General features: G+C 41.4%; 2 protein-coding genes across 4 annotated transcripts in view; both read right to left on the bottom strand.

Annotated features, from left to right (window-relative positions):
• The window catches only part of LOC143733140 (von Willebrand factor A domain-containing protein 5A-like), a 97,562-nt gene extending 88,720 nt beyond the window's left edge, over nt 1-8,842 (bottom strand). For all 3 annotated transcript variants that reach the window (XM_077224714.1, XM_077224715.1, XM_077224716.1), the window contains exons 1-2: nt 8,692-8,842; nt 8,374-8,425 (exon numbers count right to left, since the gene is read on the bottom strand). In XM_077224714.1, coding sequence (XP_077080829.1) covers nt 8,374-8,416 — 43 coding nt within the window. In that variant the 5' untranslated portion in view covers nt 8,417-8,425; nt 8,692-8,842. The remainder of the gene's footprint in view (nt 1-8,373; nt 8,426-8,691) is intronic.
• A 29,408-nt stretch (nt 8,843-38,250) lies between these two features.
• Nucleotides 38,251-68,636, bottom strand: nudt8 (nudix hydrolase 8). The gene is made up of 5 exons (XM_077224713.1): nt 68,529-68,636; nt 58,643-59,617; nt 58,409-58,541; nt 39,039-39,116; nt 38,251-38,911 (listed from the first exon to the last, which is right to left on the bottom strand). Exons 2-5 carry the CDS (start codon nt 59,614-59,616, stop codon nt 38,681-38,683), a joined length of 1,416 nt encoding a protein of 471 aa, XP_077080828.1. The 5' UTR covers nt 59,617; nt 68,529-68,636; the 3' UTR covers nt 38,251-38,680.
• Between the last annotated feature and the right edge of the window lie 3,453 nt (nt 68,637-72,089).

The following is a 72,089-nucleotide window of genomic DNA, read 5'->3' as shown; positions in this document are numbered from 1 at the left end:
ACAGCTCTTTGGTCTTGGCCATGTTAGTAGTTGGATTCTTACTGATTGTATGGGGTGGACAGGTGTCTTTATGCAGCTAACGACCTCAAACAGGTGCATCTAATTTAGGATAATAAATGGAGTGGAGGTGGACATTTTAAAGGCAGACTAATGGTGCGTTCACACCGGACGCGAATAGAGCGTCTAGCGCGAGTGATTTCAATGTTAAGTCAATGCAAAGACGCGTTATGCGCGTAAAAAATTCCTGCGGCGCGAATGAGGCGTAGAGCGCGGGCGGTAGACGCGAATTCGCCACATTCAAATTTACTATCAGGTATAACTATATGTTATACCTTGACAAACTATACATCATTAAAAAGATATAAGACTCAAGATTCAGTATTTGACCACTATTGTATTCTGAGAAACATATAGTGACAGTTATGTCTTAATTTGTGTCAGGAGTTATGAAATGAAAAAATGAGTCGATACCTTTAATATGAATTATGAGCGTCAGCTGGTCCATTCATAAAAAACACTCCGTGCTGTCGTCATGACAGCGATTCACAAAACAACGTCCCTCAGGGCTTTAGCTCAAAAATGTGCAGACTTGGAGAAATATTGATATATTCTCATAGATTCACATCATTTTTATTTTTTTATTTTTTCACATTTATTTTTATTTTTTTATTTCTATAGACAGGAATAATATTTATTGAATTTATACCCAAATGCTTCGATGTAATCATTATGATCACTTCTTACTGAGATGTGCTGTGTTTTCAATTCATACCAATAGCCTGAGGGCGCTATATGCACAATAATAGTCCATATATGGATCATGTAGAAGACCCATAGTCATATGACATTCCAGGACGTCACTGATACAGAAAGTAGCTGACAGAGATCGCTGTAACAGACGTGTCGGGGTGTGTCCAAGATGGCGACCTGATCAGACGTGTTCGTCCGAGCTCTTGCACCAACTGTGGTTAGACAATGCAAAAATAACTTTTAGTTATCTGTACACTTTGTTCATAATTTAGTACGACTCTGACTTTAAGTTTTCCTCAATTCTGTGTTAATATGGGGCGTAAACGTGGTCACGTGAATCCCCCGTCGGTTGCTGCTAAATCGCCTGATGATAATGCGTGCTCCTTAGCCAGCGGTGGCCATCATTACGTGGTCGCGTCTCAGGATGATATGTTTAGTTTAGTTGAAGAGGAGTTTCCAGCATTGCCCATCACCCCGAGGGAATTGCCAATCATAAAGAAAAGGGCAAGTGACGCTCGAGCTGATGTCTCGTCGCAACTGTTGGGCATAACGCAGCTGATCAACAGCCGCTCTGATGGGATAGAAAAAAAGATTTTAGACATGTCCGCCGAATTGAAGGCTGTTGTTGACAAGGTTGCAAGTCTTGAGTGACGTGTGGATGATGTTGAACGGCCCGTAGTGCAGATGCAACGAAGGATGGATGACATGGAAACGTATTTGAGAAGGCGTAATCTGAGAATTGGCGGGATTCCTGAATCAGCGCACGAGGACATCCGCCTTGAAGTGGTCAAGATCTGTCAAAAAGTGCTTCCCAGTGCAAAGGACAAGCTTCCAGAAGTTATTGACGTAGTTCATCGTCTCGTATCTGAAAGAGAATGGTCTGCGTTTCATGGAGGACCTTTCAGCTGGAGACCGTGAGAGGAGGAGAAAGCTGTGGCCAGAGGTCCAGAAGGCACGTGCAGAAGGGAAGACCGCATACTTCGTCGGAGGCAGTGCTTTTATTCAAGGACAGGGTGAAATCGTTCTTTCTACATGAGATGTTTTTCATCTTAATACCCAATTTTGACATGGTGTACTTTTAAGACAGTCTAACGGTTTTTGACTCGTTTTTTAGAGGCTGTCTCTGGTTCGTTTGTTATAGTTCTTTTTGCAATTTGTGAGGTATAAAATGGTGCTGTTGTTAACTGACCCTTTTCAGCACTTTTCGATTTTGTGACCTATTTTCTATAACTGTTTAATTTTCTAGTTCTATCTTCAAGCAGGTTAATAGTGTTTGTGTTAACAATGTCTTTTTCTGTTTTGTCTTTAAATGCCAGGGGGTTAAGAGATGCTGTGAAGCGCAAGGCCCAAGATAAGGATAGAAATTTTTGGAAATCTCAGTGGGGTAGCGAGATTTGGTTCTCGCATGGTTCGGAGCATTCAGCAGGGGTTTCTTGTTTAAAAAATAACTTTGCGGTTGATGTTTTACATGCGTACTATGATGAGAATGGGCACTTTATTTTGTTAATTATCAAGTGTTACAATGTGAATCTCATCGTTGTTAATTTTTATGGGTATAACTCTAGATCTGAGAATGAACAGTTATTATTTTTTATGGAGGATAAGCTTTATTACTGGCAGTCAAAATTTCCAAATGCCTATTTATTGATTGGTGGTGACTTTAATGTCGTATTAAATGAATGCCTTGATAGGTGGCCTCCTAGTCGGCCAACAAACTCAAACTCTGCTCTGAAGGCATTTATGAATAGGTTTGACCTTATAGATATATGGAGGGCCAAAAACATAAATGATAGTGTATACATGGAGCAATAAAAATTCATCTAGACTTTCACAAATTGATTTTTGGTTAGTCTCCAGAAATCTTGATGAAGATTCTATTTGTGTTGATATCTCGGCAACTCCATTAACTGATCATAAAGCTGTTTCCATTAAAGTTTTGCTTTCTCCTGAAGCTAGTGGTAATAGGGGCTCTTCATATTGGAAGATGAACAGCTCTTTACTTGACCATAATGAGGTTAAATTAGAGTTGGGACGACTGATTGATTTTTACTGGAATAAGGCTAAACATGAAAATTCATTTGGCACCAATTGGGAAATGTTAAAATTTAAAATTGGGAAATTTTTAAGAAAATATAGTTCTAATTTGGCTAATTCAAAACGGCTTGAAGAATTGAAAGTGGTCAGTGAAATCTCATCTATTACCAGGATTTTACCTGAAAATTTGTCAGATAGTCAAAGAGCATATTTAACTGAATTGCAATTTAAGTTAGATGACTTGTATAAATTAAGAGCAGAAGGTGCTTTCATTAGGTCAAGGCAAAGGTGGCTAGAATTTGGGGAAAAGATGTCATCTTATTTTTTCAAACTTGAGAAAAATAGGGCTAAAAACAATTCTATCTATCAGTTAAATATTGAGGGGTCCGTCTCAGAAAATCCAAAAGAAATTTCCCAATTTTGTTATAAATTTTATTCAAATTTGTATAGTTCTAAATTTAATGTAGCTGAATTAGATACTTTCTGTAAGCACATTGATCATGTTAATTCTATTAATCAGGATAATAGGTTTCTCTGTGATTTACCAATTACTGTTGATGAGGTTAAGGTCGCAATTTCGCATCTAAAATGTAACAAGTCGCCTGGTAACAATGGGATAGCGGCTGAATTTTATAAGTCTTTCTCTGAGGTTATATCCCCTTTTCCCCTTGAAGTGTATATAGAGAGCTTAAATTTTTCTGAGCTTACAACAAGTATGAAGCAAGGTGTCATTTGCTTAATACCTAAACCTAAAAAGGACACACTTTTATTAGATAACTGGAGACCCATCAGTCTCCTTAATAATGATTACAAATTGTTTGCCCTTATTTTCTCAAGTCGTTTCAAGTCGATTTTAAACTCCATCATTGATGAAAATCAGTCAGGTTTTATGGAAGGCCGTCATATTTTCAATAATATTAGGCTTGTCTTCGACCTTATTGATTACTCTGATCTGATTGAGGATGACAGTTTAATTCTTTTTTTTTGACTTTTTCAAGGCCTTTGACACTAATGAGCATCCTTTCCTTTTTTTTTGTTTAGAGCGTTTTGGTTTCGGGCCCTATTTGTGTAATGCCATGAAAACGTTGTATGCGGGAGGAAACAGCTCTGTGAAATTGGGCCATGGCACAACCCAGAGATTTCTTCTGGAAAGAGGAATTCGGCAGGGCTGTCCAGTGTCTGTGTATCTTTTTCTTATAGTAGCGCAGACTTTCTGTCATCTTATTAAGGATAGTAAGCTTGAAGGAATTCGTATTGCCGGTAGAACTATCTTAATTAGTCAACTAGCTGATGACACAGCCTTATTTTTAAAAAACTCCAGTCAGGTTTATCAGGCGATTAAAAGTATTCAGTTGTTTTCTAATGCCTCAGGTCTGCACCTTAATATTAAAAAATGTGAAATTTTAGCCTTGAAAAGCTCCCCTCTTGTACCTATGGATGGTATCCCTGTTAAAGAAGCTGTTAATTATTTGGGTGTTGTTGTCTCGAAGAGTGAGCAAGATAGAGTTTCTCTTAATTTTAATCCTGTTCTTGAAAAGATTAAAAGCAAATTTAATCTCTGATTATTAAGGGACTTGTCCCTCAGAGGTTGAGTCCTTCTGTCAAGAAGATTAATCAGATTAATCCTTATTTAGATAATAAGACTATCAAAACTATTGATCAGATTTTGTATAATTTTCTTTGGAAGAATCGTGTGCACTACATCCGTAAATCTGTTATTTTAAATTCTCTTAAAAGTGGCGGCCTGGATTTTTTAGATTTCGATACTTTAAATAATACCTTCAAAATGAATTGGTTAAATTTTGTTTGAATAAACCTTCTCTGTGGAATTTTATTCCTAATTTTATTTTTGACCAACTTGGGGGCCTTTCTTTTTTACTGATGTGTGATTATAAAATTGACAAATTGCCGGTGAAACTCTCTGCCTTTAATGCTCAAGCTTTATTGGCCTGGAAGCTGATCTACAAGCACAACTTCTCTCCGCAGCGTTGTTTTATCTGGAATAACCGTTGCATTTTGTATAAACACAAAAGTATTTTTCTAAAATGTTGGTTTGAAAAGGGTATTGTTTTAGTTTGTCATTTGTTTAACTCTCAAGGATACCTTATGTAGGGCCCTTTGAAATCCGTTTTATTTTTTTCTCAAATTCCGTTTTATTTTTTTTCAAATTCCGTTTTTTTGGATTTATTTTTAGCCCTTTCGGATTTTTCGGATTTGCTTGTTTTCTTTTCACTTCTAAGCAGTATTTACCGTTAAAAATTCAGTTACACAAACTCACAATTCAGCATTTTTATTTAAACTGTTAATATATTCAGCAAAGTACATTCAAAATTCTCCAAAATTCAGCCAAACCTTCAACAAATCTCAGGCCAAAAATAACAGTAACATGAAGGTAACAGTTACAAGGTAGGATTGATGAATATTAAATTAAAGATTGAATGCAGACATGCTTCAGGGAGACAGAAACATTGAAACAACGATATGTGCCTGACAGAAAGCCAACACAATTACATTAAAACCACTTTCCATATCTAATCTAGATTATATGAAACATTACTATTATTCTAATGTAAAGAGAACCAACATACTTTAGTGCAAGAACATAGTTTGTGTCTGTGTTGTGTGAGGGAAAAAAACACAGGACAGTTTAATCACTTTTGTAATAGCCTAGGCTGGCTCCATTTATCATCAAAACAAAAAAAAATGACAGATTAGGTGGGCGAGGGTGAGGGTGATCCTCGCTCCGATGCGGGACAGCAGGTCATTGAACTGGGCGCAGGACAGGCGGAAGTACTGCTGAAAGCGGCCGTCATCCAGGCGCAGCTCCTGGAGCAAATGGTGAAACTCGCCGAACTGGGTTCGTCTCCGAAGGGTCTGGTGGACCCAAATACGGCGATGATGATCCCTACGCCGCTGTTCTGCTCTCCAGAGCAAATACAGAGCGGTGACTCTCTCGATAAATGACCCATCAACAACTGACATCTTGTAAAAAGATGGCCGCCAACGGGGTTTGAAACTTTTGAAACTTTCGCCTCTGACGCGCGTGACGCGCGTAAATTTTGCTTCAAACTTTTGTTTTTACGCGCGTCAGTTTCACTCTTGTCGCGCGAATTAACACAAAGTGGTCAAGCGTCAAACGCGGTAGACGCGCTATTCGCGTCCTGTGTGAACGCACAGTCACAGGTCTTTGAGGGTCAGAATTCTAATAGACAGGTGTTCAAATACTTATTTGCAGCTGTATCATACAAATAAATATTTAAAATTCATATATTGTGATTTCTGGATATTTTTTTTAGATTATGTCTCTCACAGTGGACATGCACCTACGATGACAATTTCAGACCCCTCCATGATTTCTAAGTGGGAGAACTTGCAAAATAGCAGGGTGTTCAAATACTTATTTCCCTCACTGTAGCCTATATATATATATATACAGTGTATATATATGTGTGTGTGTGTGTGTGTGTATTATGTAACACATGTTCCCTTAATCAAAAATGTTCATTAACTTCAGCATTATGTGATACTTTTTCAAAGTGATATCCTTTATTTTGACAGATAATAAATTATATTTACCTGTGAAAACAAACCTGGAAAGAGACGTTTTTCATGCATTCCAGTGAATTATTAGTGGAATATATCGTAAATTAAATTCGTGAGAAGTGAGAACAGATCACAAATGTGCAGTATATATTTATCTAAAAATTTAACAATGTGCCTTGAAAATATTCTGCCTATGATTGGGATTGATCAAACATGATTTATACAGGGTAAGAATTCCTCTTATAATATTAGACGCCTTTTGAATGTTATGTACGCCTTTAAAGGGAAATCCATAAGTGTGCTAGTGCTATCTTTGGATGCGGAGAAGGCGTTTGACCGTGTTATGTGGAATGGTCCTATCTTTTCTTTGGAAAAATTTGGTTTAGGTGAAAATGTTGTGCAATGGATCAGAGTGCTGTATGACCCATGCTCTGCTGTATTGTTGAATGGCTTTAGATCTGATTATGTTGAATAGAGCCATCGGGCAGGGTCGCCCCGTCAGCGCTTTTATTTGCGATGGCTATAGAGCCTCGGGCTGAAGCAATCAGATAGACAACATCTATTTCAGGCTTAAAGATATAAATCATTAGATTGTGTTTTATGCTGATGATGTGTTGCTTTTTTATCTGAGTCTGAGAGTTCTGTTCACGCTCTGATTGAGTTGATTAACTGGTTCAGTACTTTCTCTGGTTATAAAATTAATTTAGCTAAATCTGAAGCAAGGCCTTTAGGTACTCTTATTTCCAAACCAAATATTCTGGTCACCTCTAGGCTTCATCTATTTAGGCATTTCAATATCATCTCCATACCGGCGTGATGACTCCGACCCCTAACCAGATGAACTGGATAAATATTGTGAAAGTTCTGATCCAATCTGACTTCTGACCTATAATACTGCCTGAATCATAATCATACACTGTTGGTTTGTTGGCCAAAGGAGGACTGAGACTGAGTCTGGGTTCTCCCAAGGGTTTTTTCTCCATTCTGTCACTGATGGAGTTTTGGTTCCTTGACACTGTCGCCTTTTTTTCGCCTTCATTCGCCATTGGCTTTTGGCTTGCTTAGTTGGGGACATTTCATTTTTTATTTAACAATATAATTACAACATTATTTTCCTGTTATCTCTGTAAAGCTGCTTTGAAACAATTTGTATTGTAAAAGCGTTATATAAATAAAGGTGACATCTTTGAAGCAAATGTATGAATCTAATTTTGTTCCTTTATTTGTGAAAATACGACAGGATTTAGAACGCTGGAATCCCTTGCCAGTATCTTTGCTTGGTCGGATAGCACTTTATTATACCAATTATTATATCCTATTCCAATGGTTCCTATACTATTCTCAAATAAGGCATTAAAGGGCATGAACAGCTGGCTGACTTCCTTTATATGGAGTAAACGCAAGCCTAGATTAAAAATGTCAGTGCTTTATCTCCCTATATGGGGGGGTTGGATTTTCCAAATATTAAGATCTATCAGGTTTTCACCTGAGATACATTGCAAAGTGAGTTAGTAATGATTCTTCCTCTACTTTCAAAAACTAAAAGGAATTTTTGATAATCCAATTATAGTTAACGCACTGAAAGCATGGAGATCGGTCTGTAGGCTTGAACATAATTATTTAAAAAAAATTAGTGTAGAAATATGTTAAAGGCTTATAGATAATTAAATGTTTATTTAACTTTTATAGACCCCAAAAAACATTTTTCAAATTACCAGACATGTTTAAATATGCTGTCCATTTATAATGAAGATACAATTTTATTTGCCTTTGAAGAAAATACATATTTTTAGATTTCTTCTGTATAAAGACACTTATATATGGATGTGGTATGAAGAAAAAAAGGAACAGACAGCACTTTCTCATATAACACCAGATTATAAACACACACAGTACAAGAATGATTACATTTATGTATTTTTTCTAACATGCTGTCTAAAATAATAATAACAAATCCCAATTTAACCCCTGTGTGTAATTAAGAAGAATTATACGCAATATAAAGAGTTAAAGCTGTGATTATAATGAGGAAGTGGAGAGTTATACCTGGTTCATTTTTCTCCGACACGAGACCACAGCAGTTCACCATTCTGGCTCTCTGAGGAACAAACCAGCTTTACTAAACATTATATTTCATTCGACATAACCTATATTATATTATAGGCTAATCTACATCAAGATAAAGAGCCGCTGTGTGTATCAGTAAAGAAATATCGTAAACACACGATTTAAAAGAATAATAGTAAATCTTTACTATTTTAAATGTGCTAACTGGAATTTAAAAAATATTTCATAAACTAAAATAGATTAAATAATTTCTACGATCTCATTACAAAGTTAAAGTAAAAAGGAATCAAGTCTTACTGCTTTTATAAATCCTCAGCGATCGACTCGGTCAGTAAATAAGATGAAAATAACTTTCTGACTGACCGTGTAAACTAAAGATGTTTCGGGAAGAATCGGATGACTTGCAGGAAATGAAACAAACAGTTGTGGGCGAAGCCGCTCGTGAATGTTAAGAATGACGCAGTGACGCTATAGGTCACATGATAATGCAGAAGCCTACGTCCAGATTACATTCATACTACAGTTCACACTCATACTAGAGCGAAGTCATTATTTATTCTGAATAAGTACCAACTCAAGACAGTATGAGATTCAGACGCAGCGGTTGTTGGTAAAAGCACTGGACTGGTAATCTGACCATATGAAGCAAAACTGTGTAATCAGATGTCAGTTTTTGGATAATAATTAAAAGAGTTGTTTCAAACCTGTTAAAAGCAACAATTTTAGCTAGTTAACCTGGGTGGCTTGAGTTTTCAAATAACAGTCATGAAGACATTAGAGTTATGTATAGAAAGCTGTATTAAATGCAATAAACCGCCATGGGCAACAGATGATTACTGGGAGTTCTGCTTAATGTGATGAGGTCAAAGTGCACATGTGACCGATATTGGATGTTAAAGGGATTTTACAACAGGGTTATCATGAAGAACAGAACACTTTACATGTCTTATCCTGCAGACATGATTACATTGTAAACCTATTTGCCTCACCACTAGCATTTGTGCTTTCAGGAGAATAAAGCCCCTTTCACACAGCGCGTTGGTCCCGGGAAATTGCCAGAACACCTTCTGTGTGAACGCAAACACGACCCGGGATCGATGCCAGGTTGGGGACATAGTATGGACCTAGACCTAGATCTGATCAGAATCATTACTGTGATGATCTGTCACAGCAGGAAAACACCCAGTCTTCAATCTCTGCCTTTCATAGGTGTCAAGGCCAGAAAAAATGCTTTGACTCCTTTTTGTGAGCAAAGAATGCTTAAAGACCCAGTCGCTCTGAGAATGAAGAAACAAAAGACTCTGTCAGAGGAATGCATTGCTTTAGCTCTGTGAATGTTTGCTCTGGGTGTGAACGAGTGTGTGAGAACGAGTGTACAGGCCCGACAGATGAAGTAAAACACTGAAACATGAAGAAATCAGGCAGATTCATTTATTCAGATTAAAATATTTACAATTAAATATTCAAGATTCATCAGGAATCAAACATTTAACAATACTAAATATGTTCATTTAGGGACCGTTCAGTAATTATGGAATGGACCACCGGAGGAAAATAGGGGAGGGTCCAGTGGCGCAGATCGGATTTTTTAACTGGGGGAGACCAAGCTGTCAGCAAATGATTTAAACTCAATTCGTTATTTTGCATAATTTGGGCTTTAACTAGAGCTCAAGTAGTTACTTTGCGTAATTTGGGCTAATGATTGGCACTAAAAAGCCATTGGGGGATTCTTATTTGAAATCATGGATAAACAACAATGAACAAAGGTAAACAAAGGCCTACCTGATCACCACTAGCAATGCATGATCAGACTGTTATTTGACTAGTATGCCAATCACCCACCAAACCTTCATGTCTTCAGCAAAGTATTTTTTGACAAGTCAAGTCATCCCTATTTATATAGCGCTTTTAACAATGTAGACTGTTTCAAAGCAACTTTACAGAGATAAAGATATAATTTAAGGTAACAGAGATTGGTTTGGTTTTATAGTGGCTCTTGAAAAATGTTTTTTCCAGCTAAAGTTAGTTTTGATTGATTCACTTCCGTCTAAATGATCATTTGTTATTAAATTAGGGGCCGCTAAGACGACACCGTTCTCTCTAAACAGACTTTAAACGTGAACCTGTGATAGACGCTGATGGCGTTCACATGCGCATTAAGAATTGATTCTATAGTTGTGGCTGCCCTCCTGCAGATCCTCACCTGACTGACTAGTGCAGAGGTCTTCAATCCTGCTCCTGGAGGGCCACTGTCCTGCAGAGTTTAGTTCCAACCCTAATCAAACACCTGAAACACACAGCTCATCAAGCTCTTCAGGATCGCTTGTGCTGAAGCAGGAACTAAACTGTGGCCCTCCAGGAGCAGGATTGAAGACCTCTGGACTAGGGCCTGCCTTACTGTCATCAGAAATGCAGGCCAGGAGGACAACATTTTAAATCTTATCATTTCAGTTAACCCTCTATACCTCCATAGAATTTCACAACAATGTGAAATACAACATATTCCTGAGAATTAATGGCTAAAACTACTATTTCAAAAATCTCTAAGAATAACTCAAAATTTTAAATGTAAGTGTTAATTACAAATTTGTTGCAATTTATAGATTAGAAATATCTTTCAAATGATGTATGACATATTAAGGAATGTTTTTCATAGCCCATAATTTAAGAATCTATATCCTCCATTATTCCAGTCCATACAATAGAAAAAACATGATTTCCTGCTATAAGAGGATGTCAAAAGTTTATGTAGGCCTTTATTTGTTGTTTGCATAAACCTTGCACCACACAAATTTACTTATTATGATTATTTTTATAGTGGCTTACACAACAGTGAACATACCTCAGTCAATTTATACAGTACAATGGGTTAAATGATCAGATAAAACATTATTTCCTGACGACGATAAATTGTTTGATTTATCCAACCATTATTTTTGTGTTCATTCATTATTTGTCTCTGTCCACTCACCTAAATGCATAGTTATGGTCTCCACATATTGCTGTGTTTACTAAGTGCAAAAGCCTTCTTGCCATTATTGTCAGACTAGCTATTCCCCTTAACAAATCTAATCTGCCACATCTGGGAAAGTCAACAGGCATAGGATACTTACATTGTTTGTTTTTGAAAAAACGAGGTGATTGTTTTTTGTCTCTTCATTGCCGTTATGTGGCATTTATACAGTCGATTTTTCTCAGTTCAGAAAATCACAGACTCAGCTCAGTCATAGATGGTATGTGATCACTATGGTTACCGGTCCGCCCCTACAGGCACGATTGAGGCAGCTACCAGCTCCTCATAGGACCCCGGCGACGTCACTCAGGAGTCGTAGCACACACCCACACACAGAAGAGAGCGTAAACGTCGGTGGCATTATGGCATCGTGTGTTTATTGACAACAGAACAGCGCGTAGTGAGAACGTGGGTACAAACAAAGTAATGGTGACCGGTGTAGATTATTATTGTGTCAGCCTGCGTCTGCCCCGACCCGATTCTGAAGCAGCGGCGGGCCGGGACACGACTTTGGCTAATGTATATAGCGAAAACACTGGTTAATCCTCTGTTTTAAAGATTTTTGTTGCCTTTCGTGGGGATAGTGAGGGTGGGGGACGGATCGGGTCACTATGAATCTGGGGGGGTCATGTCCCCCCGCGCCTAGTGCCATCTGCGCCCCTAGGAGGGTCATGTCTTTTTATTCTTTGTTGAGGGGAGGGTCACCCAACTTTTGTATTCATGAAAACAGCAACATTTCAGAGTGGCTTGTTTGGTGCATAATTGTCCATGTAGCTCTCTCAGTCTCGGCCCCCATCGCTAGCAGATGGTCTGACCCAACACAAACCAGACGCGATGATAAAGCCCAGTTTGGCGCTGTTTGACCCGCTCAGAGAAAGTGCATCATGTCAGAACAGACGGCCACCGAAATGTTTACCCAGCAAAGCTTTAAAGTACAAGCAAATAATGAACTTTTGTGATTGCGAATAAGTACACAGGTGAATGTTTATTTTAGTACACTTCACCAAAACCACACTACAAAAAAAATTGTGTAAAGCAGTAAACCTTGAGATTATTAGGATACTTGTTACATTAGAACAAAATAAATCTGAGAACATAGCCTATACGACTAAATTAACAATAACTTACATATTTTCTCAATTCACTAAACATTTTAATTTAGTTTAGAGAACATTTTTTATAAAACATGGAGCATAACTAAAAGGGCTTATGTCTGCTATTGTAGGCTCATTTTGTAAATTTAAGCAACTATTAGATGCACAAACTGGGTGCCGGTGTGATGAGGCGTATATGCTCGACCACATTCGGCTCGAAGTCGTTCATCTTCGGATGTGGAGCCGCGCGCGCAGTTACAGAATCTGCCATGCACACCTTCGCGCCCATGCGGACGCGGTGAGTATAAGCCAAGCTTATGGCGCTGATCGTGATATCGCATTAGCTCAAGTATAAAACGACTGTTATCATGTCTGAAAACAAACACAAGTAATGGAGTTTACAAAACTGTATGGCGTGCTACAAAACAAAACGTGCTACATTTATTCATGGCACAGACCAGTCTTTTCGTAGATATATGTCGCACTGTACAGGACCTTTTTAATGAACGTTTGGTGTAGATCTACTAGAGATATCTGAACATCTTTGCCAAGTGTTGTAGAAATTTTATTAGTCATTGATCCCAAACAGGTATCATAAGAGAAAGAACCTATTCAATGTATAAAAGTATATGTGTGTACGTGCTTGTGCGTGACTTTTCAGGAACATATGGGACAGGACCTCTGACCTTAGGGACGGTCAGTTTTGGCCAGTTTATTTCAGTACCAGTTTGTGTCTTTAAGTAGAAACTGAACAGCAGTAAGGACCTTATCTGAGTGGGTGAAAGGTACAGCGGGTGAGGAGGAACCTTGAAAACAGTATAAAGGCTGTCTCATATCTTCCTGTTGTGTGTCACTCTCTTGCACAGCGTAACTTCTGTGTACTAGACTGGGCCTATTCTTGCAAGAATAAATACTTTTCTTTTTGTTAATTTGACTCTGAGTGTCTCTTACGCAGTGATGATGTTTAACAGAATTTTTGCCACAACAATTTGGTGTCAGAGTGGGGTTCCTTGGAAGTGCCTTCTGGACCTGAGAGCGGACGGTGTTTGGCCACCTGGACTGAGCAGTTCCAGCTCTACCTCGTAAGCTTGAGAGAGAGGGGCCGACCGCTATCGGGTCCGGGAGGGGCTCCACTGGAATCAAAAGAAAGCAAACCCGTGGCAACCAACATATCTCTGGTAAGAGACGTCTAAAATATTTTCTTTTGGGGAAAAGTATTTTGTTTCGGGTATGAAATGTGAGTGAACCATATTGGCTGAGGGCTGTTTCTGTGGTACGTAATCTGAGATTAATTGAGATCTATATATAGATCAAGAGGTTTCAAACAGATGCGAGAGAAAATTATCTGAGATTAATTGAGGTCTGTAACAGATCAAGAGATTTCAAACAGATAGGTAACCTGAAAATTAGTTGTTCCACGACGGAGCAAATTGTTTTTAGGTACTGAGGGTAATTAGGGGGAACCAGAACAGTTTTTGGTAAACCTTAATTAGGAGGGCACTAATAGTGCAACCCGACCGATTTGGGTTAAAAGAAAAAATCGGGTCTGTTGGGGACGCCTAACAGATCAGGAAAACGCGCGTTGAAGAGAAATCCACAGAGAACAGAGAAGCAGCCAATATGGGGAAGTCTCAAGGTAAGCATGCACATTTGATACACCGGTTTTTCTATCAAATGAGAAAATTATGGGGGAAAATTTATGTTTTAGATATTGAAAAAACTGAGAAAATACCATGATTTCCCCAGGGAGGGAACACTGAGCACAACTAGACTGAAAGTAGTGCGAGAATCAGTTGAACAGGGCAGTGAGAAACAAAAAAGGTTGTTATGGCTGTGTTCAACATGTGTGATTAGGAGGCAGATAAAAAAGTCGAACTGCCAGGAGAAATAAAGCTTTTACTTCTTCATCCAGTAAATGGATGCATGACATTAGATGTCTGAGAACTTAAATTTACATGATAAGGATTGAAGTAGCAATCAGCAATAAGGCTGTCTGTGTGAAATAGAGGGAAGTGAAAAACAAAAAGGTTGGTGTGTGAGATATGTGTGTGGGGATTGTTAGCAAACAATCATGTACTGGTTAGATAATGAAGGAACTGGCATGTAGAGAAAAGAAAGAATTAGCATGTAGAACAGAGGATACAGAAGGAACTGGCATGTAGGGAAAGATGGAAGAAATATAGTAGAAAACTATATGTGATGAAAATAAAATGTCTGACAGAATTTTTGGAAGTCAAATTAACTGTTTAAATGGTATGAAAAATGAGTTTCAGGATAAAAATAAGGCATTGAGTATGATTAACGGGGATTAATGTGATATAAAGATAAGGAATGTTTCATTAAGCAAAATGGGGAAAAATTCTATATTTTAATGGTAAAATAATGATTGAAATTAGGTTTAGTTTTAGTTTGATAACCATTGTGTTTTGAACCTAGGGTCCAGCTATGCTGGGGGTACAGCAACAGGGTTTGCTTATTCAGCCCGGTTCCCGGATGTTAGATATGTACTTGTTCTGTAATTAGGGTTGTTGATGATAATACCAAAGTAGTAAAATATAAAGACAACTTTGACCAAAGATTCTGGAAATCAATAATGTATAATGTTGGATATTTGTTGATATTAAGTAATTGAAGCAAAAGATATTGTCTGTTTTATAAATGAAATTATGGGTCAGGATAATTTCCTTGGACAAGTATGACTAAAGTTAAACGAAAACTTTGTGAAAACAACTTAGAATATTTTGAGCATTTCGATGCAGCTTATTAAAATTAATGTGCGGCCAATGATAATGATGAAGATTATGATTTGGCTATTGTGATTAAATCCGCCACTGGTGGACTGTAAAAGAATACAGAGAACTGCTTTTCAGTGGCTCTGTTTACATTCCTGAATGGGACACACTGCTTCAAGAGTGTGCAGTAAGTTGGAGCCGACAGAGAGTGTTTTAATTGTGGTCAGCAGGACCATTTAACACGTAACTGTAAATGCCCACCGAGAAGGTGTAATAAACAAAGTGCAATTAAGTGATATAAATTTCTGGTGTTAATGTGGGCTTGAAAGTAGATCAGTGTTTAATATGATGATATTAACATTTTCGTCTGAGAAAGAACTAGAGATAAAAACAAGGTCAAGAGATTGAAGTCTTAAAGTGAATCCTTTTAAAGAAAAGATCTATAATAGTAATTTTTATAAGTGTGTGAATATATGAATAAAGGTTGAGGTAAAATTACAGATAATGGGTCCAACAAATGTGATAAAATATATAAAAGTAACTAAAAGGATGATTGTGTGTTAAGTAAACATTTTAAAAAGGGTTTAGGTTATATAGAGAGACTAATCTCATGGAAAATGATAACTGCAAAAGTATCACAAGCAGAGAGTGCTTGCCTCGTCAAAAAGTAGATCCTAATTGGAGATTGATAAACTCCAAGAGAAAACTTAAGTCAGATATTAAGCTATGGTAATTGAGATTAAGAAATGTGAAACGTTATTGAGAACTAGAATAATTATTTTTATGTAAGAACAAATAAGCAGAAGTAGTAGGCTACTGAATTAACAGTTGCTAAATGTAAAATGTGTTGAAAGGCATCTGATTAAACAAACAGCTTGAAAAGTTGACCATGAAAGAGCTAGAAGCTGATGTTTTGCTTTCAAAAGATAAGTCTGCTATTGGCTGTAATGAAACAGTTCGCTTATCTAAATCTGATGTGTGCTGTGGCTGAAACAGCCAGTGCGACAGAGACTCAATCTGAATGGAAATTTGTAATGTCTAGATTCCCTGACGTGGGCAAAAGACAACTGTAAAACTATGTTTATTTGAAAACACATGTAATTTCTGGCAAAGATGCCTTAAGCTGGGATAGAGTTAAAAGATGGTAGATAAAAGTTTGATGTTAGAAGTATATGAGAGAGCAGTGTACCAGTCCGAATGTCTCAGAGTCTCTCTCATTCAATGAGTCAGCTAAAAGCTGTTATCTGTGATAATAAGTAAAGCACAGTGTTTCAGTTGAGAATCATAGACACAGAGATGTTTAAAGAAACAATTGCCGTTCAGAGGGCAATTTGTAATATGTAAATGTTTTAAATGTAAAACTGAATGACTTTAAAGAAGTCTTTAAAATAATAATACAGACCTTAAACGATAGAGGTGACATTTTGATTAGCGTATTTTAGGACCAGTAACAACTTTGTCTCATTTAGTCTCCACCATTCAGGACCGATGGCTCCGGCTACAGATGAAGTACACTGAATGTACAGTTGTGATCTAAATTCACTGAGTATAGTCTAAGTAGCTAGGTTGCTGCTTTTAAGATAGTTAATGGATTTAAGTGATTAAATACTGTTGTTATTAACCTGTCTCCCTGTGAACACTATTAGGCAATCGGAATGGCTCTGGTGACTCTTGAACGTGCCTTTCCTAAGCTCCAGAAAACAGCTGAGTTCTGTTGAAGAAAACTGATTGTATTGGGAAAGAGCGGTCACCAGTGGGCACGAGTGACCATCTCTATGACGGGTAAGACCTTCTTTGGCCAGACAGGGGGCAACCTAAGGCAGGGGGGGTCACGTAAAGTCACTGGGCATCTCCTGAATGGAGGTGTGTTATGTGAGACAGGTATGAGGGTTGAGCAGGAGCTGTGAGGCCAGCAGCGTCCTTATACCGTTAAGGGGAGATGAAGCGGTGACGAGTTACTGCAGTCTGCCCCAGAAACAAAGCTCCTTTATACCACTCCCCAGAAACCGCATTCGTTGTATGGCTTGTTTTTCATTGTGACAAGTGTCTGCAACTATGCCAGGGGACGACACCCTGAAGAGAAGAAAATTAAAGATAAATGATTAACGGGAGTGGACTTTCAAAAGCCAGCTGATTCCATGAGGTGATTGCCATTATTTGCTGCGGAGACAGTAACAAAACTTAATTATATGAGGGACATGATGTTGGTTGCCATATGGGCAAGGAAAATCATAGTGTTGATTTTGAACTAATATGTCTATAACATAGTTTTAACTCTTGAAGGTCGTTAGACATGGTGGTGGCTAAAGATGAAGACAGCTTTTGTAGATTTGAGAAGAGTCTGGATAACAAAGGTGAATGGTAAAAGGTTAATGTAATGACTTTAATATTACATTTTGTCTAAATTACAGTCTTAGGAGGCTGTTGAAAAGATTATTTGTCTATAGTGAGAGAGACTGCTTGAGTGGAAGAAGGGATGGTAACTGTGTCTGTCTTTCTGTTATCGGCCTGCTAAAGAACAAAATAGGGATAATGAACCAAAACAACCCAGCTGACTTTTCTAAGATGAAATGAATAATGAACAGACATGCTTTGTAACTGGTTAAAAGGCCATGTAAAATTAGGTAAAAGCTACAGTAAAATGTGAAGTTTAAAATCTTACTTAAAATTTAAATCTTTTTAGAGATGATATAATGAAAAGCGAACATTGAAGATGAACAGTTAAAATATGTGTCTAATATGAGTGTGTGTGATGGTGACTGCACTCTATGTCTTGTATGTGTTAGTTTGGGGTACTAATACTCCGCCTGAATAGTGTGTATATTGTGTCATTAACCTCTGGAATGAGGGTTTTATCATTACAGATGGGTTAAGGCAAATGACAAGTTTTAAGGAAGCTAATAGTTTTGAGTCAATCTGATGACAAGATGATGCAGAAAATGGGACGAGCTTTAAATGGATTAGTTATCCAGCTCTGTCTGCTAATGGTAATTATGAATCAATCTATGGATTAAAAGCATTTATGTAAATTGGATTTGTGAAGTGGTAGATCGTCGTCCATAATGGGTTGAGATAAACTAAAATGTTATAGATTTGAAGGTGACATATTGGCTAAGTCAATATCAAATTATCCAGAGAGTCCTTCACATTTATGAATATTGTGAACAAAAAGGGGAAAATGTTGTTTGACTGACATTGACCAAGTCTGTACTGCACGACCTGATCTGACAGAAACAATTGAAACAGAATTTTCAGAAACAATGTTTGTAGATGACGGGATTAAGTGACCAAACAACAGGCCTGAAAAGCAGGATACACTGTAAGACTGAGGGCCGTTGCCCTCCAAATACTCTGATAAGAAGATGTGTTTGTGGCTTTAAGTAATATTTTTGTTTCAGAGGCAGAGAAAGATGTCTGGAGGAATTTTGGCTTTGGGACAACGTTTGGGTTAGTGTTGATGGCAAACTTTATCCAAACACCATTATGTTAGATTGATGCACGAGATGATTCATGCATCAAAAGGGGGGATGGTAACAATTTGGATAACAATTGACAAAATTTGGTTTATTAAGGGACGGTATATGTTGGGAGGACAAGGGGCTTAATAGGGTAAAAGCCTGGCAAGAAGCCATTCTTCTCCCTAACAAAATTGCTGTCTGTAAGTGTGCCGCACACGCTGATAACAAAATTGCAAGACTGTTTCAACAGGAGACGCCAGGGCAGATGCAGCAGCGAAGGCCGTGGCAGCACAGCAGACAAAAGAAACTATGTGTACTTTACTATCTGAAAATAACCTCGACATTTGTTTTTCTTTACAGAGCATGCAGACTTTGATGCAGGGCAGAATGTGCCCAATAAAATAATGGTTATGGATGAATTTGACTAACTATCCTGGCCTGGGTTATTAGTGTGGCAGAAAGAAACAAGGCCACACCTGCGCAGCACATAACTTAAGATTTTCCTTTTGCAGAATATCAGGAAGGATTGCAGAAAACAGAACTAATTCTGTTCCAAATGTATAAATATTGTGTTGTGGACATGAGCAAAGTGGGTTGAGTGTTTTTCAGGGTAAAAGGACCCCGAGTGCTATTAAGTGAGCAAGAAATTATCCGGAGATAATGTTTCAGGTTGTTAATTCCACAGGTCACACCTGTAGGGTATGAGCGCAGAATCATGGAGTCAGCATTCCTTAACACAATAAACACACGTTAACAGGGGTTTCTAAAGCCCCAACCTATGACTCTTCCAATTCTAAATCTTCCGTTAGCGTCAGCCAGTCTGGAGGGTAGATTAGTTTGTGACACCTTTACAGCGTAATGAGTCCCCACAGAGATCCTCGCGCAATCCTGATTTGTTCGCGAGCCAACATCCAAGAAGACCGTTATCTCCAAACCACCCCCCAGCGAGGAAGGAATGCCAGATGCGCAAATGGACAACACACACACACACACACACACACACACATATATGCATCTATAACATTAAAACCCAGAAATGAGTGATTATGAAATGTAAACATGATGTATTCCTGTATGTTTGAAGTTTATACTGTATCCTGTCTATCTAGGACTGTTAGTTATGTAGTTGAACCTTGCGGACTTCTATAAAGGTCTAAGAGTTTATATATATCCTTGTATGCGTAACAAACACAGAGTGATTGGTATTAAACGAAATCGCTCAACTTGCTCGAGCCAAATATATGTAAGAAGTTAATGAAAAATATAGTTTACTATGTTTTCCATCTTTGGAGTGAAAAGAGACCAAAACTAACATCACTGGTGTTCTTAGATAACGGCGTTTACGACCCAAAGGAATGTTCACAGAACTGCCACCCTCTCTGAATTCTAACCAAGGAGGAGAAACGAATCCTGTATTCATATATATACAGTATATGCTATTATATATCCACTTGAGAATTGTATGAACAATGTATCTAAGTTCCCTATTTCATGAGTTGCCTTTTTGTGGTTTGGTCTATGTTTCTCGACAACTCTAATGCGATAATGTTTTAAACTTGGCCAACTAATGTTTAACCAAATCCATTTGTGGCAAGTTTGGTCTTGATAAACTCCAATCTTCATTCCCCATTTGTTAATTGACATTACATTTTGCTAAACTTGTGCCGCATTAGTGTTATAAGAATTGTGAAGATTCTGCTCTTAAACACCCTAATTTCGTCGGTTTCAAATGTCTCTCTCTTAGACAAAGAGCAATAAAAACCAAAGTCCCGCCTGTGAAATTCCAACCCTCTAATTGGCCAAGTCAACAGGAAGAGGCCGGATTTCTCCAAGGTGATAAATGACGCTTCCCCCCCTCCGCTCGTCTCTCTGTTACTTTTGACTGTCAAAAATGTAGGGTCTCGCCTCCGGGCGAGCTCTTCGCCTTTCTTTTATTTGTTTCTAGTTTAGTTTGTGTTTTTCAGTCTTAGATAAGTCTCCGTGTTTAATTCCAATCGACGAGTGAAAAGAACACCGCGTGACATATCTCTTCAGCAAACCCATCTACAAGGGACCTTTAAACGAGCGCGCGCTCGTTTTGAAGGAGAAACACGCGCACGTGACCACGTGGCAAGAGACGTACACACGCTTCTTCACCAGCCATGCGAAGATGTGACGTTAACTACGCGTGATTTCCCCGTAGAGATCTTTATTTCTTTTCTTTGTTAGTCAAAGTTTTGTTTTCCGTAGTCGACTCTGTTCACTTCCACAAAGTGAAACAAACTTAGCCGAACTATTTTCCTTTGGTAATGTTACCCCAAAGACTTGGAAACTCCGTTCAACGCGCGCCAAGCAGCACCCAGTGACGCTTCCTAAAGGACTCCGCTCACGCACGCGCAGGGATGCCGCGACACAGAGAGACCCAGAAACTTAAGTATATCTCTTTATAGAGCTTCTAAGAAGCATTAAGATGATGTTTTCGTGTTGTCACAGGCAGGGGACTGTCAGGGGAATGTTGCCAATGCTCTCTCTCTCTCTCGCCCTCTCTCTCGCTCTCTCTCTCTCTCTCTCTCTCTCTCTTCCTCTTCCCCTCTCACACGTGTTTCCGTTGTCCACACTCTATGCATTTCTCGTTCATCGATGCCTTATCGTGTATTGTTGTTTATTATGTTTGTAAATACATATATCCCATGTAACCGTAGTAAATACATAAGTAGTTCTGCCTTATTAAATTCATTATATTCATCTGATTGATGTACTGCCTTTTTGCTCATTTAAGTCCCTTAAGTGCCAAAAGATCTTATAGCAACAAGCTTACAAATTAAAGATACTTTAAAGAGTATGTGTTTATAGGGCAGGAAACCCAATTCTTGTGGCCACAGAATTGCTTTTCCTGAAATCCTATAAAGTAAGATGATATTGTGGATTCCCACAGATATTAGTCTGACAATTGAGCTAATTAATTTTGCCTGTTTTGTAAGACGTGGTCCGTGCAGGTAATTGCAATCAACTTGTGGTTAAGTGCAAGGATACACAAGCATGCACGCAGGTAAAATTACATATCATCCCTTATCGGGAGTTTTATTAACTGGTAAGACTGATCTAATCCAAATATGTATGAATAATTATTAATTACCAATTATTAATTATGACATGCAAATTCCCCACGGATTAGATCCGCCCCAGAGTCTTTACATAAATGGTGGAGAATAATGTGGGCACATTTTAAACTTGTTTTTGAGCAATTCAGTTTCAATCGATGTCTATATTGTGATTTAATATTGTACGCGCGCCTCGAGTGAGCGAACGCAACGCAAACTCACTGGCTGACTGATTAAAGGCACAAAGCCGAGTCCAGTTCAGCACATTAACAGCTGCAAAATAATGTCTAACATTCCTTTTGCCATTGTTAATAACTAAAAGTAAAACTGCAGTTTCATAGTATTAAATTTGTCCAACAAAAGACGAAGAAACCTCTTTTGAATTGTGACATTTTAATGTTAAACTCCCCTGTCCGAACGAGATTCTTCTGTCAGGGTGAAGACTAGATTTAGTGAAACGATGCTCTTTCACTATTCTTAAGAAAGGCCTGATATTATAATCGTTAGATTAACGATGAACTCCTGGTTAAACATTGACGTAGCTACTCAATTGTAAAAAACCTAAAGCATATTTAATCATAAGTGCTATTTGATAATATGTCATGGGAGTCGAAAAAACAGACGAATATTTCCTGTTTTATTTTTGCACGACGCAGCGAAGCAATCCTGCCAGACGTGTTTGTTAAAATATAGCACCAAAAAAATCCAAAACCGAAAAACATTTTTAATCATAAGTACTATTTGATAAATGTTATTTGGATCCGAACGACAGACGTATAATTCCTGTTGTCCATATTAGTGTGTGGAAGCGAAGAAATCCTTCCGTGCACACGTGTGTCGAATAGAAAAAACCCGCCGAGGTTTAAAATTCATAAGCGAACACGTGTGAATAATAGCGCTAATTGTTTATGTGGGAATTGAAAAACCGATGCCTATTTCCGGTTGTCCCTATGTGTGTGTAGAAAAAATTCCTGCCACGCCGTTTTGTGAAATATAGTTGAAAAAAAAAAAAACGCTGAGGTTTTATTTTGGATAAGTGTGATCTTACAGAAAACAAAGCGTCTGCACGCTCAAATTTGAATCACACATGGAAGCAGGGTGGTTGTTATTCCGCTGACAAACACTAGAGGGCAGCACTGAGGCCTAAGTGCTTGACAGTTCTCGAATTACGCACCGCCCCCTGACTTTACCCTCCATGAGCGAAATGGCGCCATCTCGTGGACACTAGTAACGAGGCCGTCTTTTCCTAAACAATCTCTCTCATCACAATTTCAGATTTTTCCAGTGAATTTCTGAAATTGTGTTTCTAACTTTCAATGCATGTGCAAGTTCCAGTTTTACTAACATGATTTCACTCCCGACTGTGTACACTTATTTTGAATTTGGTTCAAACCACAGTTGAATTTAAAATTTAAAAGTAAGCAGTACCAGTTTCTGATGACCACTTAGGAGGAATGCGCCCCTTGTGGCCTCCCCCCTCTACGTCAGCTCATCACTTAGTTCCTAACATCATTCTTTTCTGAAGTGGCTTTCTCCCAGTTGGTTTTATTTTGGTTATTATCATTGATACCTCACCGTAGTCGTGATCATCATCAAATATAATGCCAACCTTTAATTTCCTACACTTAATCAAATTTGGTTTGAAACAAACAAATTTCAAGATCAATTTGAATTAAGTCTCCTTTCCTGTTGGGAATGGTTTTATGGCTTTATTACTATATTTCCTTTTTCAAATTATTTTTAATAATTTTGATTTGATACGTTACGTTATGTATTTGATACGTTATGACAACTGTATCCTTACTATTCTAGAAGTTACTTAACATCTATGCATACGCTTGATTTGAATTGTATTTAAACCAGTTTGAATGCAATTTAAATCAAGTTCTCTGTCAGCCAGGTTGACCACTAGGAGGAAGTGGCCCAAACCCTTAGTGGCCCAAACGCGCCACTACAGCTTGCTTCCTCCTGTGCTCTTCCTGCTGCACTTAATCTCTTCTCTGAATGGAGGCTAGGTTGTTCTGATAATTAACATTGTCATAATTCCCTTTTTGTTTGTACCATAATTTTAGTAAAACCGTTGCCTTTGATTTTTCTACAAAAAATAGACACTCAATTTGATTTAGATAGAGAGAGCTTTAATTCACGTTGAGGTTCACTTGTCCTTCATCCTGTTTTGTGTTTGTAGGTAGAAATTTATCTCGTGCTGTGGTGATTTGACAGTCATCTCTGCTTGGGGTCCAGCTGGCTGGTTCGTCTGACCTGCGTCACCAGCGCTGACTGAGCACGGGTCTCGGACTTTCCTGTATTTCTCCGTTGGTGCAGCCCGCAACACGACATCACCAATTTGGCACTGCCGGTTGTGTTCAAGGTCGGGTTGCGTGAGGGCACACATCGGTACAGATATGCGGAAGGGCCCGGGACACTGCTGTCAAGTGTTTGGGGACGACAGAAAGACCAACCAAAATGCTGACTCCAACCCGAATGACCTCAGTTCACCCCAGGGAAACTAGAAAAGGTATTAAATCCATCACTTAGTATTGGCCACAGAATCTAGAGATTCCCCCGGTCATTGAAGTGTTTGGCTCCCTCCTACTCTCCTAGCCACAAATCGCAGGCTTAGGCCTCCTCTTCCCCTGTAACACTTCCTGTGTACTATTAACGCCATTTCATTACAGACCTTTCCATCTTGGATGGTTGCATGTTACTTAAAACTTTGCCATCTTGCCATTGCTCTTTTCTGTTGTGTTCTGCTCCTTTCAGTTCACTTAGAGACAGAACCTATCTGAGACAACAAGGAACGCTGAATAATAGTTTGACAACCAAGCCGTTAGCATCAACAGGTGACCCCTAAGCTACCGCCCCGTTAAAAATCTTTATTCAGGCCCATGCTGACCTACCCAAATTGTCCTACTAAATGATTTAACTGTCGGCATCAGTTAACCAAAATTTTCATACGCGGCATAGCCCGTATTATAGCTTGTTAAACGTAGAACGAACCTGCATACAGATACAGATAGCTTTATTAATCCCCAAGGGGCAATTTAGTTCCATTGGTCTCTCTGTGTGTGTGTTGTGTTCCTCTCGCCCACAGTGAAGCCAGTATGTTCCGGTCCTACAGTCCCACAACCCGCTGGGACAACCTGGAGACATGGCTGAGATTCATGAAACCTCCATTCCTGACCAAGGTCGCCAGTGACTCAGAGCCCCGAGCCAAGAGCATCGCAGACGTGGACAGGCGGATGGCGCACAAACCAAGCCAAAGCTCCCACGACAAAGACCGGTCAGACACGTCAACCTCACTTTCCAGCTCATTGTACAAGCACGTCTCCACGAAAGGAGCCGCATCGCCCTGGAGCACGAAGTTGCAACGCTAAGGATGCAAGCCGAGGATGACAACGACCCCGAGCTACAGAAGGAAGTGGAAAGACTTCAAACTGCCCTATCTGATCTTCATCTGCACATAGACCAAAGAGTGCAGTCAGAGAAAAGAACCAGAGAGGAACTCAACGAGAAACTCCGACAAAAGTGAAGCCCCTTGCAAAGAGCTGAGACTGAACTTAAAGAGACTCGAAAGCCACGGCCTGCGAAAGAAACTCTCAAGAGGCCCGTGCTACCATCCACAAGCACGTTCAGCAGAGACAAGATCTCGAACACGAACTTGACACCGTTCACACAGAGTTGAAACCCTCTTATAGACTGCAAAAGGGCCGGGAAGGGGAAACGCACACCACAAAGTTTCCCTGACCAGCCAGTCCGCACCTTTCAGCCAAGAACCCAGAGCTGTACAGGGGGGTGAAAGCCCACTGTTCAAAACATCACCAGCCAGCCCACAAGAACCCCCGTCAGCAGCGAGGGGGGAAGAGCCTTTCCAGGAGAGCCCCGGCCACTAACCACGGCATGGCTCCCAAAAGACTTAACAAGCTGGCCAGAAACATCCCTATGTTCACTCCGAACCATGCAGGAGGCCACAACGTGGACGCCATCCGCAGGACATTGACTTTCACTTACAAACTGTTACCAACGTCACCGCGTGGGACAGATTGTACCTGCTCAGAATCACGTCCAGTCGTAATGCGCGCAGCTTCCTCGACCGTCAACCAGAGACAGTCAAGTCGGACTACCAGCCGCTGCGGCAGGCCTTCACTAAAGAATTCTCTGATCCAGAATCAGACCAAAGACTAATCACAGCCATGGACCTCAATCAGTCCGGCATGGAGGATGATTTCAACTTCAGAACTTTGTCTCTCCGAAATCTGCACCCCACAGTGAGTCATCATCTAGACATCCTGGCCTGACCACATAGCATGACTACTCAACAGCTAAAAGAAGCTTACACAAAGCAAAAGACTGTGTCCGAAAAGACTTTGAAAAACCCCACAATCTACTCTGTCTCTGAGCCCTACTCAGAGCTGCCTCTAGAGGGCGCCCCACAACACCATAGCACTGTTTACAGAGAGTCAAGACGTTCCAGGCCAACAGAGGGCAGCACTACTGCGATGGTGCTCGTCCAAGACACCAGAGCGAGGGCTTTGACAGATTCTGGGACCTGCAACAACCACCCGACCACCCAAAGGTGGAGCCACATGGGAAACCGACCAATGGCCCAGAAAGAGCCGAGCCCCATCGACCAGACCATCAAGCCCAGACAGCCCAGAGCGGAACCCCTCTCGACATGCCACTGGTAAGCACAAGTCTGAACCCACATCAAAAAAAAAAAAAACAGTGCCGCCACATCTGAGACAGCTGAGACCCTGAAGTCGCTGAAAGAGCTTCTTCACAAAAGACTTTCCAAAGGAGACAAGAGGGACAAGACAGACATCCTATGTCTAAGCGTAAGACCTGAACCAGGCAACCAGAACACTGCTCGTCAGCCTCAGAGCACAGAGCTAACTGTCACATCACAAAATGACAGCATCACCCAGCCACCACAGCTGACAGCTGCACAGCCTGAGCGACACAGCACAGTTTCCCACAGCTGGGTCCAAAAGCCCAAAATACCTAGAAATGCTGCTTGTCTGTCTGTCTCCGCAGAGAACTACACAAGACCGGCCCTAACCGCCCATCGATCACCACACCAGCCCCTACGCTAAGACTCCTGGGGAACCTGATCGAAAAAGGGGGTGGCCCGGAAACTCTACCTAGCCATCACTTTGGAAAATGAGGTGAGCTTGGAAGCCCTGGTAGACACCGGCTCAGACCTCACTTTAATGTCAGCTCAGCCCTTTGAAAGACTCGGCACTAAAGCTAAGAGCAAAGATCGAACTCTTATACCCCAAACGTTACAGCTGAACGTGCAGTCGTACAGCCAGAACAACATCCGGCTCGAACAGGTAGTTCCCAGGAACTCCAGCAGCCATCCATGGGTACACAGCCTCAGCACCAAGTCAAGATTCAAGTTCACTACCCTGCACCTTCCAGCTCGCCAGAGACCAAGAAATGCTGCTCAACGATGCGTGAACTGATACAGAAGGCCTCTAACACATAAGGCCTCCTCAGAAAGGGTCCCCTAAGATCCCATTGTTTCCGAACTGCAAAACCAGAAGGCACACAGAATGAACATAATGCAAGACTCTGTAAAAGGGTCCCTGGTCAGCATAAAATATAAAACTTTTAAAGTAGATGAAAATGTGTGCTCGAAGAGAAGCAAGACTCTGCATTAGACAATTTAGAATTTAACTGATTTAAAGAAAATCTTGAATGGACGTGTATGCCTCACCTGCCAACACACTATGCACAACTTTTTCGAAACAAACATTTGCTACATGCTGGTTGAAATGACACTGCTAAACATTAGTTTCCATGACAATAAAGGGTTACAGGAAACCCTAGCTCCAAATAAGGCATACGTCACCTTGACGCCATAGTGTAGGAAAACCACCTGAGTTGAAACTACTGTTAACCTACAGGTTTAATTTGATCATTGCAATCCAAACGGAACACAACATGCGATAAGCATTTTGATCACTGGTTGCTGGCTTGTCTAAATGCAGGTAAAACAATAGCTGGAATTGACATCTCTACTGTAAGTGAAAGAGTCTTAGATTTCCAACTAATATAAGTAAGTTCAGCAGTAAAGCGTAAGTCTGTTTGACAAAAAAAAAAAAATCTCATCTCAGCAGCTTGTAAACTGTACCGATATCTATCCTGCTTTGGTTAAAGAAATCCAAATTGCAGTATTGCTAAACCTGTTTCTGACAAAGGAAGCTCAGGACAGTGTTATATATACGTAGACCTGGGTGATGCTCCCCTTTCTACAATGTAAAGGCCTTACAAATTATTGTTAGATTGATGTAATTCACCTAAAAATTTTAGCTGCATCTACAAGCAGAGAGCTACCTAGCGATCAAAACTGTTCACTCGCTGAAGAGCCAGCATTTGTGCATGAGAGGGACGTAACTATAGATGCTTAGACAACCTTTGACTTACAGCAAATCTATTTCCTTACTCGGTAAACAAATAGAATAAGTTGTGTTAAGTAAAGAGAAGAGTTACATGAGTAAAACTAGCAAATGCCAAAACACAGTCGCATTTTACTTAATGTAATGTCAAGTTCTCAAAAGACTTTAAAGTATAGGCGCCCCCTTATAACCCTTTTAACCCGTTAAAAGGTGCAGACATTCTTCAGGTACTGTCGAATTGTTCTGACATGCTCTAGTTCCCATGACAATGACTTGTCACAGGAAGTGCTAACTCGTGATGTCACGTTGTAAACAAACCAGCCTAGGTGGCTAAGCTAACCTAACCTAGCGTCCATCCAGCTTAGGCTAAGCTAACCTAACCTAGCATCCATCCATCCAGCTTAGGCTAAGCTAACCTAACCTAGCATCCATCTAGCTTAGGCTAGGCTAACCTAACCTAACATCCATCCCGCTTAGGCTAAGCTAAATAATAACTTCTACAGTTAGCAGTTAGCATCATTTACTTTAAGCCTTAATTACAGCTGCTGTTTATACAGCCCAAAGTATTCTAGAATACTTTCTTTAACCCCAGTTAGGGTTTGTAATTCTTCACTTTCCGTACTTTCAATTCTGCTCAGCTAAAGTTCACCTTCACTAGTTTAGGCATAGGCCTTGCTGAGCACTGTAGGCTAAATCGCCAATTAAACTTAAGCTTAAGTACATGTAAAATGTGTAGCTAGAGAAGAATCTGTATAGTAATGAGAATTTTCATCAGCATGTTGACTAAACATTTGAAGGGACACACAAAGTGGTCGTGAACACGCAACCGCTGTAACCCACCATCGAGTGTTGGTCCAAGCGAATTCAAAGTTTAGTCACTAGTGCTACTGACTATTCTCACATTCAGATCATTCCCGCTGTTTTGACCACTCACCCACGTTTTATTTTTATTTTTACTTTAATAATAATAGCATTCAGCTATTACCTTGTCTTTTCGGTCATCTATATGATTCAATTCCATTTCCTCTCTTGTTGGAATGTGGTTCCATTTCCCATAGGGCCCAGAAAGGAAACAGAGACACCTTTATTTGTGATTTTGTTTATTTTCAACAAGTGCACTAATTTTTATGACCCTGCAACACAAGTAATTTCAACGATTACTAGGGCATAACTATAGTCCTGAGGATTGATAATAAGCCTAATTTGAATAGGAAAGCTGTCCTTTTTCCCCCTATCATTCACTTCGTCAAGCCGTAGTGAACCACTAGTTAAGTCCTGAGAAATAATTTAGTCATAAGAACCACCTTAAGTCAGTTATTTCATCTCGGCTATGCCCTTTCCGGGAAATACTCTCGGAACCACATAAGTCTTAGCCTCCTAACATCCACAGCTAAGATGATAAGGATACAAGACACACTTCACTAGCTAGATACACGTGAAACGCATAGCTTTATGCTACATTCCTAGCGAACCCATTAAACCTTGGTTCTGAACTTTTAGGGTCATGCATTAGTCTCACCCCAAGTGCGACAAAATGTCACAGAGCCTCTGCTTAACCTGACCTTAACGTTCCAGCTTACCAAAGACTATGACAAACAATGGACACTATGAGAAACCACCTCTCATACCCCTCCAACCACCCACGAACGCCGTCTGCACCCACCGACAACCAATGCCCCAGACAACCGACGTCTACCGGCACATGCTGCGTGCACAAGACAACATTCAGCGTTCTGCACCTGATGCCATCACTGCGCCACAGCTTGTGGTGCCACAGTGCAAAAGAGGGGTCATGCCAATGTATGCCCATGACGCACCATGTGCTGCACACCGCAGCACCAGAGACACTTGCAAGACACCGAACCAAGTGGCATACCGGCGTCCTCAAAAGCGGAAAGACTGTCCTAGCCAACCAAGGACGACACTCGCTGAAATTTTTCCTCCCTTTCTCTTTCTCTCTCCCTTTCACTTTTACCAGGATGCTGCTGTGGTTTGCCATCCTGTGCCTTCAGTCGACCAGAGGCCAGCCGCAATCGGAGATCATCTCACCAGGTCCGGCATCAGGCATCGTCCTGAGGGAACAACCGGGACTCCTGATCACCAACTGCCGGACCCACACCCAGAAAGTATATGTTCGACTAGACCCGCGTAATGTTTACAGAGCACATTACCCCAGCGCAGTGGCCCAATACAGTTGGGCCGGTGCCCGATGGACAGAGGACTCCCTCACTCACGCTGAGGCCGATGTCAGGCACATGCTCAACCAACTTGAGAAAATGACTGTCACACAAGCGGAGCTAAGTGGACACAACCGCCGCTCCAAACGGTTCCTTGGAGCTTTGCTCGGAGCCGCCGCTGCCGTCGGAACTCTGTTTAACATCGGTATGTCTAGTGTCAACTCAGTGAACTTAGCCACCGTGAGACGGCACGTGGCCGAAATCCGGACTGAAATCCCACAGATAAAAGAGCAACTCAACACACAAAGTGCCTCCCTTCAGACCATCGGCAAGACTTTGAGGGGAACTGTGGTGGTTCTCAACACTCACAGCGTCCTGCTGAACCAGACCGTGAACTCTATGAAACAGCTGTTTACGGTTTTCCAGAATGACTTTGCTCAAACTCAGCTGGTCACAGCCCTGATGGCAGACATGCTGCGGGAGGTGAGCTCTTCCATTGACAGCCTAGCCATGGGTAGGATTCCACCGTACCTGATACCCTTAAGCCTTGTCCAAACGGTGCTGGCTTCCGCCGTCACCACGCCAACTGACCCTCTACAAATACACCTCACCTGTTGTCCAAGCCTGGACCGCAGCCGACACCGCACTGTGTATCTCTATGGTAGTCAGCCACATCCTGTCACTAGGCCTGGCCTTCATCCTGTATAGGAGGCTCAACGAGATGCGAACATCGACAGCCAAGCTCACGAAAGCCGTGTCTGGAGGTTTCCGACGGAACCCCCGGAAAGAGGGGATCACACCAGACACCGCTTTGAATCTCATCGAACTGAGCCCTCAGCCTCAATAACCACCTGCTACAAAACCCTCATGATTCACCTGCCATCCGCCATTGTGATGATTGTCGTCCGATGATGTCTCCACAGAGACGTCATCCGACGAAAAGGGGGACTGTAGGGTATGAGCGCAGAATCATGGAGTCAGCATTCCTTAACACAATAAACACACGTTAACAGGGGTTTCTAAAGCCCCAACCTATGACTCTTCCAATTCTAAATCTTCCGTTAGCGCCAGCCAGTCTGGAGGGTAGATTAGTTTGTGACACCTTTACAGCGAAATGAGTCCCCACAGAGATCCTCGCGCGATCCTGATTTGTTCGCGAGCCAACATCCAAGAAGACCGTTATCTCCAAACCCCCCCCCAGCGAGGAAGGAATGCCAGATGCGCAAATGGACAACACACACACACACACACACACACACACACACACACACACACACACACATATATGCATCTATAACATTAAAACCCAGAAATGAGTGATTATGAAATGTAAACATGATGTATTCCTGTATGTTTGAAGTTTATACTGTATCCTGTCTATCTAGGACTGTTAGTTATGTAGTTGAACCTTGCGGACTTCTATAAAGGTCTAAGAGTTTATATATATCCTTGTATGCGTAACAAACACGGAGTGATTGGTATTAAACGAAATCGCTCAACTTGCTCGAGCCAAATATATGTAAGAAGTTAATGAAAAATATAGTTTACTATGTTTTCCATCTTTGGAGTGAAAAGAGACCAAAACTAACATCACTGGTGTTCTTAGATAACGGCGTTTACGACCCAAAGGAATGTTCACAGAACTGCCACCCTCTCTGAATTCTAACCAAGGAGGAGAAACGAATCCTGTATTCATATATATACAGTATATGCTATTATATATCCACTTGAGAATTGTATGAACAATGTATCTAAGTTCCCTATTTCATGAGTTGCCTTTTTGTGGTTTGGTCTATGTTTCTCGACAACTCTAATGCGATAATGTTTTAAACTTGGCCAACTAATGTTTAACCAAATCCATTTGTGGCAAGTTTGGTCTTGATAAACTCCAATCTTCATTCCCCATTTGTTAATTGACATTACATTTTGCTAAACTTGTGACGCATTAGTATTATAAGAATTGTGAAGATTCTGCTCTTAAACACCCTAATTTCGTCGGTTTCAAATGTCTCTCTCTTAGACAAAGAGCAATAAAAACCAAAGTCCCGCCTGTGAAATTCCAACCCTCTAATTGGCCAAGTCAACAGGAAGAGGCCGGATTTCTCCAAGGTGATAAATGACGCTTCCCCCCCTCCGCTCGTCTCTCTGTTACTTTTGACTGTCAAAAATGTAGGGTCTCGCCTCCGGGCGAGCTCTTCGCCTTTCTTTTATTTGTTTCTAGTTTAGTTTGTGTTTTTCAGTCTTAGATAAGTCTCCGTGTTTAATTCCAATCGACGAGTGAAAAGAACACCGCGTGACATATCTCTTCAGCAAACCCATCTACAAGGGACCTTTAAACGAGCGCGCGCTCGTTTTGAAGGAGAAACACGCGCACGTGACCACGTGGCAAGAGACGTACACACGCTTCTTCACCAGCCATGCGAAGATGTGACGTTAACTCCGCGTGATTTCCCCGTAGAGATCTTTATTTCTTTTCTTTGTTAGTCAAAGTTTTGTTTTCCGTAGTGGACTCTGTTCACTTCCACAAAGTGAAACAAACTTAGCCGAACTATTTTCCTTTGGTAATGTTACCCCAAAGACTTGGAAACTCCGTTCAACGCGCGCCAAGCAGCACCCAGTGACGCTTCCTAAAGGACTCCGCTCACGCACGCGCAGGAATGCCGCGACACAGAGAGACCCAGAAACTTAAGTATATCTCTTTATAGAGCTTCTAAGAAGCATTAAGATGATGTTTTCGTGTTGTCACAGGCAGGGGACTGTCAGGGGAATGTTGCCAATGCTCTCTCTCTCTCTCGCCCTCTCTCTCGCTCTCTCTCTCTCTCTCTCTCTCTCTTTCTCTGTCCCTTCCCCTCTCACACATGTTTCCGTTGTCCACACTCTATGCATTTCTCGTTCATCGATGCCTTATCGTGTATTGTTGTTTATTATGTTTGTAAATACATATATCCCATGTAACCGTAGTAAATACATAAGTAGTTCTGCCTTATTAAATTCATTATATTCATCTGATTGATGTACTGCCTTTTTGCTCATTTAAGTCCCTTAAGTGCCAAAAGATCTTATAGCAACAAGCTTACAAATTAAAGATACTTTAAAGAGTATGTGTTTATAGGGCAGGAAACCCAATTCTTGTGGCCACAGAATTGCTTTTCCTGAAATCCTATAAAGTAAGATGATATTGTGGATTCCCACAGATATTAGTCTGACAATTGAGCTAATTAATTTAGCCTGTTTTGTAAGACGTGGTCCGTGCAGGTAATTGCAATCAACTTGTGGTTAAGTGCAAGGATACACAAGCATGCATGCAGGTAAAATTACATATCATCCCTTATCGGGAGTTTTATTAACTGGTAAGACTGATCTAATCCAAATATGTATGAATAATTATTAATTACCAATTATTAATTATGACATGCAAATTCCCCATGGATTAGATCCGCCCCAGAGTCTTTACACACCAAAGGGGACGAAATATGGTTAGGAAAATGGAGGCGATGTATGGAAATGGGCGTGGACTGATGGTAAATGGATAAGATTGGTTAATCTTTGGGGGGTTAGGGGTACTGTACTACCAATTTCAGCGATAGGATTATCAATATTGTTATGTTTACCATGCATTATAATGTGTTTCCAGCTCAGTACAGAGACTGGTTAAAGCTGGGAGTCTGTTCAGTAGGATGAACAAAATATGATGATACAAGTAGTGGGAGCTACTGTGACATGTGTTAAAGTGTATGTTTCCTTTTCTTTTTCTTTCTTTCTATGAATGTTTTTGATATGAACAGAAGGTTAAAAGCTGTGCTTATCCGCTATGTGATGACGTACAAGGAGAGGGGTCGAAATGAGGGATTTTATTCTACTTTTATTTCTTCGTATTTCTTAGCCTGTTGAAATGCCATGTGGGTTTCAAGATGTGTAATGATAACCAGGGTGTTAAATTGATGCGTTTTCTACTTAAACTATACACTATTTCTTGTTTATACTGAGGTGACTGAGGGTCCGACCTAGGTCGGGAGTGCAATAACAGTGCTTATTCATTCAGCCCGGCCGCAGATAAAGTCTTTACTTGCTTGCTAATACTTAAGGGACTATCCCCACAAAAACAGCCTAAGCTTTTTACTTTTCCAAATGTTATTTCACAAATGTTTAAGAGAGTGGTCAGTTATGTGAAAACCAGAGATGAAGAGTATAAGTGTGATGAAATGACTTAAAATTTGTTCTATTATTTTTATTATTATGATTGGGTAATCTGAATGATAAAAAGGGGGGAATTGTTGTGGAAATTTTAATATTCATTGATCCCAAACAGGTATCATAAGAGAAAGAACCTATTCAATGTATAAAAGTATATGTGTGTACGTGCTTGTGCGTGACGTTTCAGGAACATATGGGACAGGACCTCTGACCTTAGGGACGGTCAGATTTGGCCATTTTATTTCAGTACCAGTTTGTGTCTTTAAGTAGAACAGCAGTAAGGACCTTATCTGAGTGGGTGAAAGGTACAGCGGGTGAGGAGGAACCTTGAAAACAGTATAAAGGCTGTCTCATATCTTCCTGTTGTGTGTCACTCTCTTGCACAGCGTAACTTCTGTGTACTAGACTGAACCTATTCTTGCAAGAATAAATACTTTTCTTTTTATTAATTTGACTCTGAGTGTCTCTTACGCAGTGATGATGTTTAACAGAATTTTTGCCACAACATGCTCATTTCTGAGGACCTCTCCTCATCAGCAAACACTACCGCTACCATAAAATAGCACAACAGAGACTCCACTTCCTGAGACTGCTATACAGGGATAATACAGGACAGAAGCCTTCTAGCAGGCCACCATCGAGAGCCTGCTGATATACTGCATCTGGGTGTGGTACACAAGCTGTAGACAGTCCACTGCCCTCTCTGGAGGACATTCCCACCTCACGCTACCGACACCACAAGAGACTGCTCCCGGGCCAGTCACCAGCTCACGATCCTCCAGACTCAGACAGTTCCTTTCCCAAAGCTATTTGTGCTTTAAACACAAACATACACTGTTAGACTCCTGCAGCTATCCATCCAGCACTTCATTAACATTACAGACAAGGTATTAATCAAGTTATTATAGCTTGATTTTATTGTTTTTAGTGCTTATTTATTTATTGTTCTGTGTTTTGTCTACTAGACTGGCATTTGTAATCTCGTTGTATGCAGAGATTACAATGACAATACATAGACTATGATTCTGATGCGTTACTATTTTCTACAACTACATATTCTCCTGTCACAGGTGCTCAGTTGTTTTGCTCCAATGACACCTTCATAGAGACCGTCCCAAACAGAGCAAAGGCATCTCTACGTGAGGGGGACGCAGGGATACCGGTCAGATTAAAGGTACCACACTGACATTATCGAAATCATAAACACCTTGCCCCATTGCATCATGCATCATACGTGCAGTACACATGTGCTAGAGTCAAACAAGCATTAGCTGCCAAATAAATTCATGACTGAAGTTAAAAATGAGTGAACAAACATCGCCAGGAGATAAAACACTGACACCACCAGCTGCATAAGACCGAATCGTCAGACGTGGATCAACCTCACTCACACAGAGGTGGTTTCAGAAACACACTCCGGGTCAAACACCGCTACGATGATGAAAGAATCAAAGCACAAATAATAATAAATATGCAAAATATCAACTAACTATTGTTATCGACAAAATCCCAGAAAATATCCAGATATCCTTTTTGGGTAACACTTTATTTTTAAGGTACTTGTAATAGGCAGTAATTAACAGTTAATAAGACACTTATAAGACCTTACAGGATGCTTATAAACATAAATAAGTTAATATAAGTGTTAATTAAAGCATAAAACACATTTATTATTGCTTATAAGACAATTATAGGCTCTTATTAGAAACTTGTAAAGTTATTTATACCTCATGTACCTTAATAAGATGTTTATTAACATTAATGAGACTTAATGAGAGTTAGTAATATCCTAAAACACATTTTTTATTCCTTGTAAGATATTTATGAGTACTTATTTGAAACTTGTTAACAGTTTATAGGCCACTTATCAATGTTAATGGGATGTTTATCGACAGTAATCAGACTGTAACAAGTTTATATTACTGCCTTATAAAGGCTAATATATCCTTATTTATGCACTTCTTAACCATTAACAATGCAACTTTGCAGCTACTTGAACTAAAGTGGGAACAGTGTCTTATTTAAATGAATGAATCCTTTATTATGCACTTATTAACCATTAACACAATGTGGAAAAATATTTAAAAAGTTAGTGTTATAGTTGTGAAGCACAAAATCATACTCTAAGACATTTTGTGGAAAACAAACATTTTTTTTACATTTCAACTTTCATGTTTCATAATTTTCAACTAAACACAGCAACCAAAAGATTATATTAAACTTCCACTCAAACACAAGTATTAAAAAAAAGTGCAATTACAAATACGTTTTCTTTAACATTAACTGTAAACAACATTATGAAAACATTGTGTATGGCAGCGGATTTTCTTCAGTAACAAACTGACAATACAATACTTTTTCAGTCCTCCACCTTCAACAATGTCTGTATGATTTTTAGGCCAGTAAGATGACCTTGAGATCGTGGACTTTGGGGAACATTTTTTCCACAAAGATCTTCTGAAAAACCTTAAAATGTGTATTACAGTTTCTTTGGATTGTTTAGTACCAAGCCATAAATAAGACCCATTTGGTCGGTGCAAGCCTGTGCTACAATGGGAATACCAAAAAAGAGAATTGCTCCTGCGATGGCTCTTCCAGCTTGCTCCTCAAGATCTCCCTCCCTGATTTTTCTTGACCACAAATATGTCGAGTGCAAATGAAGGGAGGGCCTCTTGGATGGCTGAAGCATCATTGTCATCACAAACCTGTAAAATATACCAGGGAGAATTAAACCTACTTTTTTTTGCCAGAAGTTAAGAACACATATAGCTCTTTGCTCTCCCTCTGAACAGAAATCTGGGTGGGATTATGTAGTTGCTGTGGTAGTTTTGAGTGGTGTTGGGATTTAAGTCAAGAAATGCATCAGCAATACCTTTGTGAACATTAATGTTTTTCTCACATGGATTTGCCTACATTTATAAACAATAGCTATCTTCTGTGAATTGAAAAATATTTATGTGGAGAGTCATGTATATATAAATCAAGAAATAAATTTGTGATTCCAGCAGTGTGCAATAATAAAAGGTGAGAGGTTAGAAAACTTTTTTTTACCTGGTAGTCCTTGATTAACTCCTTTCATCAAGGTAGAGAATGAGGTCTCTGATCACAGCTACACACTAAGAAAGTGTTATTGGTAACCCTTTCGTTTAGGGTCCAGTTCTCACTATAAACTAGTTATTACTAGGATATTGGCTGTTTATTAGTACTTATAAAGCACATATAAATGCCTTATTCTGCATGACCATATTCTACATCCCTAATCCCACACAATTACTTAACAACTACATTACTAACTATTAATAAGCCATAATTTAGAGTTTATTGAGGCAAATGTCAGTTAAAAGTGAGAATGGTGCCCTAATTTAAAGTGTGACGAGCTATTTTTCTGTGGCTATGAGAAATATCCTGTCTTATAGTTGATAGACGATCAATACTGAGTGTTTGCTGGATGAACAGGTTAATTGATTGATATGGTAATGTACCCCATATTGCCTCAGAGACATCTATTGCAAGGAGATTTTATTGAGAATGTCCCGTTGTCATCGGCAGCATGCAACAGATGTTGAACACCACACAACAGGAGCACAGACATCCAGTGGTGCGTACATTTGATTCAAGTTAGAACTAAACTTCAGGAAAATGGTTGACCATGTGCAGGATTGAGAATCCCTGCTGTCAAAAAATTAAAATTCAGTACAGATACCTTGAATCTTTAAAGCATTTTAACACTTTTATTATAAGCATTGGTTAAATAAATGGACACTCACATTTAAAACAACCATCTAGGTTAAGATGATGAAAACAAAACTCATAATGCTAAATCCCAAAAACTACATTCAATGTGTGTTGTGTAAATTAACACTCTTCATTTCACTGGAGGCATGATGTCAAACAAACTTGACACTTTTCATAACAGTGCACCAGCTAACCAATGCAACTCATTTTGTTGCAGTAGGCATTAACCCTAAAGTCTAAAGGAATCTCAGAGAAATGGCCAGGACATATTGCACCTCAAAGACCTTATGGATACAGGAAATAAAACCCATTTTAAAGACCAAAATATGAAATTAGACCCAGACTTTTCTTGAGAGTTTTCCATGAGATTCTTCCTAAAACCGATCTGTAATTTGATCATGTTTAACAGGCAGCCTCTGTGGTGAAGGTGCTGTGGTCCAACGGATGCTCTGGCGGCACAATAAGCTTGAGAGCATGATCTAAGGCCACTGCCGTCAGACCCCAGATTCGATACTTCGGACTGTGAAACACAGGGAGTGTGTACCCATAACGGTCACCAGTACGGAAGTGTGTGTAGCCTCTGTTTTGGGCTTGACATAAATGCTGAAGTGTCAGGGTAAAAATCTCTTCCACCTGTCAATCAAAGAAGTGCAGTGTTACTCAACCCTTATCTGGGGACAAACACTCTGCCATGATGTGGTAGAACTGAATAGATTGTGATGGATGTAAGTTGGGGAAATGTGCAGTGGTTTGCCTGTACCTCACTTGGATTAGGTCGAAAAGAGAGTGTCTCCAATGGTCCAAGATTGGCGATTACAGGCGCAATCATCATTCCAGACTGCAAATTAGAAAACATAAAATTAGATGAAGAATTGCACTGATCTTTACTTCAGAAATAGCTTTCTGACACTCAACTGTGCATTCATACCCTTAAAGTTCCCCTATTGTGCTATTTTAAAGTTTCTTCATTTTGTTTTATAGTCTCCCACAACAGGTTTACATGCAGCAAAGGTAAAAAGCACTTTCATTTTCTCATAATATACATTGCACATCACCACATTGTTCAACGATTCTCAAACGACTTGATGGATGAATCAGTCTCTCTAAATCCCTCCTTTCCGTAAGTCTACTCTGCTCTGATTGGTCAGATGGCTTGGTCTACTCTGCTCTGATTGGTCAGATGGCCCAGTCTGCTGTGATTGGTCTACTCTGCTCTGATTGGTCAGAGAGCCCAGTCTTTTGTGATTGGTCTGCTCTGCTCTGATTGGTCAGATGGCCCAGTCTGTTGTGATTGGTCTACACTGCTCTGATTGGTCAGATGGCCCAGTCTGTTGTGATTGGTCTACTCTGCTCTGATTGGTCAGATGGCCCAGTCTGCTCTGATTGGTCTATTCTGCTCTGATTGGTCAGATGGCCCAGTCTGTTGTGATTGGTCTACTTTGCTCTTCTTTCGTGGAGGTCCCAGATGAAACATAGATGAAGAGGTCTGCGTTCTGTGGCATTATGTCAGCCATTACTGCTCCAGAGATCCCAGCCGCTGAAAAACACTCTACCTTTGAAGATCTCCTTGAGGCAACGAGTAGGTCACTGCATGGGGCGGCCTCCCAGTCAAGCACCTTCATTGCAGATGATTACGCAGGGGCAGAACTCAGAATCCTTCAGAGAGCGCAATATGATTCCAGACAAGTCAAAACAGGGAAAGCACTTCCCTCCAGCAGTCGGCTCTTGTCACTTGCTCCAGAGTACGACTTCTCTAGGGACCTTATCCGAGTAGGTGGTAGGTTGCGCCGTTCTACTAGTCTGGAAGATGTCGTACACCCAATTTTGCTAGAACCTAAGCACCATATTACCAAACTTAAGATGGAGACAACAAGTTACTCCATTCTGGATCAGAGAGGGTCTTTGCAGAGCTCCGACTCAAGTTTTGGATCCTCCAAGGCCGCGAAGCTGTGTGTCGTCATCAGAGATCCTGTCCGGAGTGCCAGAAATGGAGAGCAAAGCCTGCAATTCCTAAGATGGCAGATCTACCCCCTTGTCATCTCCGCCTCCTGAAGCCTCCATTTTATTCAACAGGAGTAATTGCTTTGGCCCGTTCCAGGTCAACCCTAACTCCCTTCGAGCTTCTCTCTGACTGTGGGACCAACTTCCGCAGAGGGGAGCACAAGCTCAAAGCAAGTTTTGAGGCCATGTGCGAAGAGCTGCAGACCAAGTTGGCTAAGCACCAGATCCATTTCCATTTCAATCCACCAAATGCACCTCATTTTGGTGGAGCCTGGGAGCGGGAAGTCAGATCCATTAAGGCTGCACTCTACGTTACTCTGGGAGCACAGACAGTGACCGAAGAAGTCTTGCAGACAGTTCTGATTGAGGTAGTAGGAATCCTCAACTCCAAGCCACTGGGCTATGTGTTGACATATGTAGTCGATGTGGATCCCGTAACTCCCAACTACCTCCCCATGGGATGGCCCGATTCTTCGCTTCCTCAAGTGGTGTACCCTGAGTCTGAGATTCTCAGTTGGAGAAGATGGCGGCACAGTCAGGTGTTAGCTGACCAGTTTTGGTCCCATTTCATACGGAACTACTTACCTTTCTTGCAGTCAAGGCAGAAATGGGTAAAGGACACAGAGAACCTCACTGTTGGTACAGTGGTGATGGTAATTGACCAAAGGTTACCTCGTGCATTGTGGCCGTGGGACGAGTCACGAAGACCATTAGGAGTGTCGATGGTAAAGTGAGAACTGCTGAGGTGCAGGTGGACGAGAGGACCTACACCAGACCAGTGGCCAAGCTCATTGAGCTGCCGGCCATCCTTGGATAATGCCTCGACAACAGCTCCTGTGGATAGTTGAGCCTTTCCAGGAGATAATTCAAATCGTGAATTATGGGGCGACTGTGCAAAAGGATTAAGTGATGTGAGCCTGGACAGAGCATGTACAGCGAGTGTTCGCTCAGACCACGCCCCCTTTCCGACATGTTGCGACATGCCCTGACTTGCAGAGAACGGCTGGCAGTTGAGTTTCAGTTTATAAGTTAAGCTTCAGGTTGTGTTCGTGTGCAACAGTGACCACACGTAAGTTACGTTTCAGGACATGTTTAGCACTGTTTATTTAAGTAACTAGGGAGTTATTAGCCTCAATTGTGTTATGTTAGTTAACATCAATGTTTATTTCCTTTGCTTTAGAACCACACCTACACTGTAAAGTTCATAAGAAATAGTGCATGTGCATCTGTATTTCAAAAGTATATATTAAACCCTTCAACAAATATCCCTGCCTTCCGTGTCCTGACTAGACACCCCATATTGGTGACTAATTTAGTAACCAGTAGAGCCCCATTACATGATGGTCATGGCGGACCAAGAGTTTGAAGAGAATCAATAGGATTATAAGATATGCAGTTGTCATAGAGTGGTTTGTATGCAATTCTGTGAGATGTATTACTGCTAGACCAGTGCAAGACGTCAAATACACTATATTGCCAAAAGTATTGGGACACCCCTCCAGATCATTTAATTCAGGTGTTCCAATCACTTCCATGGCCACAGTTGTATAAATCAAGCACTAGGCATGCAGACGCTTCTACAAACATTTGTGAAAGAATGGGTCGCTCTCAGGTGCTCAGTGAACTTAAGCGTGGGACCGTAATGGGTTGCCACCAGTGTCCATTCGTGAAATTTCCTCACTACTAAATATTCCACAGTCAACTGTTAGTGGATTTTTTGACGGGATGCCAGCAGGTGGTTAAACTGGGAAACTACACCTACTCTACACTCATCCTCAACATCGGAGCCCCTCAGGGCTGTGTCCTCAGTCCCCTGCTTTACTCCCTCTAAACCAGCAACTGTATGGATAGACACAGTTCTAACAAACTGGTGAAGTTTGCCGATGACACAGTGGTCTTAAAAACGTTGAGAAGGCCTACCTTGAGGAAGTGGATGCTCTTTCCACATGGTGTCATACTAATAATCTCTCTTTGGATGTCATTAAGACTAAGGAGATAATCGTCAACTATGGGAGGAAGCAAGTGAGTAATTGACCCTTCGCTAAGCCACGGCCAAAAACCGCCACTGGCTAATCGTGTCTTAGCAACCGTAACTAGGCGCGGGAGGTCTGGCAAGCTTTCCAGCGAGGGAAACATGCCGAAGCGTTGTGCGTATGGATTGTGCAAATCTGATACCCGGTATCCTAAAAGTTTGGACGGGGGAGTGGAATTTTTTTTTCCTTCCCGAAAATCTAAAAGCCAAGGGTCTCCCTTGATGGGCGTGGATCAAGCAGTGTGGGAGACCCCATTCACAACTAAATGTCGACAGGATTAACAAAAACACCTATTGCTTGGAAGTTGGAAATAATGACGGTTCTTTGTTCAAAATGCATATATTTAAATGTAAAATAAGACGATTAAAGACAAGACGGAGGCTCACTGACATACTTTAAAATATATTTCAGCATTTTGTTAATCGACGGCCTACTACCCCTGACTGAGTAACTTTAACCCAATCCGATCGCGGCGCTCCCAGTGTTAGTGTTATTCCACAAGATTTATGGATAAACTGTTTGATTTATAATTATTAGATTATTTTCATATTTCACTTACCCTGCTGTGCACGAACATAGCTGTTCCTCAATTTGTGTGTTTCCCATTTGAATGGTCAGCGTTTGAGGCGCTGCTGCTTGCGCTGGGACTATAGGCTTTAGCTTCAATTTTTATGGAATTATTCTCTAACCGGTTGCATATTATGTCGTGGATATATCCCTCGAATGCACACTGCAGTCCCTTTTGTCTTGCTCTCTCAGATATTTCACATGTTCGCCAAAAATTACTAATTATCTCATTGGGAATGTCTGACACCGGTGCATACACACTGTAATAGATGTACCAGACGCGAAAGCTTGACAGGCGTAACAACAGTAACTAAGCAGGGCGGGGCTTAGCGAAGGGTCAATTACAGCCCTTTGATGACCGATGGGGCCACAGTTGAAAGGGAGAGCAGTTTTAAATATCTTTGGGTATATCTTACAGAAGATCTTTCCTGGAAAATGCATTCACATCACCTCGTAAAGAGGGCAAATCTACGCATCTATTATTTACGAAGGCTGGCCAGGTTTAGGGGTTTCTCAAAAAGTGCTGAGGACTTTCTATAATGGAGCTGTGGAGAGCCTACTCACTGGAAGTATTATTTTCTGGTTTGGAAATAACGGACCAAGATCAGAAAGCATTGTCCAGAATGGTAAGGTGAGCACAGAAAGCCATCAGGACTTCACTCCCTGGCATCAAAAACATTTACCTTCAGAGATGCAGGACAAGAGCCAAAAGAGTTATTAGAGACGTTCATCCTTCAGGACATAACTTATTGTCATTGCTCCTATTAGGGAAGCGTTACCGAATCCTGAGAACTAATACAGAGAGACTGGGGAGGAGTTTTTATCGTCAGGCAATCCGGCTATTAAATGAGGACACTTGACGAGTCTGAAGAACTTTTAAGCCATGTAAAACACATACATTACATACAGACATTATCATATACTGATTTTATTTTATGTTCATGTTTTTCTATGGTCTATTTATTATTCTTTTTATCATATTGTTGTCAGTATTTTTGCATTGTGGGACGAGAAACTAGGGGAAAATCATTTCACTACATTGCATCGTATGTGACAATCAATAAAGAACCTTGAACCTATTATAGCAAAGTGGAAGCAATTGGGAGCAACAGCAACTCAGCCAGGAAGTGTTAGGCCATGTAAAATCAGTCAGCACTTGCAGAGGTGCACAGTGCGCAGAAGTCGCCAACTTTTTGCAGAGTCAATAGCTACAGACCTACAAACTTCATGTGGCCTTCATATTAGCTCAAGAACAGTGCGTAAAGCTTCATGGAATGAGTTTCAATGGCCGAGCAGCTGCATCCAAGCCTTACATCAAGTGCATGGACAATTTCATGCTCCCAACTTTGTGTAAACAGTTTGGGGATGTTCCTGTTCCAGCATGACTGCACTCCAGTGCACAAAGCAGGTCCATTAAGACATGGATGAGGAGTTTGGTGTGGAGGAACTGGACTGGCCCACACAGAGTCCTGACCTCAACCTGATAGAACAGCTTTGGGATGAATTAGAGCGGAGACAGTGAGCCAGGCCTTGTCGTCCAACATCAGTGCCTGACCTCACAAATGCGCTTTTAGAAGAATGGTCAAAAATTCCCATAAACACACTCCTAAACCTTGTGGAAAGCCTTCCCAGAAGAGTTGAAGCTGTTATAGCTGCAAAGGGTGGCCAACTCCATATTAAACCCTACGGATCAGGAATGGGATGTCATTAATGTTCATGAGCATGTAAAGCAGATGTCCCAAAACTATTGGCAATATATAGTGCATGTTCAATCGGACCACAGGGTGGCAGCGCACTGGCCAAGCACTTGTGCTGCATTCACATATCTGAGCAAAGTATGTTTCTAGCCGTCCCTATTATGCTTTTTTGGATATGACCTTTCATGTAGTGTGTAATATAGCAGTTTGTGAATGTTACTGTCTCCTAAAAGAAAGAATAGATTATGGACTGCCTGAAACACGTCGTCAGTAATTGCAGTCTCACTTCCTGCACAAAGCTATGTAGCTTTTTAACACATTTGCATAATAGCAGCCTCTGGTCTTGATTGGCTGAACAGCATCTCTTTGCCCCACCCTCAAACACTGTAGTTGTATCTGAGACTGGAAGAGTTTGGTTCGTGTTGTTCATGTCGAGAAGATGCTGTTTTCTGCTGACAAAGCAAATCCAAAACTGTATGGATAGACACAGTTCTAACAAACTGGTGAAGTTTGCCGATGACACAGTGGTCTTAAAAACGTTGAGAAGGCCTACCTTGAGGAAGTGGATGCTCTTTCCACATGGTGTCATACTAATAATCTCTCTTTGGATGTCATTAAGACTAAGGAGATAATCGTCAACTATGGGAGGAAGCAAGTGAGTAATTGACCCTTCGCTAAGCCACGGCCAAAAACCGCCACTGGCTAATCGTGTCTTAGCAACCGTAACTAGGCGCGGGAGGTCTGGCAAGCTTTCCAGCGAGGGAAACATGCCGAAGCGTTGTGCGTATGGATTGTGCAAATCTGATACCCGGTATCCTAAAAGTTTGGACGGGGGAGTGGAATTTTTTTTTCCTTCCCGAAAATCTAAAAGCCAAGGGTCTCCCTTGATGGGCGTGGATCAAGCAGTGTGGGAGACCCCATTCACAACTAAATGTCGACAGGATTAACAAAAACACCTATTGCTTGGAAGTTGGAAATAATGACGGTTCTTTGTTCAAAATGCATATATTTTAATGTAAAATAAGACGATTAAAGACAAGACGGAGGCTCACTGACATACTTTAAAATATATTTCAGCATTTTGTTAATCGACGGCCTACTACCCCTGACTGAGTAACTTTAACCCAATCCGATCGCGGCGCTCCCAGTGTTAGTGTTATTCCACAAGATTTATGGATAAACTGTTTGATTTATAATTATTAGATTATTTTCATATTTCACTTACCCTGCTGTGCACGAACATAGCTGTTCCTCAATTTGTGTGTTTCCCATTTGAATGGTCAGCGTTTGAGGCGCTGCTGCTTGCGCTGGGACTATAGGCTTTAGCTTCAATTTTTATGGAATTATTCTCTAACCGGTTGCATATTATGTCGTGGATATATCCCTCGAATGCACACTGCAGTCCCTTTTGTCTTGCTCTCTCAGATATTTGACATGTTCGCCAAAAATTACTAATTATCTCATTGGGAATGTCTGACACCGGTGCATACACACTGTAATAGATGTACCAGACGCGAAAGCTTGACAGGCGTAACAACAGTAACTAAGCAGGGCGGGGCTTAGCGAAGGGTCAATTACAGCCCTTTGATGACCGATGGGGCCACAGTTGAAAGGGAGAGCAGTTTTAAATATCTTTGGGTATATCTTACAGAAGATCTTTCCTGGAAAATGCATTCACATCACCTCGTAAAGAGGGCAAATCTACGCATCTATTATTTACGAAGGCTGGCCAGGTTTAGGGGTTTCTCAAAAAGTGCTGAGGACTTTCTATAATGGAGCTGTGGAGAGCCTACTCACTGGAAGTATTATTTTCTGGTTTGGAAATAACGGACCAAGATCAGAAAGCATTGTCCAGAATGGTAAGGTGAGCACAGAAAGCCATCAGGACTTCACTCCCTGGCATCAAAAACATTTACCTTCAGAGATGCAGGACAAGAGCCAAAAGAGTTATTAGAGACGTTCATCCTTCAGGACATAACTTATTGTCATTGCTCCTATTAGGGAAGCGTTACCGAATCCTGAGAACTAATACAGAGAGACTGGGGAGGAGTTTTTATCGTCAGGCAATCCGGCTATTAAATGAGGACACTTGACGAGTCTGAAGAACTTTTAAGCCATGTAAAACACATACATTACATACAGACATTATCATATACTGATTTTATTTTATGTTCATGTTTTTCTATGGTCTATTTATTATTCTTTTTATCATATTGTTGTCAGTATTTTTGCATTGTGGGACGAGAAACTAGGGGAAAATCATTTCACTACATTGCATCGTATGTGACAATCAATAAAGAACCTTGAACCTATTATAGCAAAGTGGAAGCAATTGGGAGCAACAGCAACTCAGCCAGGAAGTGTTAGGCCATGTAAAATCAGTCAGCACTTGCAGAGGTGCACAGTGCGCAGAAGTCGCCAACTTTTTGCAGAGTCAATAGCTACAGACCTACAAACTTCATGTGGCCTTCATATTAGCTCAAGAACAGTGCGTAAAGCTTCATGGAATGAGTTTCAATGGCCGAGCAGCTGCATCCAAGCCTTACATCAAGTGCATGGACAATTTCATGCTCCCAACTTTGTGTAAACAGTTTGGGGATGTTCCTGTTCCAGCATGACTGCACTCCAGTGCACAAAGCAGGTCCATTAAGACATGGATGAGGAGTTTGGTGTGGAGGAACTGGACTGGCCCACACAGAGTCCTGACCTCAACCTGATAGAACAGCTTTGGGATGAATTAGAGCAGAGACAGTGAGCCAGGCCTTGTCGTCCAACATCAGTGCCTGACCTCACAAATGCGCTTTTAGAAGAATGGTCAAAAATTCCCATAAACACACTCCTAAACCTTGTGGAAAGCCTTCCCAGAAGAGTTGAAGCTGTTATAGCTGCAAAGGGTGGCCAACTCCATATTAAACCCTACGGATCAGGAATGGGATGTCATTAATGTTCATGAGCATGTAAAGCAGATGTCCCAAAACTATTGGCAATATATAGTGCATGTTCAATCGGACCACAGGGTGGCAGCGCACTGGCCAAGCACTTGTGCTGCATTCACATATCTGAGCAAAGTATGTTTCTAGCCGTCCCTATTATGCTTTTTTGGATATGACCTTTCATGTAGTGTGTAATATAGCAGTTTGTGAATGTTACTGTCTCCTAAAAGAAAGAATAGATTATGGACTGCCTGAAACACGTCGTCAGTAATTGCAGTCTCACTTCCTGCACAAAGCTATGTAGCTTTTTAACACATTTGCATAATAGCAGCCTCTGGTCTTGATTGGCTGAACAGCATCTCTTTGCCCCACCCTCAAACACTGTAGTTGTATCTGAGACTGGAAGAGTTTGGTTCGTGTTGTTCATGTCGAGAAGATGCTGTTTTCTGCTGACAAAGCAAATCCAAAACTGTATGGATAGACACAGTTCTAACAAACTGGTGAAGTTTGCCGATGACACAGTGGTCTTAAAAACGTTGAGAAGGCCTACCTTGAGGAAGTGGATGCTCTTTCCACATGGTGTCATACTAATAATCTCTCTTTGGATGTCATTAAGACTAAGGAGATAATCGTCAACTATGGGAGGAAGCAAGTGAGTAATTGACCCTTCGCTAAGCCACGGCCAAAAACCGCCACTGGCTAATCGTGTCTTAGCAACCGTAACTAGGCGCGGGAGGTCTGGCAAGCTTTCCAGCGAGGGAAACATGCCGAAGCGTTGTGCGTATGGATTGTGCAAATCTGATACCCGGTATCCTAAAAGTTTGGACGGGGGAGTGGAATTTTTTTTTCCTTCCCGAAAATCTAAAAGCCAAGGGTCTCCCTTGATGGGCGTGGATCAAGCAGTGTGGGAGACCCCATTCACAACTAAATGTCGACAGGATTAACAAAAACACCTATTGCTTGGAAGTTGGAAATAATGACGGTTCTTTGTTCAAAATGCATATATTTTAATGTAAAATAAGACGATTAAAGACAAGACGGAGGCTCACTGACATACTTTAAAATATATTTCAGCATTTTGTTAATCGACGGCCTACTACCCCTGACTGAGTAACTTTAACCCAATCCGATCGCGGCGCTCCCAGTGTTAGTGTTATTCCACAAGATTTATGGATAAACTGTTTGATTTATAATTATTAGATTATTTTCATATTTCACTTACCCTGCTGTGCACGAACATAGCTGTTCCTCAATTTGTGTGTTTCCCATTTGAATGGTCAGCGTTTGAGGCGCTGCTGCTTGCGCTGGGACTATAGGCTTTAGCTTCAATTTTTATGGAATTATTCTCTAACCGGTTGCATATTATGTCGTGGATATATCCCTCGAATGCACACTGCAGTCCCTTTTGTCTTGCTCTCTCAGATATTTCACATGTTCGCCAAAAATTACTAATTATCTCATTGGGAATGTCTGACACCGGTGCATACACACTGTAATAGATGTACCAGACGCGAAAGCTTGACAGGCGTAACAACAGTAACTAAGCAGGGCGGGGCTTAGCGAAGGGTCAATTACAGCCCTTTGATGACCGATGGGGCCACAGTTGAAAGGGAGAGCAGTTTTAAATATCTTTGGGTATATCTTACAGAAGATCTTTCCTGGAAAATGCATTCACATCACCTCGTAAAGAGGGCAAATCTACGCATCTATTATTTACGAAGGCTGGCCAGGTTTAGGGGTTTCTCAAAAAGTGCTGAGGACTTTCTATAATGGAGCTGTGGAGAGCCTACTCACTGGAAGTATTATTTTCTGGTTTGGAAATAACGGACCAAGATCAGAAAGCATTGTCCAGAATGGTAAGGTGAGCACAGAAAGCCATCAGGACTTCACTCCCTGGCATCAAAAACATTTACCTTCAGAGATGCAGGACAAGAGCCAAAAGAGTTATTAGAGACGTTCATCCTTCAGGACATAACTTATTGTCATTGCTCCTATTAGGGAAGCGTTACCGAATCCTGAGAACTAATACAGAGAGACTGGGGAGGAGTTTTTATCGTCAGGCAATCCGGCTATTAAATGAGGACACTTGACGAGTCTGAAGAACTTTTAAGCCATGTAAAACACATACATTACATACAGACATTATCATATACTGATTTTATTTTATGTTCATGTTTTTCTATGGTCTATTTATTATTCTTTTTATCATATTGTTGTCAGTATTTTTGCATTGTGGGACGAGAAACTAGGGGAAAATCATTTCACTACATTGCATCGTATGTGACAATCAATAAAGAACCTTGAACCTATTATAGCAAAGTGGAAGCAATTGGGAGCAACAGCAACTCAGCCAGGAAGTGTTAGGCCATGTAAAATCAGTCAGCACTTGCAGAGGTGCACAGTGTGCAGAAGTCGCCAACTTTTTGCAGAGTCAATAGCTACAGACCTACAAACTTCATGTGGCCTTCATATTAGCTCAAGAACAGTGCGTAAAGCTTCATGGAATGAGTTTCAATGGCCGAGCAGCTGCATCCAAGCCTTACATCAAGTGCATGGACAATTTCATGCTCCCAACTTTGTGTAAACAGTTTGGGGATGTTCCTGTTCCAGCATGACTGCACTCCAGTGCACAAAGCAGGTCCACTCCTCCCTCTTGGCTCTCAACGAAGGCGGTCGCATTTTCTCTCCCTCTCCCTCCCCTCGCCTCTCCTGCTTTGCTTCTCTCGTCACGTCTACTGTCTTGTACTTTGAGAGACCCTCGCTACACTGCTCTCCAAAACCAAGAAATTATGGATTTGATCAACTGGTCTCTCAACGCAATTGACACCATCTTCTCGACGAGAAGCTTGGGTTCGGGGGAACCTGACTGCCCTGCCGGGACGTTCGCAGCTGGCTACACGATGGACGCGTGGGAGAGGTGGCGGGTCGTGTGTCTGGCGGCTCTTTCCGTGGAGGACGTTGAAGATATCTACCTATTCGGCACCATGATAACAGGTCTTCTGCTGATTGGATTAGGCATTGCCCTGGTTTACCGAGGAACTAAGGAGACGGTGACAGCTGTCAAAAGCCCCGCAAGGCTGCCCGTGATGATTGAAGCGGTGGGCAGAGCTGTCTGCACTCAGACTGGGTCTATGAACCACAATATGGATAACATCATGGAGAAGCTCACAGCTTTGCAAAGGCAAATGGATCGTTTCAGAGACCAAAACGGACCAGGAGAATAGCCTGCATAAATTGAATGCGGCTACTCGCCCGAAGACCAAACAATCCCAATCTTATCTGTTTCGGCACCCCCCTACCAGCACTGGCCTTGGCCAAGGCCGCTGTTGGAACAACAACTCTCCCGGAAGAGCACTGCAGTGAGCCGCTCTTGCATTCCTTCCCCGACTCCTCAGACACCTGCTGATTGTTGACTCTGCCTGGGACATGATCAAGGTTGTCTCCATGGCAACTTGCTGTGTATCGCTATGACAATCCTGCGGACTGAGGCTCCTAGATTATGGTGCTGGCTTAGCGACTCTCTCCAGGCCTACACACACATGAACTTACACATACACAGATATGCACCTAACCCACACCCCATCCCACGCCTTCGCCGCTTCGTACCCCCAGTCTGACAGGCGGGTCTGTGACCAGCGCCATAATGGCTGCAGGACCGGATGCTGCTTGCCTGGGCTGGACTACCTCCATCCCCCACTCCCCACCATGTTGCAATGTCTTGTTTGTAGAGTGTACTGTTTATTTGCTAATGTTGCTGAGGTGTTTTTTCCTGTTCCCAGACTGTTCTCCTTACAGGAGCATAGTCTGGGGGTCGCCTTTTTTTTCTCCTCACCTCTCCTCATGTCATGCTGTTTTTTTGTTTTTCTCAAGTTGGCGCTGAATATAGCAGCCTCGGTAACACCTTATTACCAAAGCAAATTCCTTGTATGTGCACAACACTACTTGGCAATAAAAATTCTTGATTCTTGATTCTTGATTCTTGAAGACATGGATGAGGAGTTTGGTGTGGAGGAACTGGACTGGCCCACACAGAGTCCTGACCTCAACCTGATAGAACAGCTTTGGGATGAATTAGAGCGGAGACAGTGAGCCAGGCCTTGTCGTCCAACATCAGTGCCTGACCTCACAAATGCGCTTTTAGAAGAATGGTCAAAAATTCCCATAAACACACTCCTAAACCTTGTGGAAAGCCTTCCCAGAAGAGTTGAAGCTGTTATAGCTGCAAAGGGTGGCCAACTCCATATTAAACCCTACGGATCAGGAATGGGATGTCATTAATGTTCATGAGCATGTAAAGCAGATGTCCCAAAACTATTGGCAATATATAGTGCATGTTCAATCGGACCACAGGGTGGCAGCGCACTGGCCAAGCACTTGTGCTGCATTCACATATCTGAGCAAAGTATGTTTCTAGCCGTCCCTATTATGCTTTTTTGGATATGACCTTTCATGTAGTGTGTAATATAGCAGTTTGTGAATGTTACTGTCTCCTAAAAGAAAGAATAGATTATGGACTGCCTGAAACACGTCGTCAGTAATTGCAGTCTCACTTCCTGCACAAAGCTATGTAGCTTTTTAACACATTTGCATAATAGCAGCCTCTGGTCTTGATTGGCTGAACAGCATCTCTTTGCCCCACCCTCAAACACTGTAGTTGTATCTGAGACTGGAAGAGTTTGGTTCGTGTTGTTCATGTCGAGAAGATGCTGTTTTCTGCTGACAAAGCAAATCCACTTTGATGAGATTGATACAGTAATACTCAGGCCATCGTTACTGTTCATATCACTGTGTATCAAGTGCTGAGTTTCAGATATGATAATGAGCATTTGGTTTCTGACTAATCCCAGCAGACTGGGCCATCTGATCAATTAGAGCAGAGCAGTTCTCGGGAAGGAGGGGTTTAGAGAGACTGAATCCTTGAACAAACCATTTCAGACACTGTGATGCTCCAGTGGATATTACGAGTGTGTTGATGACTCATCTGTGTCTCATAATTATCAATGAGTTTTCATATCCTATGAGAAGACACTGTCTCTAAATTATTAATGACACCACGTGGATCTTTCCAACGACAGACATGTCGAACTATGATATCGCGTAGTAGATGAGAGAGACAATCATGGGACGCAAATGTTTGTTTTCGTGGTGCAGAAGTTCAAGTGCGTTGAATATGTTTCTCCGCGATGCTGCCAGGGCTAGACTCCGGCTCCCGGCGGTGTGTTGGCCATCAACCACGGACACATCTAAATTATATGTGTGCAGCAAACATTTTTGGAGAATGGGGGACTTCGGCCTTGTTGACGAACAATCCAAGTTACGCTACTCTAGCTGTAGCGACAAGCAGCAGGTGTGTTTGTTTGACAGCGTTTTGTTTGTCAGAAGTGCTTTAAGTTTCCTGTTTTGATTCGCTGTTTGATGAAAATGGACTAGATACTATTGTTCATTCAAGCGGTCGCCATGGAGATATACTACGCTGTCATCTTATGGACTTTATGGATTTACAATGTCCAATGCGAACGCAGCCAGCAACGTGAGCCGGTAAGGACATATTCTCGAGAATGTTTGATGCGATGGGACAATCCGTGTATGGGAAATATATATTTGGACCCGCTTGTATCTGAAGACATTCTAGCTGAGATCTCTAGGCGTAGGTCTCCTGGAAATGATCGCAAATACTCTCGCAAAGAGAGGAAGCGGGTAAGGAGAGGTGGAGTCCGACTTCGGTTAAAACGACAAAAAATACGCCGTATTCCGCTCCCTTCAATAATACTCGCAAATGCTCAGTCGCTCAGAAACAAGATTGATGAGCTTCAAGCAAACTCGAACTATTTACAGGAATACAGGAACGCCTGTATTATGGCCTTCAGTGAGACGTGGCTGTCGTCTAAAGACACCGACACGGATTTATCGATCAGCGGCTTTTGGGCGCCAATTAGGTTGGATAGAGACGCAGAAGTCACAGGGAAATCTCAGGGTGGTGGTGTGTGTGTATACATAAACCAGCGGTGGTGCAGCAACATCACCGTCAGGGAAAAGATATGCACTCCTGACATCGAACTGCTTTCCATCTCCGTTCGCCCGTTCTATCTCCCGAGAGAATTTCCCCAGATATTTGTGACTGTAATATATATTCACCCCAAAGCAAACACACAAACTGCTGCCGATATCATTCGCAAAGTGACTCAAAGACTTCAATCTCTTTCCCCGGATGCCCCGTGTCTGCTTATGGGGGATTTTAATAACTGCAAACTGAGTAAAACCCTCAACTTTTATCAATACGTCACATGTCCAACTAGGAAAAATAAGACTTTGGACAAGTGCTATGGTTCAATTAAGGAGGCTTATAAGGCCTCCCCTCTGGCTCCCATAGGATCCTCAGATCACTGTACTATCAATCTCACCCCGGTGTACAGACCTATGCTTAAAAGGGGGGAAGTTAAAACTAGAGAGATTGAGATCTGGGAGGATGAGTCTGTTCTGAAATTACAAGGTTGTTTTGATTGCACCGATTGGTCTGTCTTCATTAACTCTGTTTCGGATATTGATGAGCTTGTTGATGCTGTGTGTTGTTATATATCTTTCTGTGTGGATTCTATTATTCCCAAAAAGCATGTCAAAGTGTATGCAAATAATAAGCCATGGGTCACTAGCTCACTGAAACAAGTGTTAATGAAAAAACATAGGGCTTTTCATAAGGGGGATGAGCGTGAAATTAGGAGGGCAACTAAGGAGGTCAGAGCAGAAACCAAGAAGGCTAAATTGCAATATAAAAATAAGATAGAGAAAAGACTGGGCAGTAACAACTTGAAGGTAGCATGGGATGGTGTGAAAACAATGATAGGCAAAAAACACATAATAAACCAGTCCAATTGCCAATGTATAAAAATGATAGCGAGTTAGCTGAAGCGCTGAACACCTTTTTTTCACGTTTTGATATTCATGACTTCTCGGACAAACTACAGAAAATAACTGAGGAACAGGCTCAGGTAGAATCTATACCTTTCTCAATTACAAAGGAGGAGGTTAGGTCTGTATTTAAGAGAATTAAGGTAAATAAGAGTCCAGGACCAGATGGAATTACTGGGAGATTATTGAAGTGTTGTTCAGAGCAACTCTGTGGGGTGTTTGCTGACATTTTTGAGATGTCCTGGGAACAGGGAAGGGTCCCAATGGCTTGGAAGGAGTCTATTATTGTTCCAGTGGCAAAGGGCAACTCTGCAGGCACATTAAATGACTTCAGACCAGTGGCATTGACTTCACTGGTCATGAAGTCATTTGAAAGGATAGTAAAGCGGCTTCTGCTGTTCAGGGTGGGTGGGGCCCTGGACCCCGGGCAATTTGCATATAGGGCTAGCAGAGGGGTAGAGGATGCCCAGATTACACTTTTAAATCTCCTTTATAGTCATTTAGAGGGTCCTGGTACACATGGCAGGCTCTTGTTTTTAGATTTTTCTTCTGCTTTTAATACTATCCAGCCACATGTTTTAGTCAGTAAATTATTATCAGAATTTAATATTGAGAGTAATCTTGTGAGCTGGATTATGGATTTTTTAACAAATAGAACACAGCGAGTTAAGGTAAATGGTTGTCTTTCTGAAAGGCGTGTCTCTTCCACTGGCTCTCCGCAGGGTTGTGTACTTTCACCTCTACTATACATTCTCTACACTAACGATTGTAGGAGCCATTATAGCAATAGACACATCCTGAAATATGCTGATGATACAGTTATTGTCAGTTTACTGCAGAAACATGAATCTCAGCATGGGCCAGTGGTTGAAGAGTTTGTCAGTTGGTGCGACAGGTCTTTTCTCCAGCTTAACACCTCTAAAACCAAGGATATGCTCATAGATTTTAGGAGAAAACAACTTGGTTCTCCTCTACCCACCTATATAAAAGGAATCAGCATAGAGGTGGTAGAGCAGTATAAATATCTGGGTACTGTGATAGACAGTAAACTCAAATTTGACATAAACACAGAGATGATCTGCAAAAAGGGACAACAACGATTGTACTTCCTAAGGAAGCTTAACTCTTTTAATGTTGATAAGGTTATCATGTCTTTATTTTATAAATCTTTTATTGAATCTGTCCTTTCTTTTGCTTTTATTGCCTGGTATGGGGGCATCAGCCTGAGGGAGAAAAATAACCTCAGCCATATTGTGAAGGTGGCTGTTAAGTTAATAGTCTGTCCACAGGTTTCCTTGACAAATATTTATGAGAGGCAGGTTATGAGGAAAGCAGATGCCATATGTGACCCGTCACAGAAACCAGGGACACAAGTCGGCAGCACAACTTTCGAGCAAAATGAGAAAGAAGAGTTTTTTTTCAAAATTGGTGATTTTCAATTTTTTGGAGAATCTGTTAATTGAAATCACGAAGAAGCCTCTCCATGTTTGAGATAGCAGTATTGGTATATTTAAAAGCTTACATTTTGAGGTTGAAATCGGCTTGTTTTCGGAGATTCTAGCATGCAGTAGGGGCGTGGCGTGTCATTGTCTGTGTGTATTTCCATACTGAATAACCCGGCGCTTTTGCCCCCGCCCTCCAAGTCAACCACATGGCTACTTATTATGCTGTGCTCTGGCCAGCTCTCTCTGATATCAAAATTCAATGAAGATGGATGCCGCAAAGATTGTCGCAGACGAGATGAACCGTCTGGCAGTGACACCGAAAATGTTTTCGCCGCACTTCGTGGGCTCGGGAAACTGAACCGGAGGTATGGGCGCAGCGCGCGCGCCCTCAGTGCTTCAATACGGCGGCTCGGCTCGCTGACAGCGGTGGCTGGCTGTTTCATATGTGACGGAGAATCGAAATAGAGGATGCAGTTAAGACCTTTGCTGCTGCGATGAAGGCCTGCCGTGCGTGTTTCTGAAATGTAAGTTAAGCTTCATTTGCTCTTTAGTCGTTATTTAAGATGCTGAACCTGCTGATGATATAATGTGCTTGCGGACATTTCATTTGTGTGTGTATACGCACATAAGAAAGTGGTGTAAAGAGATTTGCAACAGTAATTTGAGGAGGTGAAATGTGATTATTTGGAAAATTGCAGAAATGACTGCTTAAAGAAAAATGCCAGCAGGCATTTGCCTCCTACATAAACTTTAATATTGTTGACATTTTGGGCACACGAGCGTTGCGCACTATTTGCGCTATATGTAGGCCTATGGCTTATTGGTCTTTGTTTGTTGTTGTTGGTTTTGCGTTATATGTATATGGCATATTGGTCTTTGTGTGTTGTTGCTGGTTTTGCGTTATACTGTATGTATATGGCATATTGGCCTTTGTGTGTTGTTGCTGGTTTTGCGTTATATGCAGGCTATATGGCATATTGGTCTTTGTGTGTTGTTGCTGGTTTTGCGTTATATGTATATGGCATATTGGTCTTTATGTGTTGTTGCTGGTTTCGCGTTATATGCAGGCTATATGGCATTATTGGTCTTTGTGTGTTGTTGCTGGTACGTTGCAAATAGAGGGGCAGCACAATTGTTTTTCGCCTAGTGCGGCAGAAGTGCACTCATTCGAAGTGTAAAAAAAGCTGTAAAGCACATGGAGGAGCTTTACAGGGGGTATGGCTTATCTAAATGAGATGTAAATGAGCCCTATTGTCACCCCCAGCAGCAGAGACAGGTGAGAACTGCACAATCTTTAGAGCTCGTTTTCTCCTCTTTGAGCTTTTTTAAGTGCCTACTTTAAAATGGCCACAACTTCTCCAAATATTATCAGATTTCCACATGTTACACATCGTTGGAAAGCTTGGATATTACACTCTCAGAATCTATGAATAACTCAAAATGCCCCAGAACCGACTTGTGTCCCTAGTTTCCGTGACTGGTCACATATTGGACTGTGTTCTTTTGAGGTCCTCCCCTCAGGTCGGAGATTTAGAGTCCCTTGTTTTAAGTCCAATAGGACAAAGAACTCCTTTATACCAAGTGCAATTAGGTTGCTAAATTTGCACAATTCTTTGACCTAGATGAGTAGTAGTGTATAAGTTTTTAATTAGTAGTTTGTGTTGTTTAATTGTATGTGTATGTGGTGTGTACCTGTTGTGTTACCTGTATGTTTACCTGGCTGCAAGACAAGTTTCCCTTAGGGGACAATAAACTGAAACTGAACTGAACTGAACTGAACTGACGTCTGGCGAGTAATGCGGTACCAAGTCCCGAGGACTTTTCTATCCCTTCAGAGGTGTGTGTGTGTGTGTGTCTAAAATGTAACCCTGATAGTTTTACTTTTGTTAAATAAGCACTCATTATTAAAATTTTTGATATTTCGAGAATACCTCAATTGTATGCTTAGTTCATGTAATTAAATATATATGTCATTGGGGTTCAGGGGGCGCGTAGATCTAGGCTATGCACAGAAGGTTTTTTTTTAACCGGAAAATTAATTATTTTCAAATATATGCATTTATAGTGTGTATATAAACAACTATATATTTTATAATGAAATTATAATTATACATGTACATTAATATGTTTTAAATAGAATTACGATTACTGTAGGCTAATATATGTAGCAGGGCATTCAGTTACTTTTGAAAGGACAATAATAAAGTGTCAGTGTATTTCATTAGACTTTAACTTTGCCAGCTATAAAAAAAATATTGCATTTTCTCACGTTTTACCACTGATTTTTAGTGACAGTGGATATGCATGGGCCACTGGCTGATGACAGTTCCCCCTTCTCCCCTACCTTGCCACACCACACACACTCCCTCCCTCCTTCTCACAGCATCCACACACACTCCCTCCCTTCTTCTCACAGCCATCCACGCCCATTTAAGTTGCCTTTTTCAAAAAGATTGAAAGCTAGACTTGAGCTGAAAGAGGGGGGTTTCATGACCCTTTAATAGTGAAATTCCTAACCTTATACTGAACAGCACATCTGTGAACTCACCATATCCCGCAGCGGTTTCATCACACCCCACACTTTATCTTCTGTGACGTGAATTCCCAGCTCCTCACCAGCTTCTCTGAGAGCCGTCTCTACCACAGATCTGTCCAACGGGTCTTTCTTTCCCCCTGCAAAACTGACACAACAGGGATGAGAAGAACATTCAGCAGAGGGCCGATACGTGAGCTACTCTTTACAGCTTTTAGCATTAGAAACAAGCTTTAGGTGACCTTTTACCTGACATCTCCTTTGTGCCGCCCCTTCAGCTGGGCCGATCTAAGGGTGAACAGCAGTGCGGGATCCCCGCTCACAGCACACAGACACACCAGCACTGCCGCCCAGCTCTTCCCCTCCCGCTCGTACAGAGCAGCGCTGGCCTGGAGGGAGCGTCGGCAGCGAGCCTCGTTCCCCGCGGACAGACACCGGCCCGTAACACTGCGAGCCTCGTTCCCCACGGACAGACACCGGCCCGTAACACTGCGAGCCTCGTTCCCCACGGACAGACACCGGCCCGTAACACTGCGAGCCTCGTTCCCCACGGACAGACACCGGCCTGTAACACCGCGAGCCTCGTTCCCCGCGGACCGACACCGGCCCGTAACACCGCGAGCCTCATTCCCCACGGACAGACACCGGCCCATAACACCGCGCTGCTGGCCGTCTCTGTGCAGCCGGCGGGTCTGACCCGTTCGCACTGCAGGGCGGCCCGTGGGGTTACAACGCCTCGTCCACAGGCCTGAGCCAATGTCGGCCACCCACCGGGAGCTGCCTGTGCTGTGTGTGCTGCATGCTTGTCTCTTAATATGGCTTTCAGGAGAATGTTGGCATTTCTCCAGTTTGCTGTAGGTCAGAAGGCACTTGCTCCGGTTAGTGGAGCACTGGGATGGAGATCCATTCAGAGAGGCGTGTGAACACAGGACAAGAGTCTGTGGTGTGTGTACCCAGTTAATCCTGCTAAAATCCATGTGCGGTAACAGAAAATGAGTGCTGATGAATATCCGTCTTGTGGCCCTTGGACACACGTGTTCCGAAGAGTCCAGAACGTCAGAGAATCCTCTAGAAACGGAGCAGCGGGTGTGTTTTTCCCGCAGGACATGTGAGGAGTGGCTGCAGACGTGTTCATGTTGGACACAAGCGTCTCTGAGCATCAACTGCAGTCTTTGAAACCTCAGCTGATTTACACAAGTCTTCATGTGTGGAGTCCTGAACATCCTGTGATAACACAGTCCAACATTAAAGGGATAGTTCATCCAAAAATTTAAATTAGCCCATGATTTACTCACCCTAAAGCCATCCTAGGTGTATATGACATTCTTCTTTCAGACAAATACAATCGGAGTTATATTAAAAAATGTCCTGGCTCTTCCAAGCTTTATAATGGCAGCGAATTGCTGTTTCTGTTTTGAAGTCCATAAAAGTGCATCTATCCTGAAGTGAAGCCATGCGTTTGTGTAAGGAAAATATCCATATTTAAACCTTTATAAACTATAAATACTGGCTTCCGTCAGACAGCCATACGCATCGATTTACGGTGGAAGAGTAACCCCTGACCTGACGCACAGCGTAATGACGAACGTGGAAACTCTGAGGAAAGAGCAAAACAAAACACTTGTCATGAATTAGAAATTTTGAAGAGAAATGTTGGAGGATATCTATAATAGAAGAGGAGCTTCAGTTTGTTGCACGACCCTATTTGTTGAAACCGCGAGATGCGTCTAAGCTTACCAGGGTTTCCCGCAGCACTTTGAAACTAAGGCGGCCGCCTAAGCAACACACGCCTGCCGCCTTAACTGCGTCGTCAAAAAAATTTATATGACCAATATCCGCCGTGTTACTTTGTCCTGTTTTCTCCCTTTCAATCTTATGTGATACGCCTTCGTGTTCGCTTCAGTCTTGTTATCAGCGCGTTCTTCCGCAGCGGCGCCAAGCACGTCAGAACAAACAGAAGACAGGGTGTGTGTGTGTGTCCATCTGAGCCGCATTGGTCTGTCACTGCTCGTCAATGTCAGAATATTTGAGATGACCAATCAAATCAAAGTAGGCGGGCTTTATGTTCGCAGCGCGAATTTTAGCAGAGCGACTCATAGACAGTAAAGGAGCGACTCGACGTTTAGTTGCTAAACTAAACATTTTCTATTTGACAGTTTTTTTAGGTCAAAAATCTTAAACGAATCACAAAAATAATCAGGCAAACATCATTAAAAAGATATAAGACTCAAGTTTCAGTATTTGTCTTAATTTGTGTCAGGAGTTATGCAATTCCAAACCCCCGGAGCCGAGGAAGTATTTTTATGATGGACAGATGCACGTTTATGATGGACAGATGCACGTTTATGATGGACAGATGCACTTTTATGATGGACAGATGCACGTTTATGATGGACAGATGCACGTTTATGATGGACAGATGAACGTTTATGATGGACAGATGAACGTTTATGATGGACAGATGCACGTTTATGATGGACAGATGCACTTTTATGATGGACAGATGCACGTTTATGATGGACAGATGAACGTTTATGATGGACAGATGTACGTTTATGATGGACAGATGCACGTTTATGATGGACAGATGCACGTTTATGATGGACAGATGCACTTTTATGATGGACAGATGCACGTTTATGATGACAGATGCACGTTTATGATGGACAGATGAACGTTTATGATGGACAGATGAACGTTTATGATGGACAGATGCACGTTTATGATGGACAGATGCACGTTTATGATGGACAGATGCACGTTTATGATGGACAGATGCACTTTTATGATGGACAGATGCACGTTTATGATGGACAGATGAACGTTTATGATGGACAGATGCACGTTTATGATGGACAGATGCACGTTTATGATGGACAGATGCACGTTTATGATGGACAGATGCACGTTTATGATGGACAGATGCACGTTTATGATGGACAGATGCACCTTTATGATGGACAGATGCACGTTTATGATGGACAGATGCACTTTTATGATGGACAGATGCACGTTTATGATGGACAGATGCACGTTTATGATGGACAGATGCACGTTTATGATGGACAGATGCACGTTTATGATGGACAGATGAACGTTTATGATGGACAGATGCACGTTTATGAGGGACAGATGCACGTTTATGATGGACAGATGAACGTTTATGATGGACAGATGAACGTTTATGATGGACAGATGCACGTTTATGATGGACAGATGCACGTTTATGAGGGACAGATGCACGTTTATGATGGACAGATGAACGTTTATGATGGACAGATGAACGTTTATGATGGACAGATGAACGTTTATGATGGACAGATGCACGTTTATGATGGACAGATGCACTTTTATGATGGACAGATGCACGTTTATGATGGACAGATGCACGTTTATGATGGACAGATGCACGTTTATGATGGACAGATGCACGTTTATGATGGACAGATGCACGTTTATGATGGACAGATGCACGTTTATGATGGACAGATGCACGTTTATGATGGACAGATGCACGTTTATGATGGACAGATGCACGTTTATGATGGACAGATGCACGTTTATGATGGACAGATGAACGTTTATGATGGACAGATGCACGTTTATGATGGACAGATGAACGTTTATGATGGACAGATGCACGTTTATGATGGACAGATGCACGTTTATGATGGACAGATGCACGTTTATGATGGACAGATGCACGTTTATGATGGATAGATGCACGTTTATGATGGACAGATGTACGTTTATGATGGACAGATGCACTTTTATGATGGACAGATGCACGTTTATGATGGACAGATGCACGTTTATGATGGACAGATGAAAGTTTATGATGGACAGATGCACTTTTATGATGGACAGATGCACGTTTATAACGTTAAAACGTTTTTAACGTTACCCAGCAAGCTAACAGGCTTGAGTAAAGGACAGGAGAAATTATGCATTAGTGCACAAGCATTCGCTGAAAACCACTGAGTACAGTGACTAAAAAACAATATTTTACTGCTGCTGTTATTAACTGCCTTTGTATTTAATGCTTCGCTTTGTAAACACCGTTTTAATTTAACCTATTTCTGCGGTAGCGCTATTTTAATCCATCACTTACGTTGCGAGCGAACTGATTGCAAAACCTGATGCTCGAGACAAAATACAGACATCCCAAGATCCCGGAAGTCCCGGGAGTCTCCCGCATATTGATTGCGGCTCCCTGATGCCCGCGAATTAGTTCAAACTCCCGAAATCTAGAGCGCGCAAGCAAGAGCGCGCATGCGAGACAGAGACAGAAGAGACTGCTCCAAACCGTGTAGCGCGCGCACTCGGCAGAGCGCCTGAGGGAGAGAGACCTTGCGTGTGTGTGCGTACCAGTAAACGCTCCCCGTGACGTAAGCAGACCAACTAATCGATAATGAAATTCGTTGACAACGATTTTCATAATCGATTATAATCGATTTTATCGATTAGTTGTTGCAGCCCTAGTTGTGACGGTTAGGGCTGTAATCAATCAAAGAAAATCTTGGTCGACTGAAGTCCTGAAATTTCGACTAAAAATCGACTCGGGGGGGCTTAGATTAAAAACGTTAGATTAATTAGCTGCGCAATACTTGGTAGCCTTGTCTGCCTAAATAAATTATAAATAAACATAAAAAACTAGGAGGATATTTGCAGTATATTAAATCGTTTTTGACCTAACGTTAATTATTTTGCACTGAAATGACACACTCTGTCGGCTCTGACAGCATTGCATCACGTGCACCTGCGTAATATAGCCTATGATTTCCGAAAATAATACTATATGTCAATGTTACGTCCCTCCACTACCTTTGGTGGCTCTGTTTTCCTTGACTAATGTTTGACTGCTCGGCAGTATGCTTTCCTTTGTTATTGTGTGCAGGTGTGATCAGGTAACGAGTGGGCGGAGAGACACCCTTTTAAGCTGAGGGACTTCGTGCAGAGAGGGGGAAGAGGAGGGAGACACTTGTGTACCGGCCACCACGCCTGTTGTTGTTGATCTTCCTGCAATGTTTTGTTCTCTTGTAGTTTTCTCCCAATTTCTGTTTTGCTTGTAATTTACTTAATTGTTTAATAAATTCCCTAGACAAACAAGTACAACTGACTTTGCGGTCACTTTATGTTGCGGCCAGGGAGCCTGATCGTAACAGTCAACTAGTGATATCAGCACAAGAACTGTTGAGGAATATGAAATAATTTAGACAATTGTTTTTGTCATACGTTATAATAACTGACAGACACTACCAGCCGCCCATGTCCTCGCACAGAGCGAGGCTGAAGCTCGCTTATCGGCTGAGACACCAATAGACTATTAACTTAAAGCTTTTAGTCTTAAACACACAAGACACGTCCACTTTAATAAAAAAAAGTTGACAATTCCTTCCGTGATATTATTTTACGTTTGGATGATAGAGATTAACATCCAGCGTGTGGGTGTGTCTGATGCTATCATGCTACCATCGTTGCGGGCGGGTGCGCCTCAGTTATAAAACGAGTATTAAAACATTGAAATATGCCAATTCGGATATGTTCATATAGCCTACTCAGAACAGACGGGACACCCTAACGCAGAAGAGTTAGCTTACCGGTTTTAGGTGATATGCCATTAGGGCTGCAGCTATCAATTCTTTTTGTAATCGATTAATCTAGCACTTAGTCGATCGATTAATCGAGTAATCGGATATTTTTTTGTGTGTGTTTTATTAACAGAATAGTTATATTAAACTTGTGTCTATTTCAGTTAAAGCTGTTATAAGTTATATACTATAAGTTATATAGTATGCAAGTTATAAAGCTATCTCATATGTGAATTTTCCTTTAAGATGTTATAATATAACCACTCTAAGCATCTAAGCATATTTGTGTATTCTGGTAGTTTAACGCTGAAGAAGAGCTGTAACGTGACTTGTTGTTGAACACGCAGTAAAAGCTGACGCACTTTTTGTTCTGTGAGTTTTAACTGAAAAATGAGTACTCCGAATCTTTATTAAAAACCAACAGGCTGGGGACTTTAATTTTTTGTTTTTGTCTGTATTTGGCAGACGTGAAATACAAACAAGGTCTCGCAAAGACTGCAATACAATATTTGTTCCTCCATCACGTCCCGGTGTATACAGTGAATGCATGCTGAAATTAGTGTTGCGTGGCTATATAAAAGTTTAAGCATATGTGATGCATTGCTACAATTGGTCTGACTGGTGTGTGTGTGTGTGTGTGTGTGTGTGTGTGTGTGTGTGTGTGTGTGTGTGTGTGTGTGTGTGAAGGGGTTCTTTTTTTAGGCTATACTCTCTTGCAATTGAACGTGATAGTTACGTTTACTACTTAAAAATGTAATCAAAGCTAAAAATCATATCTAGTCAAACCGCATCACGACATCGCTACAAATACAGTATGGGATTAAAATCAGCGAACATCAATAGGCTTAGACTACGTTACCTTGTTTCAGCGAGTTAAGTGTATTAAGTGTGTAATGATCCCACACTTTAGACAATTCCTGTCGTTTATTTACATATTTATTCTCCGCCATCGCGCCAACTAAATTCAAAATATATGCTTCCTGAACAGGTCCGTGTGAATAAACGGTCCGTGTGAAACAATCAAATCCCTGCGCCGCGCGTATAGTGCGCGTATAGTGCGTGTATAGTGCGCGTATAGTGCGCGTATAGTGCGTGTATAGTGCGCGTATAGTGCGCGTATAGTGCGTGTATAGTGCGCGTATAGTGCGTGTATAGTGCGCGTATAGTGCGCGTATAGTGCGCGTATAGTGCGTGTATAGTGCGTGTATAGTGCGCGTATAGTGCGCGTATAGTGCGCGTATAGTGCGCGTATAGTGCACGCGTGTATAGTGCGCGTATAGTGCACGCGTGTATAGTGCGCGTATAGTGCGCGTATAGTGCACGCGTGTATACTGCGCGTATAGTGCGTGTATAGTGCGCGTATAGTGCGCGTATAGTGCGCGTATAGTGCGCGTATAGTGCGCGTATAGTGCACGCGTGTATAGTGCGCGTATAGTGCGCGTATAGTGCACGCGTGTATACTGCGCGTATAGTGCGTGTATAGTGTGCGTATAGTGTGCGTATAGTGCGTGTATAGTGCGCGTATAGTGTGCGTATAGTGCGTGTATAGTGCGTGTATAGTGTGCGTATAGTGCGCGTATAGTGCGTGTATAGTGTGCGTATAGTGTGCGTATAGTGCGTGTATAGTGCGCGTATAGTGCGTGTATAGTGCGTGTATAGTGCACGCGTGTATAGTGCGTGTATAGTGCGTGTATAGTGCGTGTATAGTGCGCGTATAGTGCGTGTATAGTGCGTGTATAGTGCGTGTATAGTGCGCGTATAGTGTGCGTATAGTGCGTGTATAGTGCGTGTATAGTGTGCGTATAGTGCGCGTATAGTGCGTGTATAGTGTGCGTATAGTGTGCGTATAGTGCGTGTATAGTGCGCGTATAGTGCGTGTATAGTGCGTGTATAGTGCACGCGTGTATAGTGCGTGTATAGTGCGTGTATAGTGCGTGTATAGTGCGCGTATAGTGCGTGTATAGTGCGTGTATAGTGCGTGTATAGTGCGCGTATAGTGCGCGTATAGTGCGCGTATAGTGCGCGTATAGTGCACGCGTGTATAGTGCGCGTATAGTGCGCGTATAGTGCGCGTATAGTGTGTGTATAGTGTGCGTATAGTGCGCGTATAGTGCGCGTATAGTGCGTGTATAGTGCGTGTATAGTGCGTGTATAGTGCGCGTATAGTGCGTGTATAGTGCGCGTATAGTGCGCGTATAGTGCACGCGTGTATAGTGCGCGTATAGTGCGCGTATAGTGCGCGTATAGTGCGCGTATAGTGCGCGTATAGTGCGCGTACAGTGCGTGTATAGTGCGTGTATAGTGCGTGTATAGTGCGTGTATAGTGCGCGTATAGTGCACGCGTGTATAGTGCGCGTATAGTGCGCGTATAGTGCGCGTATAGTGCGCGTATAGTGTGCGTATAGTGCGCGTACAGTGCGTGTATAGTGCGCGTATAGTGCGCGTATAGTGTGTGTATAGTGTGCATATAGTGCGCGTATAGTGCGCGTATAGTGCGCGTATAGTGCGTGTATAGTGCGCGTATAGTGCGCGTACAGTGCGTGTATAGTGCGTGTATAGTGCGCGTATAGTGCGCGTACAGTGCGTGTATAGTGCGCGTATAGTGCGCGTACAGTGCGTGTATAGTGCGCGTATAGTGCGCGTACAGTGCGTGTATAGTGCGCGTATAGTGCACGCGTGTATAGTGCGTGTATAGTGCGCGTATAGTGCGCGTATAGTGCACACGTGTATAGTGCGCGTATAGTGCGTGTATAGTGCGCGTATAGTGCGTGTATAGTGCGCGTATAGTGCGTGTATAGTGCGTGTATAGTGCGCGTATAGTGCGCGTACAGTGCGTGTATAGTGCGTGTATAGTGCGCGTATAGTGCGCGTACAGTGCGTGTATAGTGCGCGTATAGTGCGCGTACAGTGCGTGTATAGTGCGCGTATAGTGCGCGTATAGTGCGCGTATAGTGCACGCGTGTATAGTGCGCGTATAGTGCGTGTATAGTGCACACGTGTATAGTGTGCGTATAGTGCGTGTATAGTGCGTGTATAGTGCGTGTATAGTGCGTGTATAGTGCGCGTATAGTGCGCGTATAGTGCGTGTATAGTGCGCGTATAGTGCGCGTCATAGGAATTTAACGAGGCTTCGAGGCAGAGTTTTTGCCTAGAGGAATATTTGTAATCGAGTAACTCGAGGAATCGTTTCAGCCCTATATGCCATGTTTGTAGTCGAGCTGTGATATGCAAACTTTGCATTCGACTTTTATTCCGTTATCTATTTTCGTAAAATGCTGTCACACTGCCGATGTCTTTGACATGGTAAAGGAGGACTGACTGTAAATTAAACGCTCACAATTAAATAAATATTCAGCAAGTGGGACACGAGCAGGAAAGAGCCATCGATCCCTTGATTATAGCACTTAAACATGGGAAAAGTCAGATTTTCATGATATGTCCCCTTTAACAAACTCAATGATGCTGATCATCAACTCTCTCTGTCACCACAGACCCAGCGTGTGCACATGAGTGTGTGACGTCAGCAGTGAACAGCCAATCACACGAGAGAGTCCGCCCCATACACTTCTCTGCTCAGATTTACACATTATAAACACATTTAAACAGCAGAAACTAAAGAGTTGTCCTCAAAAGGGGACTATTAAAAGAAAACACCTAGGCCTATCTATATTAATGTGAGTGAAACTAGTTCATTTGTATATTAAATAATCGTCTGTAGTTCAACAGTATGTTTTGGGTCTTTGTGTTTATTTTAAAAGGTTTTATTTTAGACAAATCTTCTGCAACAATATCTGTATTTAAAATGTCTATACACCATTTAGTTTGAGTTCAGATAAAGTAGAAAACAACAAAAAGTTTGATGTTTGATTAGCTTTACGCATATATGTGAAGTCAACTAATACACAAGGGTCTTGATCTTTCTGAAAACTGAATAAGTGAACGTGACTGATGCCATATAACAGTAACAATAATAACAGTAATCACAGTAATAACAGTGATCACAGTGATAGTAACGGGGCTGTTTCCTCACAGTAGCTGATGTGAGGCGTTCAGGCCTGGTCTACATCATGGACTCTAGTCATTCATGCTCATTATTAGTGAAGCGATGAAGAGCCACAAATGAGCCGGTTCATCTCCATCAAGCTCTTCAGAGTCAGAACAGAAACTATCAGATATAATCACTGGAGCACTTTAGCTGATGAAATGAGGAGAAACAGTTCAAATGAAATACTGTGCCTCGATGTATTTAAAAGTCATTCATCATTCTGCATTATTATATTAGACTACAAATATTAAATTAACTGAGACCTTGTGGTAGCTAGCTAGCATGAACCTTTATAATAAGGGTTAGTTGAGAATAAAGAGGGCAAAAACGACAGAAAGCAAGTTCACAGATAACATAAGTGTTGAACAGTAATCAAACTATCAGTCATTTATATTCGTTTAAATATATGTGGAAACTGAATCATTATAATCCAGAGCGATATAACCAAACATCTGTTTTAATTGGAATAAATGATAATAAAACACATTTAAAAACTCACCTCAAAATAACCCTAAATCAGTACTATGAGGTTGAGCGGATGTTGTGACAGAAACAACTTCTTCTTCGGTGTGTGTTTGAGATGTTGTTGAACAGGCGCATTTCGCCACCTACTGGACACACACACACACACACACACACCACTGCTCCTTACACAAACAGCGAATAAACAAACACATTCATTAATTATATTACGGTAAATTATTCACAAGAGCGTGTTTGTGATGTTTAGTCCATCCCGACTCACAGTAAGACTCGTGCTAACGCTTTCATGGAAATAACATGAAAATTATATATTTTCATTATATGTCAAATACATTGTTTATTTTACTGTGCTTTAATTTTTTTTAAAATATTCAAATATATTTATTTTACTTAAAAAAAATGTATTCATATTTCATATTTTATTTTTAATTATTTACCGTTCTCTTTTATTATCGTTTAAAGGGTTAGTTCACCCAAAAATGTAAATTCTGTCAGTAATTACTCTCCCTCATGTTGTTCAACCCCGTAAGACCTTCGTTCATCTTCACAACACGAATTAAGATATTATTGATTAAATCTGAGAGCTGGATCACTCCTCCATAGGCTTCTAAGGGATTGAAACTTGTTCCCCGAAAAACTATTAAAGACATCGTTAAAATAGTCCAAGTGACTACAGTGGCTCAATCTTAAGATTATCAAACGACGAGAATACTTTTTGTGCATCATGTTTTTCCAAACGCGTATGAAGAAAACAGCAGCCCATCACTTGGAGAGAGTGGCTAGTTAAGAGAAAAGGAAGCTGAGCTCTGGCTGTCGTGGTTTTCACCCCAGGGTTAAGGAATCTGTTTTCCTCTTTTGTAGTGATTCTTGAATCTGCTGAAAGGGGGAGGCAAGAAGAAAACAAAAACGCGTATGTCTCCAGCAGAAATCTTCGCAGAACTGAGATATTTCCAGAAGCACATTTAAAGGGCTAAACTGGCCACTAGAATGTAATGCCAACAGTGAAGACTGCTTTACCGACTCGCTCTTTGCAAAACGTTAGGGACTTTCTAATGAATCGGGGCTGATCACTTAAAAGGAAACTGATGCAATGTTTAAGTGTTTTTGTTGTTGCAGTTTATTTTGGTTTGTTCAAATGTATGGAAAATGTTTTAATCTTCTGTTGAAGGCTTTAAAGGGATAGTTCATCTAAAGATGAAAATTGTCTTACACACTTTAGACACAGTTGCTCCGTTGCGCTTAAAGAAGATTAAAGAAAATAGTCCAACGCCGTGGTACAACGAGCAACTGGAAGAAAACAAAACTAGAGGTATTTCGGATTGCATGGAAGGAGAGCTTGATTGCTTACAGAGAGGCTTTAAAAGCTGCTAGATCTGCTTATTTTTCAACCCTATTAAAAGAAAATAAACATAATCCTAGGTATTTATTTGAAAAAGTGGCTACACTAACGAAAAAGAAAGCTTCAAGCCCAGAAGTTTCCAAGAAACACAGCAGTAATGACTTTATGAACTTCTTCACTTATAAGATTGATAATATTAGGGACAAAATTATAACTATGCAACCGTCTACTACAGCATCGCATCAGGGAGTGCATTATGGTCTCCCTGAGGTAAAATTTGATTCATTCATTGCCATAGGAGAGGAAGAATTTTGCAAACTCGTTAATTCATCTAAATTGACAACATGTATGTTAGACCCTATACCGACTAAACTATTGAAAGAGATGCTTCCAGAAGTCATAGATCCTCTTCTTAACATCATTAATTCGTCTTTGTCTCTAGGATACGTACCAAAAAGCTTTAAGCTGGCTATGATTAAACCACTTGTTAAAAAAACGCAACTTGATCCTACAGAATTAGTCAATTACAGGCCGATCTCAAATCTACCTTTTCTATCAAAGATATTAGAAAAAGCAGTATCCTCACAACTATGTTCCTTTCTTGAAAGAAATGATATCTGCGAGGATTTCCAGTCAGGATTTAGACCGCTCCATAGCACTGAGACAGCTCTCATTAAAGTCACAAATGATTTGCTCTTATCATCCGATCGTGGTTGTATCTCTCTATTAGTGTTACTTGATCTTAGTGCTGCATTTGACACCATTGACCACAACATTCTCTTAAATAGACTAGAAAACTATGTTGGCATTAGTGGAATTGCATTAGCATGGTTTAAATCATATTTATCTGACCGCTATCAGTTTGTAGCAGTAAATGAAGAGATGTCTTATCGATCACAAGTTCAGTATGGCGTACCACAAGGCTCAGTACTAGGACCGCTGCTGTTCACTCTGTACATGCTACCTTTAGGAGATATCATTAGGAAACATGGAATTAGCTTTCACTGTTATGCTGATGATACTCAGCTCTATATTTCTTCCAAACCTAACCAAACTCACCAATTCACAAAATTATCGGAATGCATAGTTGATATAAAAAATTGGATGACTAGTAATTTCCTACTACTAAATTCTGAAAAAACAGAGATTCTAATTATTGGACAAAAAACTTCCACACGTAATAACCTAGAATACCGTCTAACACTTGATGGCTGCTCTGTTAAGTCTTCGTCGTCAGTTAGGAACCTGGGTGTGCTCTTTGATACCAATCTTTCATTTGAAAGTCACGTGTCTAGTGTCTGTAAAACCGCATTTTTCCATCTTAAAAATATATCTAAATTACGTCATATGCTCTCATTGACAAATGCGGAACAACTAGTTCATGCGTTCATGACATCAAGGCTAGATTATTGTAATGCTCTACTGGGTGGTTGCCCTGCACGCGTAATAAACAAACTACAGCTAGTTCAAAACGCAGCCGCTAGAGTTCTTACCAGAACCAGGAAGTACGACCATATTAGCCCGGTTCTGTCAACACTGCATTGGCTCCCTATTAAACATCGTATACATTTTAAAATATTGCTGATTACTTATAAAGCACTAAATGGTTTAGCTCCCCAGTACTTGAGCGAGCTCTTAACCCATTATAATCCTTCACGTCTATTGCGATCTCAAAACTCCGGCCAGTTGATAATACCTAGAATATCTAAAACGACTGCTGGCGGTAGATCCTTTTCCTATTTAGCACCAAAACTTTGGAACAATCTTCCTAACATTGTCTGGGAAGCAGACACAGTCTGTCAGTTCAAAGCTAGACTAAAAACACATCTCTTTGACCTAGCATTCACATAACACTCTATAGACTTCTATAATTCAATATTAGGCTGCTTAGATTAGGTCAGCCGGAACTGGGAACACTTCCCTCAAATCCTGATGTACTCGTTACATCATAAGAAGAATGGCATCTACGCTAATTTTAGTGTCTTTGTTTATCCCGAGGTTTTCCCGCAGCCTGCCAGATCCAGGCCGTTTCCAGATCTGACGAAGGACTTTCGCCTGGACCCGATGACAATGCAGTGCTGAAGTGCCAACTAGCCTCTCCCTATGGAGGATCCCTATACCACTCTACAGATAAAGCCTTGTGGAATTTTTCAGTTCGCGTACCTACCCAAAGTGATAAGATAAAATAAAATTCTGCATCAAAATTTATAGACAAGACAAGTAGTTTGTTTAGGCATG

This window comes from Siphateles boraxobius, unplaced genomic scaffold (genome assembly GCF_051911475.1).
Source record: "Siphateles boraxobius isolate OS27281-9 unplaced genomic scaffold, OSU_SipBor_1 91, whole genome shotgun sequence".
NCBI classification, from domain to species: Eukaryota; Metazoa; Chordata; class Actinopteri; order Cypriniformes; family Leuciscidae; genus Siphateles; species Siphateles boraxobius.
This window is presented reverse-complemented; position numbering and strand designations above follow the sequence as displayed.

Coding starts and splice junctions, on each gene's coding strand:
- nudt8 (XM_077224713.1), bottom strand. CDS start 59,616: ATGTTCAGGACTCCACACATGAAGACTTGTGTAAATCAGCTGAGGTTT. Junction 58,542..58,642: donor CGGCACAAAGGAGATGTCAG/GTAAAAGGTCAC, acceptor CTGTTGTGTCAG/TTTTGCAGGGGGAAAGAAAG. Junction 38,912..39,038: donor TTCGACCTAATCCAAGTGAG/GTACAGGCAAAC, acceptor TTTGATTGACAG/GTGGAAGAGATTTTTACCCT.